At 44.6% G+C, this 72,089-nt stretch overlaps 1 non-coding gene across 1 annotated transcript; it reads left to right on the top strand.

Moving 5' to 3' along the window:
* The first annotated feature begins 35,599 nt into the window (after nucleotides 1-35,599).
* LOC136553061 (small nucleolar RNA R71) lies at nucleotides 35,600-35,705 on the top strand. Its single transcript, XR_010782966.1, has one exon. It is a non-coding gene; the product is annotated as a small nucleolar RNA R71 (small nucleolar RNA).
* The last annotated feature ends 36,384 nt before the right edge of the window (nucleotides 35,706-72,089 follow it).

Here is a 72,089-nt window from a genome sequence, read left to right as displayed (position 1 = left end):
TACGCTTCCTCTCCCTATACTCTTCTCCAGCTTTAGCATGGTCCTTTTCAATCTAGACGCAGCGATCCACCAGAGCACGCAATGTGTTGCTCTCAATACCGCCAAACTTCAACTGGATGTGTGGGTTAAGTCCCTTGTGGTAATAGTACAGCTTCTCCTTCTCAGAGTTCATAACATAGGAAGGTGCATAGCGTAGAAGGTTGGTGAAATGGGTAGTGTACTCAGTAACCCTATCCTTTCCCATCTTGATGTTGCGGAACTCCTCGGCTTTGGCCTCCATGATACCCTTGGGAATGTGATACTCAGTGAATGCTTCGGCAAACTCTTCCCATGAGGTGTTGGCAGGGTCCTCATGGGAATCACTGAAACTGTCCCACCAGGCGTGTGTTGCTCCTGTGAGCTAGTGTGTGGTTGCTCCAACACACTCATCGTCGATGAAAGTAGTGAGGTCAAGCTTCTTCTCCATCTCCTTGAGCCAGTCATTGGCTACAAGCAGGTCAGGGTCGGTGCCATCATAGGTAGGCGGCCTTAGCTTCAGAAATCCCTCTAGCTTCCTTTGGAAGTCATTATGCTGACCTCCCTGGCGATGGTTTGCTCCTTCAACAAGAGCTGCCAGAAGCTAGGTCTGTTATGCCATCACTTCTGCCAGGTTCAGTGGTGGTGGTGGAGGAATGTTCTCCTCAGGTGGCGGGGTATTCTCTAGGTGGAAGGGTATCCCTCCACGTCCATGGCCACAGCCACGGCCATGGTTGTTGCCACCACCTCCCCCATTTGGTTCAACTAGTTCAGGGGTGGGCGCACGTCCATGGTTCATTAGGCGATTAGATCGGTGGTTCGGCATCTGCAACACGGATCATAGAGAATTTAGTGCTTGTGCTATAAGTGCTTATGATTCAATATGATTAGATGATTTTGATGATTTAAAGAAAAAAACATATTACTATCCAACACTCATTACAAAGAAGCAATAAGATCCATAAGATGCAATAAGATCCAAAACATTTATTACATGGGTTTTATTACATAGCATCATCTCCAGTAGCTACACTTGAAGACGTGCGAGAATTGTGCTACGCATAATGTCTCATAATACATCTCATAAGGGGTACATCATGGGGTACAACTTACGGAAGCTACTGACATGACTCATGACCACGCAGGGTCATTCTACTCTAACTCGTACACTGCAGCTGGGATACGACTGTTCTCAATCTCGATCTCCTCGTCAGACTTGTGAAGTCAGGACACGTATTTCAAGGCCTCGGTGAGCTCCTCAGTAGGCTTGGCTCCTAGTAATGTAGGGCAGGCATCTAGGTTAAGGCAAGTCAGGGCTAATTCAAACTCCTCTATCCTAGGCTTTGTCTTGCTGTGAATCTCCTTAGGTAGCTGATCCCACATACCCTTCACCTCCCTAAGGCGCTTCCTATCAAACTTCTATCAAGCCTGCCATGTCCTCTCACACTTGTCCTGTAGGTACTCGGTCTGCCTGAGTGCCTCGATTAGGTGACCCTAGTTATGAACGGCCTTCTTCCTGAACTCCTCTAGCTCTTGAGTCATGGTCTTGTTCCAAGATTGGATCTTTAGCATATCAATCCCCTTAGATCTCTCTCTGTCTCCTCTGTGGTTGAACTCGGCCTTCTTGTCATCCAACTCTCTCTGCAACTCCAAAACCTTGCTGTCGAGGTAGCAGTTCCTATTGCCTAGGTCGGCTACTTTGTCCTATAAGTCAGCAACCTTGGCTCTGTGGACTTCCTCATGACGGTTGAGCTCGTCCTGTAGCTTGGTAACTGTCTCAAGTAGACTAGCTTGCTCCTATGCTCTCTGCGAGTCTCGCTCCTGGTACTCCCACCGGAGGCCCTGGTCCTAATGTCTCCTCTGCTCCAGCTAGGTCACGTACCTATCCTACTCCAGTAGGTGGATAGCTGAGACACAAAGGCACCTACCCTCCTTGGCAAGGATAACTCTGCCAACTGCGAAACTCTGCTCACTAGGGGTAAGGCTGAGGTCGAGGGCCTAGGGAAGTAGATGGAACTCTGTCGTCTTCAGGTGCTCATAGTGGTCCCTCATCACTCTATGAAGTGCCTTGTGTGAGATAGCTCATAGTCCCTCCTTGACTGTGTCCTCTATAGTCAACTTGGTGAAAGCTAGGACAGAAGGTAAGGTAGTGCTAGCTGGGAACTCGACTGAGGTGACAATATGTCCTTCGATTCCTCCTTCCTAAGCTAGCTTCCCGGTGTAGGTGACCTTGACAAGCTCATCGGGGACACCTAACATGATGAGAACTCGACAGAGGGTCTGTGCAAAACCCCCGAGCTCACATAGGTCGAAGGTAAGCTTGGCATGGTCTAGAGGTAGCGGTCCTAGAGGTGGCCAGTCGTCGTTCGTTGCCATCTGCATGTTTTATGGAATCAGGTGTTAGTAGGTCCATATTAGATAAGCCTTGCATAAAAGTAAATGCAAGGTTGGTATATAACCAAAAGAAGGGTTGTCCACGTCCTATTCTATCATCCATTTCTAAGGGTTTCGTCCTATGGTCAAGTATGGCTCTGATACCAACTGAAACGACCCCGATTTCCACAAAGGGAAATCCGCAGCGTCGAAGTGTAATAAGACCGTTGTAGATCATATTACCCAAATTCTAGTCGAATATCACATCCATACAATGATGATATTAAAGTACAAATAGTGTGGAATTACATAAATTATTACATCGCCTCATTGGTGGAATCAAAAGTAGCATTCATTCAGAATAGCTTATAGATAAGATCGCCAAACTCGAGCATAGGCATGAACCCCTTATCTGTCAAACTCCTCAGAGCTATACTCCTTAGCAGAACCTGTGTGCCAAAATTTATCAGTATGATTTGTACTGGCCACTCCCAACCCTATGAGCATTGCTTTCTGGAAATAGGATGCAAGTTGGATATATTCAAAGGAACCTATAAGGCTAGGGTTTCCTATGCAGTAGCATATCAAGTATATAATAATAGTTGGTCAAGTGTTAACTCCATTCCCATACACGTTCCACCCCATTCCCTTCCCAGAGCCAGGTTTCGATCCTAGGATTGATATACCACCATCTCCACACCATCACCATACCATAACCATACCCTCGCTCAGCCAATAGGCCAACTCCCTCTTGGCACTGTCTCAAGGCCCGTAGCCCCTGGCTACGACCGACACTCTCTCATGGGGGAAGAAGAGAATGACTCATCTCACTATCTAGTTTAAGCGAAACCCAGGAAAGGTCCATAGCCGACAAGTTGGCACATGTATCGATCGATCAACCATACACTCTGTAGAGGTTTTACATAACCACAAGATCCACCTTCCTCGCTGACCATCGTCAACTAGGCTGATTCCAGCCGCTTGCTCGCCTAGGATACTGCCACTCTACCATTCAACCCTGGTTCACCCCAAGTCTAGTCTGGGGTGGCTAAAACTATGAGTCATGAGCTGGGTCCACAAGGTCTACATGAAGTCTCGGAAGGGTGTGGGGGAAATCCTCCATGCCCCGTACCTCCTTACACTGTCCACTATCAACCTAGCAGTAGTGGCAATATCCTACCAAGTAGTCCGTCTGTCCTGCACCATATAGGGCGAGTGGTATGTAAGGCTTCCCGGTGAATCTGAGTACTAGTAAGTCCTTAGGGATGACTATGCCAGAATGTCTCCATCAGGGTTTCCATTTACCGTGCCACCACAGCACCTCCATCCCGAGCTCCACCCGTCACAGGTTCATACCCAGGTCCATCTCATATACCATTTTACCCACCATAGGTATCCATTCCAGGGGTGCCCATGTAGCACCCCATGGCAAGACTTGCCCTAGGCTCGTCGTATAGTCCAACTTGGTCGACACAACCCTCACCCTTCACACACCCAAGTCACACACATAGCACTCTCCCCATAGTCTAGTTATCTCCCATTTCCACCACGCATCAATGTAGTATAAGCATAGTAGAAGTGCAAGCAATGAAATGTAGTAGCAAGCATGTGTCTAGCCTAATAGCAGGGTATGCAGGGGTAAGGTTGTGTCAAGGTAAAGGCCATCAAATAAGCATTCTACCATGCAAGTCCTATCATAGTATGATTATAACCGTAAAGTAAAGCGATAGCAGTTCTATATTAGCCATGCGTAATAGGGGCTACGAGATTGGGTGGGATGTGGCACCTTTAGTGTAGTCATCTCTGTTCTCCTCATAGTACTCACGGTCCTCATTCGTCAGGTTCTTCTCCGAGTCTGCATCGTTCGCATTATAGTCGCATTAGCGATGTCTATAGAATATCATAAAGAAGCAATGGAAATTCAAAAGAGCCAAATGCACTCAAAGATGGGTTCATTGCGTAGAGCTTGATTTTAGATGAATTTTGGTCCTGGTCTCGTATTTTTCCAAGGTCGTACGAATTAGTTATGAATTTCTGAAGTTTAAATCATTTCTGAAAATGGAAAAAGGCTGAATTAATCCTGGGCTGACACGTGTCACGTTGTGATTGGTCCACGTGGCATGCTGACATCAGCATGACGTCATCGTCCCGGTTCTTATACTGATAGGTGGGATCCAGCTGACGTCAGCATGACATCATCAACGTCGTTAGTTCCGACGGGTGGGTCTAGGGGCCATTGGGTCACCGACATGTGGGTTCGGTCAAAGTCAACGTCAGTCAACGGCAGGTCAACGGTCAATGATTTTTGGTCAACGGTCAGGGTCACTGACGTGTGGGTCCCGTGTGATGTCATCATGACATCAGCGTCTGACGTGTGGGTCCAGAGTGCCTATGCCACTAACATGTGGGGCCAGGTCAATAGTCAACGTTGACCGGTCAATAGTCAATACGGGTCGGGTCTCGACTAGGCTTGGACAGGGCTAGATCTAGGTCGGGCTTGGCCCACCACATGGCAAGCTGTGATGTTGCCACGTCGTAGCCATGGGCTTCTACTGGGCTTTGTCCACATTGCTGGCTTACGGTGCGTGGTTCATGGTGGACGTAGGTTCACGGTCCATGGACCTAAGACAGGGTCCATGGTGGACCAAGTCCACCATCTTTTCTCTCGGCTCGGCTCACATGCACCGAGTGTAGGCGTGGATGGCCAGCGAGGGAAGTCTCCCCTATTTTCTCCCGCAGCTGCGCTCCAGCCGGCGGCGTGCTCGCTGGTGAGCCTCCATGGCAGCGCTGGTGTGCAATTGACACGGGTGGAAGCTTCGCTAAGCCTTGGCGTCTTCATTGGTGGGGTTACCATGGCGTGTGGGGTCCCATGGTGTGCCAGCCATGGCGGCAGCCTTCTGGGCACAACGGCGGCGCTGGTAAGGTGGCTACGGCCATGGTGAAGCGCCCTAATGGGGCGTGTAAGCTTCTACGACTCCATAGGGATGCGGCATGGGCGTCTAGGGCTCAAGGTGGGGCTTTGTGCTTCTAGGTGGCTGGTAGGGGCTCCCTAGTGGCCACGGCGACATGGTGATGACGGCGAGGCACATGGTGATCTACGGGGCTCCAGCAGGGTGGTCATGGCATGGTCGCGGGTGTTTCCCTGGCTCCAGCGAACAGGGCGGGTGAGTCATGGAGGCGCCAGGCGCTCCCAGCGGTACTGGCCACGGTGGTTGGTGGCTCTGGCCGGTGGTCTGGTGCTTAGGCCGGTGGTCTAGTGCTCGGAGGTGGTCAGGTGCTCGGAGGTGGTCTAGTGCTCAGAGGTGGTCGGGTGCTCAAAGGTGGTCGGGTGCGCCAGTGGTGGCCACGCCATGATGGCGGCATTGCGAGCATGGCGAGCGAGTGCTCTGCTTTGGCGTCCGTGGGCTTGGAGGGTCTACAGCGTCCAAGGCTTGGAGGGTCTACAGCCTTGAGACCGGAGATGGCCTTGGCCTACGCGCTCATGGTATGGAGCACCATGGCCAGAGTAGCAAGGTCCGGCAATGAGCAGGGGAAGGAACCGGGGGCTCACCGTAGGTGTTGTGGAAGAGGGGATGGCGGTGCAGTGACGTGTTGTGGCCATGTAGCTCTGGAAACCATGCAGTGCCGACCTACGACCATGATGATGACAACGGCATCACCCTCGGCTCCGGTGACTTCAGCAGCACGCAGGGGTTCCGATCCTCTTCTCACGATCTCCTTCTCGGCCCTCTACTCTCGGTACGGTGCGGCTGCTAGACCACCAAGCGGTGGTGAAGGCTGAGGGAGAGGCTAAGGCACTGGGCATGAGCGGCGTGTAGGCTGGCTTTATAGCCGAGCACCATGCCTCTCATGGTGGCTGGCATCGTGCTGTGGAGGCGTGTGCATCACATCAGACTGTGGTGCGGAGTTGCGTGGGCACAGCGCAAGGGAGATAGGGTCATGCCCCGGGCGTGACCCCCTAGCCTGCCCCTACCACTGCGGTCAGCTCTTGGTCGCGCGAGCGGTTGAGCGTGGCATGGAGAAGATGAATAGGAGGGCTGACATGCAGGGCCCACATGGTAGCGGTAGCAGGCGAGCGGAGGGCGCGCGGGCTTGCTGGGCCAGCTCGTGGGCCGCGCGCGTGTCCTGGAAGATGGAATGGGGTTGGCAGGCCGGTTGGGCTGGCTGGCTGGCGCAGGCCGAGCCTACGAGGCCTTCTTCTTCCCTTTTTCTTTTTCTATTTTCTTTTTCTTCTTCCTTGATTTGAATTCAAATTTGGTTTTTAAATTTTGGATTCCAAATTGGTGCACCATATTCATTGGAGTTGTTAAGCATATCATAACTCAAATGGAAATCCAAATCACAGTTTAATAATCGATGTATGCAACACTTTATTTGTTAGAATTTAAATAAACACAATTAACTAATGACATGCCATGCTTATGTGTTAACTTGGGTTGGGGTTAGACCTAATGCATCTCTTAGGTTGGGTTACTATACATGACACTCATCATCGCATGGGAGTTTTTAAGAAAAATTTTGTAGTTGGTATTTTTAGTGTGTGGATTTTTGGGTTGTTACAACTCTAGGGAACTCACATCACCCACAATGACAGACGCACGGTCACTATGCTACCCACTCCCTATGCGGCCGCTGATCAGCATGCTGGTCAGCCGTGCTGCCCGCCGAGGCAGGCTAGGATGTTATGACTCACTAACAATGCCAGGGCATGGCATTGTTAGAAGATAGGTGCCCAATGTGGAGCTGTCCCTATCACTGCCTACTGTGTTAGTGGGGCCCACATAGAGGAAAAGGAAGGCCCGATGACCCTAAAGGCTTCCTTGACCTCTCATTCTCCTTTCCCCCATTGTAACCCCTGCTTTACCTTGGGCTATAAAAGGGAAAGCAGGGCGCCCTACTAAAGGGGGGACCGATACATCGAACAAGTGCGATCACACAACATTGGTTCACCGCACCTCATCACTAACAACACATCACCAGAGACTTGAGAGCACCTCCCTCTCTCGCTAGTTTTTAACCCCCTACTATGAACTTTTCCATGCTAGTAACACGAGCAGCATCAACGAACTAGACATAGGGACATTCAGCCTGAACTAGTATAAATCTCATGTCCTCTTAGCACACCATCCGAGCTAGAGGCACAATAATACAAATTTACTCGTTGGAGCTTACTCAAAACACCGATAGTTGGCACACTAGGTAGGGGTCTTTTTGCGTGTCTCAACATCAACACTAGGCCTCAGATGGCTAATCGCAACATTAGCTAGGTCCTAGGCACACACGTGCGCTTTGGGAACTAGATTTTGTCATCATGATAGAGGGAGAGTTGGTGTGGCTTTCCGCTGCCACACAACCCTTCCTCTTCACCATCCTCAACGCAATCACTAAGGTGCCTAAGGAGCTACAACTACCTACACCAGAGGTCCATGCCCTTGGAAGCAACTAGCTCCTCATCTTCGACTACGGAAGACCATGCATCGCGATTGTAGTGCACGAGTGTCTCAAGCTCCACCGCAATGCGCATGACACCCTCGATGCTCGCAGACATGAAGCATCCTCAAAACAACCCAACAAGAAACATACTAGTCCATCAGGCCCAATAGGGCAGCGGGCCATGCACCATGGCTCTGATGCATGAGCATCTCACCCTCTACTTCGATGCCTGCGACACCCTCGATGCTCATAGGCGTGCTTACGGCGATGCGAAAAGGGGGATAGCCACAGCTACCATCCATGCTATGGCGGACGCTATGATAGCGGTGAGGACTGAAGCTTGAGCCCTAACTTGATAGGACCTCAGGCCTTTGGCCAACACACCCTCAAGGGCAAGGCAAAGCGGGACAAGGACACTGATGAAGGTGCCTCCAAGCCTCCCAACAAAAGGAAGAACAAGCGGCAGTGTGGGAGCTCGCTAGTGACCAACGCCGACCACATGGGGGGCTAGAAGCCCATGGAGGGCACCCCGAGCCACTTCGAGAAGCTACTTGAAGGGACATGCCGAAACCATGCTTTCCCTATCAAGCACCTATACAAGGACTGCGTTCTTTTGAAGCGGTTCTTGTCTGGAAGCCCTAACAAGGGGGAGCATAGGACGGAGCCTAGCTAGACAAAGTGCATGACATCGCCCACCCTCGCTCGACCTAGTACTAGCGAGCATTGCACTGGTACCACAACCGTCGAGTGCGGGGTTAAGCCTTCAATGTTGGGGACCTAGTGCTCCACCTCGTCCAGAGCAGCAAGGACCGCCACAAGCTCTCCCTGCCATAGGGGGGACCGTACATCATCACGGAGATGTTTCTGCTAGGTGCCTACAAGCTCAAAACCATCAATGATGAGGTCTTCATCAATGCCTGGAACATTGAGCAGCTATGTCACTTTTACCCTTAATAAACGCACACTTTCTCTTATTATTAGTTTCACTGTCGAACTCCTAGATCTTTTGTGACACCCAACCCTAACAAACAACGAGGGGTCAGGCCTCACTCGAGGACTAATAAGAGCATATCTGTCTGGTAGATAATCTTTACGTTCGACCCTTTCTCACGATTAAGACCGAGAAGCGAAGTTTGCGGAAATAAACCCTAAGTAAAACTGGTTAGACCGAGAGAAACCTATGTCCCAGCGGCTATGGCGCCTTTGCTCACTAGTGTAATCAGAGTTTCTTTTCCCCACCCTGGGCTTTTTTGGGCCTTAGCCACGGAAAGGGCCGGTACACATTTAAAAGTCTATCTGCCTAGCAAACATTCTCAGTGCCCGACCCCCTTTCGCGTTAAGACCTAGGAGCTAGGTTTGTGGGAACAAGCTCTGAGTATAACTAGTCAGGCTTCAGGAAACCTATGCCCCAGTGGCTATGGTGTCTTTGCTCACCAGCGTGATCAGAATTGGCTCACCCGCATCCCGAGCTGTTATGGCATTAATGACAAAAAGGGTTAGAATGCACTAACCTTTTTATAACAAAAAGGGGAGAGGAGATAAAAAGTTTTTTGCTATAACGAAGTTTAAGAGCTTGTCCATTTATTACATGTTCTCCACCTGGCTTATCTGCCTAACTGAATTCTTATGCGGGATATCCTCATCCTCTATCTCCACAAGAAAGTCTTGTCTTAGTAGGTAACACAAGTCGATTGGATGGCTTGGTCACTATAGGGAAACAAATAGGGAGCAGCAGGATGCCCCACATGGGTTATGTTGACCCTATCGTGAACGACATACCCGGAACCCACTCGATAATGTCCGGTAAGAGCTCCCCGAACCCATCACTCTTACCATCGAAATAAATCCTATGCCCAGGTCGATTGAATGGCTCTAGGAGGCTACCAAGAGATGAGCGCGTGCCTACCCAAATCTTCCCCATGAAGGATCTGCCAAGCGATGGTTCACCTTCAAAGGCTATGGGCCACTGTAGGTAAGTGGGATATAGAGCTGAAAATGCTCCCATGTCCCATTAGCACCCAGGAGTTTGAAGGTTGGCCCACCAGTGGGTTAGCGGCCACTCTAGGGCACCCTAGAGTGAGGGGAGGTTAAGGACGAGCCCACTAGTAGCCAATACCCAAGGCGCGCAAAGTGCCACAGGCGTCCTGACCCTTGTTTTGAGTCTTGGATGATGCAAGGTCCATGGTTTTTCCCCAAAGAAAGGCACTGAGCCCTCAGACCGATCAAACAGATCTAAGAACTTTATGGACTGGCCACAATCAGTCACCAGCTAACCTTGAACTGGCCCCCCATGAAGCAAATGTCGAGGCTCCACTCAAACAAGCCCGTTAACAACTCACTGAGCGCCATGCTCCATCCAGTGAGGAAAGCATGACACAACTCAACCCCTCCGTTCTAGCGAATGGACGCATGAGGCACGGCAATCACAAGATGAACCAACCCTCTGACCGAACCCTTGCTATGTGCGGGGGCTTAGGGGCTCAGCATCACAAAGAGACTGAACACGTGGTCATAGACAAATAATGAGTCACCTCTAGATTGCAGAAACTGAGGGTGGGGTGACACATGAAACATGGCCGACCCCTACCAAGCCCCATGGGGCTCAAGCCGCCTGACCCTAAATCTAGAGATTGGGGTTCGAAGGCCAGCCTATGGAGGGCCTGAGGCCGCCTCATGTCAAACAAGAGCTAGGGGAGAAAATGTAGATGAGCCCCAGCAGCCTTCGCCTGACCTACCTAGAAGCAGACAGGGCCATCTCAACCTTCTCGTTCGATCCTAACTCCCAGCCAAGCCCATAGAATGCCCATTGAGGGGGCATCTGTTGGAAGGTAGGTTAAGGAGCAGTGGAATGCCACATGAAGGCTTTGTCGAGCCCATCGCGAATGATAGACCCAGATTCCACTCGAACATGCCCATTAGCGAGCTCACCGAGCATGTCACTTGAGCCATTGAGGCAAGTGACGTTAGCTCAACCCTTTTGATTGTGGAAACTACAAATGGGGCAACAATCACAAAGTTGAGCCAACCCTTGATCGAACCCCCACTACAAGCGGGGGCTTGAGGAAAGTTGGACTCGCAAGGAGTCCGAACGTGCGGTCGTAGAACGATAGCTCCGATCCTAGGGAGGGGCTACATATGAAAACAAGAGACATTTTCTCCTACTAATCTCGCTATCCTCTCCTCGATCTTTAGTGACACCTAACCCTAGCAACGGCAAGGGGTCAAATCTCACTCGGGGGCTGATAAGGGTACAAATACACCCTTTCTAAAATAGTCACCATGCTCCGACCTCTTCATCATGTTAAACCTAGTGGCAAGGTCTATGAAAACAAATGATTGAGCATGGCTAGTTGGACTCTTACCATGGCAGAACCTCCTAAATTATAGGACCTACATGCACTTGTCACTATCCAACGACCTTTGACAACTATGCATATGTTCCTGGTAACTTAACAAGTCTGTCGGGTGTCCTCAGGGAACCCCAAATCATCCATGATTTCCGAGCAGGATCACATTACAGAGCCATTGTAGTATTACAACATGTATTCAAATATCAATACCAAAGTAAAAACAGCGAAAGTCTTACGATAACTTAGTTTACAAACCATTTGTTTCAAACCTTACAAACTAAGTTCGATAATTATTACAAACCATAGTAGTAGTGGAGTGGCATTATAATATATACAAAACACACAATGAAACTGCCCTGCCCAAGGGCCACACATTTACTTCTCATCGTCATCACAAGGAACAACTGTCATGCAGCACGATCCAAAATAGATCTGCTCATGAGGCTCACCTGCAACAAGGGTCAACGAACCCTGAGTACAAAAGTACTCAACAAGGCTTAACCGAAATATTAACTGATAAACTTAGTGATGCTGGCTCAGGGATTCAAGGTATGGCTTTAGCAATAATCAAAGTTCTTTTGCGTAAAAGCTTTTTAACAAAATTCTTTACTTCAAAGGTAAAACTTTATAAGTACCACATATGAATCTACCATGATCCATAATGAGATCATGAACTTCATATCAATCTCTTTCTCAAACCTTTCTCAAGTTCCAGTTATTAATCTACGATGATGAATAGTGAGTTGAGTCTCCATAACTGAGGAGCAACGATGATTCAAACCGATTAAAAACCCAGCTGGGAATTCTAGACCACACGACATATGCAGGTCCCCAACCTACATATACCAACCTACCCTCGGATCCTCTAAACAAGAATGGGTCTGCGCCACCCGAGAATACAGTACTCCACCATTCCAGCCCATGGCCATGTGGGTACACGCTATTCCCGCCATCTCTCCACTCCCAGTGCGCGAGTAGCCATTCTCGTAATAGAATAGCCAAGTTAAGGCTTACTGGAGTATGTGGTTAGTACTACAAAGTCTCACCTCATGCAATTCAACAACGGACGTGCCTTAATCGACATAGGCGGAAAGAACCCTCTCACAAGACCTCCATGTCTTGTGGCTCACACGCATTGAGTCCGCCTGGTCTAAATTTATTACTCCACATTCCCATATCACATGATAACATAAGTTAACCAAAATTCCGTTTAAAGTTCGTAGGTGATAGGTAATCACCCGACTTTCATCGTTCTAAGCATAGCTAAGCAAAACTAGGCATATACGAATTTAAAACTGGTAATATGGTAAATATGGAATAACAAGGTTGGTAATGCACTAATTTGTTTTTCACTTGACTCCTAATTACTTAATGCAGTAAAGAGAAGCAAAAGCGAAATTAATTTGAAAAATACAAGGTAGGGTTGTATGCATCCGGGGCTTGCCTTCGTTGACGGAAAAGTCCGGTTCCTGCGATGTTTCACAAGTATTCGATCCGACCTCAACAGACGGATTAACCTCCACAACAACTTGATTAACTACCATGTGTTCACCTTCATTTACTACACATAATAACAATGCCATGTTTAACATGATGCGGAATACGAAACATGATGCTCGATGATGGATGCAAGAATTAACAATTTGAATACAACTTTCCTTCGCGGTATAGTTGCAAGTCAAACAAACTAAATCTTTTTCGTAACACATACATCAATTGCCAAGGATCATTATCAACAAATGACCCAAGGTCATCACTCAATCAAAATTTCAAACAAAACCTAAATCATTAAAGGTTACTATTTGCTTTTATGAATTAATTATTTAATTCAAAATTATGAAATAAATCAACTTATTCTAATTGAGCTCAAAATTTTAGTATATGTTTATTACATGATAAGTAAGTGGCAAAACAAATTTCATAATTTTTGGACAATTAAATAAGCCTAGAAAAAATCATGGAAATCCATTTATTAATAAATTGAGCAATTTTTATCACATTCAATGAGTACTGAAAAACATTATTTCATATTTTTCTTAAATACTATACATCACAGAGAAGTCACACAAAAATTTTCATAATTTTTGGAGCTCTAAATAAATCTACACAAAAATAACAAATTACATCACTATTCATTCAAATCTGAAAATAGAAAAAATCCATTTGAATGTTGAGTCACTGACAACCCGACCCCACCTGTCATCCCTAACCTCGCGCGCTGACCACGACAATGACAGCGCTGACCGGTGATATCTCGTCGACGGCGAGACCAACGGCGACGGCCAAAGCACCAAAACACTTCCCTCGACTAGGCGCATCATTCTAGGGCACAAGCTGGACTAGCTACGAACTGGACCGAGCACTACGCCGGCCATGGCGGCCATGACGGTGCAGCTATGCTATGCTGGCGATGGGAGACCTGTAAAGCTTAAACAGCTGGCCTAGGAAGCATCAGCAGCTCACCCCAAATGCTATTGAGTAGAGCACAAGGCCAGAGGAGCAACGGAGAGGTGGGTCGACGTTCCGAGCAAGCACGGTGGAGCAGACCGTCGTCGGTGGCAATGTTCCGGGAGCTGTGGTGGTCAAAATGAGAAATCAATGGGTCATGGAGTACCACAGCATCATGGCGATGCCGAAACAAGACTCAGCAGGGGCAGAGACTCACAGTAACACGCTGGCCACGGCAAGGCACGCTCGACGGAGATGCTGTCGGCCGTGGGGAAGAAAGATGACGCGCGGCGAAATTTGGCAAAGTCAGACGACTATGACTGGTTGGATGGGTGCGCAAGGAAGAGGTGAAGCTGTTGAGCACTTTGTTGTGATGACACAGGCGCTGGTTTGACGGCGAGGGCTCAACAGAGCTACGGCAATGGCGCCCGGAAAATAGAGGAAGGGAAACGGCGAAGAACGGCGATGGCTTAGGTCTTAAGGAGCGGCCACAAGCGCAAGAAAGCCATGCAGGAGCCTTTCCCACACCAGCGCGAAGCCAAGGACGTCCACGCGCACATCTAGAAGCGAACCAAAGGTCGCCGACGGTGTAGCTACGATGGTGAACACTGTTCATAGTAATTACAAGTTTGCCATTCGCCAAAATTCACAAATTACTCTCAAATTTTCATAACAACTCAAAAATATCCAAATACAAAAGTTGTTCAAAATCAAAAGTTCTACAACTTTGCTTTTATAACCAACTCCTAATTCGGTCTAGATTTTGAAATGAACTTTTGAATTCAAATAGGGAAATTTAACGAATTATGCCTTTTCAAATTACTCCAAATTTTTCTAAACAACTTGAAAAACTCCAAAAACAAACTTTGTATAACTTGTCAAGCTCTACACTTTTGATTTTGGACTCAACCCCAAAATATGCTTAGATTTTGAAATGGATTTTCAGGGTAGGGTTTAAATAATGAAAATCAGGGTTTTCTGGAAAATTCAAATCCAAACCAAATTCTGACATGATTCAAACAATTCAATTCAACACTCATAACACAAATGTAAACTTGTTTTAGTGAATGCATATCAAAGTTTGCAATATGACCAAATGCCTTGCAATGCATATGATGACATGTCATGTTTTAAATATTTAAACACCCGGGGTGTTACACTTACTCACCAGCGCGATCAGAGTTTCCCTCCTACACCTCAGGCCCCATGGTCTTAACAAATGGAAGGGTCAAAACACACGAACCCCTTTCCACACATAAAAAGGGAGGAAAAACAAACTTAGTCAAACAAAACAAAATGATAAGTTTGTGTGATAGTGTAGAAGGGTTGGAGTTTGTCTACTTGTTACATGAATGATTACTCAACCTATCTGACTAACTAACCCCTCTAGGGGAGAACTATGTCTTCGATTTTGTTTGCCAGGTCCCATGATAGAGGAGCCACCATCATCTCAATCTCATCCAGCTCATAGGCTTCGTAGCCAGGCATGAAGCCGAGGATCATTGTCTCCAGGTTGATGTTGTCCCCATAATGAGAATGAGCAATTGTGAAGGATTGATGGACCCTAATGCGAAGGGCGTTCCTCTCAAGCAAGTGCACCCATGCTATGATCTCGATGGCACAGGCCACGAGCGAACTAGTCCCCTCCGACTGCACCACCTCTAGGTCATCATAGACCACTCTAAGGGTGGTGCTTAGGATACCAAGCTTGTCGCTCTCTACCTGAAGGTTCCTCCTTGCCTCGGCGAGGTCCGTGGCCAGCCCGACTGAGATGCCCTCGACCTCCAGCCTTTGGGCCGTCATGGTTCCAAGCTCAGCCTAGAGGGAGCCAATCTTCTACTGCACATCATCGTGCTCTCAATGGGCCTGGTCACGCTCTGAGCAGAGCCTCTCTGTGGTTTGGAGTAGCTTGTCCCACTCCTTGCATAGCTGGGCAACCACCATAGTGTCCAGACTTGCCTTCTTCTCCATGGCCATGAGCTTCTCCTCGGCCTCGAGCTTCAGCTCCTGCTCCTTCTCAACCATGGCCAGGAGGTCAAGGATCCATCGGCTGGTCTCGACGTCCTTTTGAAGCAGCTCATCCCTCTCCCTCCTAACCTTGGCAGCCTCCTCGTTGTCCTTCCACAACCTCGCTGATAGAGCCTCAAACACCCTCTCAGCCTCGTCCGCATGCCAACAGGCCTCGGCCACCCATAATCGGAGACTATTTGCCTCCTTGGCAATGGGAGTCAGCTTGGCCACCTTCTATTGGGTGGCAGCAAGCTAGGCCATCACCTCCCCACACAGCCATGCCTCCTCAACAAGGTGGTCCCAGGTTCCCTTCTACTCATGAAGGAACCACAACTTCCCTCGGCTACGAGCAATAAGGGACTAAAAGAAGACGATGGTCAGAATACAAGAATATGCATAGAAAGGACAAAGCAAGAAGCAGGATCAACATTAGCCAAGGCACCTCGGGCATGGTCTAGAGCTTTGAGCATAGACGTGACTCCCACGTCGAGACTCTCCTGCACCATGCTCTCGGTGGCATCATCGAGGGTGAAGAGCGTCGACGCTAGATCCTCTGGATTTGTCCACTAGAGCAGGGGTTTGCCCCGCACAGGCGAGTGGCCGCCTCTCGACATCAGGGCTAGGGACGATTCACCACCGGTCCTCTCTCCCACCGCCACGACGTCCAGAGGCCCCTTGGCCATGTCCCCCTCCATCTAGCCCACGTCGAATGCCGTCGCTTGGGCCATCGGTGGCGTGGGTTGCCACGCTACCTCGAGCACCACCACAGTTGCGTCCGGCTATGGCCCACCTATTGCAGCTGCCACCACCTCCACCTGCATTGGTGGGACCTCGACCACCTACGTTGCACCCACCGTGGCTGGCACCACCAGCACAGAAGGTGGCTCCATCCGCCCCATCATCAGCAGTGGTATTGCCTCCATCGTGGCTACTCAATGACATCCGAGGGCATCCCTTGAGCCCCAATGCCTGCTTGTCCCACTGAGGGCACGAGCATCACCGTGGGTGGCGCCTGATCAGCCGGCGATGCGGTCACACCAGTGCCGCTCCCACCCAAAATAGGCACAACATGAACCAACGGCTGCCACCCTGTTTGAAGGGCGACACTCTTCTTTGGTGCCAGCGCTAAAGGATTACTCCACCTCATGATGATGTAAGGAACAAAAAGCATAAGTCATGATAAAAGTAGAGAAAAACAAAGAAAAACAGAGGAGCTAGTGACTTACATCAGTGCTGTTGGGTGGTGGATATGTTTGGGGGCAAACCCCTAGACCCCTACTCCACCTTGTTGGGGCAGGGCCATTTTGAGCCCACCCCCTGCTCCTGGGTAGAGGGGCTCTCTCTCCTTGCATCTTGGGGCATGACAGTAGAGCCACCCACCTCCACTGGCACCTCAGGCGCGGTGGCAGATCTGCCTGCCCTTGTTGGCTCCTAGGGTAGGCCAACGGTCTAACCCATCTTTGCCAGCCCCATGGATGCACCCTCCCCTCCATGGAACGGGAAGGGCCTCGACTCCTACAAGGATGAGCGGATACCTATCAGCACATCCTCGCTCTCCAGGACATCTCACTCAATATCATCAACTACCTCGTCATCATCTTCCTCATCATCATCGTCATCAGTGTCGGTGTCCTCCCCTCGCTCCCACGCCCACAACTTCCACTGCCTCTTCTTCCTCTTGTCCTCCTTCACCTTCCAAAGCCACTCACCCTCAGCATGATTCGCCGCCCTCATGGAGGAATCCCTCAGCAATGGAGCCAAGTGATCCATGAGGATGAGGTCCCTCAGCTGGTCTCCCCATCTTAATGTTAGTATCAAGGGGTCAGGAGTGCAATTGAAAAGGAAGCATGAGGAGGGAAAACTTACAAAAACGATGTGGCCTAGTTCTAGCCGCATCAGAGGATGCCCCAGCACTGGGTACATGAAATCAAGGGGGGCGCCTATGTCATCCCATGAAGGTTCCATCACCTCCTTGATGCGCTGCATGACTTCAGAATGGGAGTGCGCTCCCTCGGCAAGCCTCGTCCCATCGAATGATGCCTCGAGCACCATCGCATACAGCGGAAGTGTGCGCCTCATCAACGGTGCCACCCTCCTCGTGTGGTAGGCCCTGATGATGCCTAACCCCTTCAGGCCCCTCTCCTTCAGGATGCGGATGGTGGTGAGGTGGTCCTAGATCTTCTTCTTATCCTTCTCTGGAACACCCCACTTGCTCCACAAATCTGGGGCCTCTTCGATTAGGCGCCCGGTGAACTCTGACAAGGGGCGGTAGCGTCGTTCTTGAGATAAAACCAATGCGAATGCCACCCCTTGTTGGAGGTCGATAGCTGCACCGATGGGTACTCGCTGACCCGGTTGTTCTAGAGGTGGATGCCAGCACATCCCATTGGCGTATTTAGCTCCTGCTTCTTCTCCCTCTTCTTCTAGAGGGCGACAACAAAGAAGTACTGCCACAGATCAAAGTGGGGACTGATCCCTAGGAATCCCTCACATAGGGCGATGAACACCGCCATGTGCTAGATTCTGTTGGGATTGAGGTGCTACAACTTGATCTTGTAGTAGTGCAGCAACCCCTGAAGAAATCCATGAGCAGGGGTAGCGAACCCATGCTCATGGAAGTGCACGAACGACACCACGTATCCTTTAGGTGGCGATGACATGTCCTCCTTGCTAGACAGCAGCCACTCCTCAGCCATGATCCATGTGCAGAGAAGACCACGATGGATGAGGCCATCCATGCGCTGGAAGGTGATGTCAGAGCTACACCACAGATCCATTGGAAGATGGGGGTAGGTGGATGCGAGCTCGATGGTGGCTAAGACACAAAAGCGGGAAGCCTAGGCTATTAGCGATGGAGGTTGCAGATGCGAAGGCAAGAAGGCAAGGTATGAAACCCTAGGGGCAAACCCTTTGGTTTTATAGGGGCGATGGATGCAAGGAAACCAACCATCTGCCTAGATCTCCATGCCTACCATGATCTATCACAACATCACGCCACGGGATATACGCACGGAATCCCTATCCTTTCCCTTAGCAGACTCGCTGGACGTTTCACCTCCCTAGACAGGCCACAACTCATTAAAGTAAGAAAGAATATGGATAAAAAATAGCTCTACGGCCTGTCTGGACCGAGGAGTTTGATGGTTGGCCCATCAAAGGGTTCGACAGCCGCTCCAGGCACCATTATGATAAGGATGGGAAGGGATGGGCCCGCAAGTGGCAAGTGGCCAATGCCCAAGCGCACGAGCACCACAGGCATCTCAACCCATGATCCCCGCTAATGGGATGCTAGGACCCCAATTGAACTATCCAGCTAACGAACCACCAAATCTCATGGCCATACCCGCGAAGGGTCTGACCACGGCAAGAAGGAATCACCATTCCTAGGACATGCCATGGGCGACAAAAGAAGGCTAGGGCCCTCAAAGTCCTCCCTTTCGACAAAACCTCCGAAGGAGTATCCTACTCCTCCATAGGCTCAAGGGCTACACCCACTAGCAAGTGGAAAATCCCCTAGGCGATTCTACCCGAATCACCCAGAGGCTCAGGGGCTACTGTTGGGGACCCATACTAGGGTACCTGAAGAGGTGCTAATAACCATCAACGTTGATTCATCCGAGCGGTCAAAAGCGCGACCACACCTCTTGCGGGGCTCCGCCTCGTTCGAACACCAAGGCCATGGGCTCCGCCTCATTCGACCCCTGAGGGCTGGCTCTGCCTCGCCCGATGTCTGAGGGCTGGCTCCGCCTCGGCTAACCCCAGAGGGTAGGCTCCACCTTGTTCGACCCCCGAGGGTAGGTTCCGCCTTGTCCGACCCCTGAGGGCTGGCTCAGCCTCGGTTGACCCTCAAGGGTAGGCTCCACCTCGTCCGACCCCTGAGGGTTGGTTCCCCCTCGGTTGTCTCCTAAGGATAGGCTCCACCTCATCCAACCCCCGAGGGTGGGTTCCACCTCAACCGACGTCATAGGGCTGGCTCCGCCTCACCCGACGTCTGAGAGATGGCTTCGCTTCACCCAATCCCTTGGACACGGTTCCTAATGGGAGCTCACGCCGTCACCAACCACTATGGGCTAGAAAGTATGACCTAAGGTCAAACTTCTAGCATCGTGCAGGGAGCGGTCACATCTCAACATGACCCATCCCCACGACATGTCATTCTAGAGAACTCACATCACCCACAATGACGGACATGCAGTCACTATGTTGCACACTCCCTGTGCGGCCGCTGGTCAGCATGTTGGTCAGCCGTGCCACTCGCCGAGGCGGGGTGGGATGTTATGACTCGCTGACAATGCCAGGGCATGGCATTGTCAGAAGATAGGTGATCGACGTGAAGCTGTCCCTATCACCGCCTGCTGTGTCAGCGTGGCCCGCACAAAGGAAAAGGAAGGCCCGACGACCCTTAAGACTTCCTTGACCTCTCATTCTCCTTTTTTCCCCATTGTAACCCCTGCTTTACCTTGAGCTATAAAATGGAAAGCAGGGCGTCCCACTAAAGGGGGGACCGATACATCGAACAAGTGCGATCACATAGCATTGGTTCACTGCACCTCATCACGAATAACACATCACCAGAGACTTGGGAGCACCTCCCTCTCTCGCCAGTTTGTAACCCCCTACTACGAACTTTTCCATGCTAATAACATGAGCAGCAGCAACGAAATGGACTTAGGGACATTCAGCCCGAACCAATATAAACCTCATGTCCTCTTAGCACACCATCCGAGCCAGACACGCAATAATACAAATTTACTCATTGGAGCTTACTCAAAACATCGACAGTGTTCATGCCTGAGCATCTCGGGCATGACACAAGAAATTCTAAGGTGGAAATTGTTTCCCTTCTCCCTCACGGGGAAGGCGAAGCAATGGTACACATTTGTCGTAGAAAGTATGAATGGGGACTAGGATGAACTTAAAGACAAGTTTTGTCTTGTATTTTTCTCCATGTCCTGTATCGGCTTTCTACCAAGAGCAATCCTTGACTTTGAGCAGCGCGAGGAGTCTATAGGTACAGCCTGGGCTAGGTTTTCAGTGTTAATACACACTGGTCCAGACTTGTCTTTACCCGACAGCATATTGCTGTGACTCTTTTGTTTGGGTATTGACATGGAAGCTGACCTATCCCTGGACATGACTACCAGAGGTAGATTTACACACAAATCTATGACGGAACAAGTAGAGTTTCTTGAGCAATTCATAGACAGACACACTTCTTCCTTCATAAGAACCAAACCCCTCTATGTGAAAGTCATGTCTAGTGTTGAGGAGTCCTCATCAGTCGAAACCAAACACGTACCATCCCAAGGTTTGACTCATGAGCCCTCACTCGAACCACGAACACCGAAGGAACGCATAATTTATCCACTACAAGAATCATGTTAATCTATGATCAAAATTTGTCATCACGGATCACCAAAAAAACATCACCAAGTAGTATCTATGATGATTTTAGATATCATCATGGATTAAGCGTCATGGATTAACCTGCGTGACGTTTTGTCGAAAATCGTCACGGATTAACAGAATCTGTGACGATCTTAAACCGTCGCGGTAGAGCCCAGGGCCTAGTTAGCCCAACCCAAGTCCATTTCCTATTATGAAAAATAAACGTCACGGATGAATTACCACATCATCATGGATGCTTACGTGGATGACGACATGTTGTAACCGCCATGTAGGATGCAACCCAATTACATTTCAGCCCAAATACGTGTCTATTTTTTATTAATAGTTTTATCTTAGCAGGACTGGCCCATTTAGTCATCAGAAAGAATCAGCCATTTAAATTATAAAATAGAGTGAAATCAATTACAGCCCATATATAAACCAAGAATTCTTCCAATTACAGCCCATATACGTATGGGAATCACAACACATATACATACATTTACAACAATCACACGTATATCAACCCATACAGTTACAAAAAAGATGGACAAAAGAATCTCAGTGCACTACAGAGCACGAAATTAATGTAAATATATTTACATGTAATGTAAAGAATTTCAGTTTTAGTTGGGAAATTCAATTTAGTTGGGAAATTAATGTAAAGATATTTACAACAATTACACATATATCAACCCATACAGTTACTAATAAACCATGACGACAGACCCTTTGCTAAATTGAATTTCCCAACTAAAACTGAACTAATAGTTTTGAACTAAAACTGAAATCGGTTCCAGCCTCTTATGGCAGTTAACAAGTAATAGTTCTGAACTAAATTGAAATTTGCTCTCTTTCAATAGAATATTGCTTGAAATTTGTAAATGTGTATGTGAAACTGCACTCGGTTCTATGTCATATCTTCTGTATATTAGAGTTGTCTAATCTTATCTACTAATATGTCTAATCTTATCTACTAATCATAAGTTATCGTCTGCACATCCTGCTCACCTGAAACTTAGAAAAGCTAGGCTCAAGCTGCTACTGCTGGACCGATGCTGAACTGGGAATTGTAGCAGTGCCAGACTGCAAACTAGATACTGCGGCTGTACTGCTTGACCGATGCTGAACTGGATGTAACTGGTTAGATAGAACAGTAACAGCAGCAGCAAACTAGCATGTATCAATCCAATCTAGGACAGAAAAATCAGGGAATTCATACTTGTCACCCTCACAAAGCAAATGACCTTTCAATATGAACTGCTACCAGCAAAGTAATAGATGGGCATTCAGTTTCTGTTTAGAAAATTTCAGTTGTAGTTTACAGCAAAGATATACGTGTCCTTGCTGCTGCTGCTGCTCAAACCTGCAGAACGTGTCCAATGTCAATCAGCTATCTCCCCTGTTCTCATGTAAACATGAGTAAAACAATATGTTCCATCCAAGTTGGTTTGAAATATACTTAACACAGGCCCAGATTGATCGAATTAAAACAGAAATAAAATAGAAAGGGAATAGACCGGTTGCTGACAGGGTTTCCATGTCATGCTGCTGCCCAAGCCATGCCTGCTTCCTCCAAGCACATATGAGCATGTAAGTACAATTGTCAATAGGTTCATACACCAACTAAACCTAAATCTATTAAGGTGACTGGAAGATATGCTACTGGCTATTTATTTCATTTAGCTACTGTAAGACTAGACAAATCTGGCTCATTTTTAGCTTAGAAACAGTAGAAATATCAATAACCATGTAAGACAACATCTGAGCAAAGCACTCCGTTCTCTTCTATGGTAAACTGTCTACTGATCTATTCTTTGTTTCTGTCCTCACTACTACACACAAGTAATGAACCAGAACAACTGAACAAGCAGTTCTGCATTTTCTGAAATCAATAGAGAATATTGTTAGTAACTACATAATTATTTTGTAGGTGGAGTCTGACAAAATGCTGTGAACATACTACTACCTCCTGTCACATTCATTTGACCTTCAGGTAGAGCTTACAAGCAAGGTTATTACAATGTAGTTAGAATGTCTAACTGAAGCCTCACCGTCTGTTACTCTATGTATAGCCGATTGATATTTTGCAAGAACAAGGATCTTCATCAACCAAGACTCGAGATCCAGAACCTATCAACCAAGACTCAAGATCCAGAACCTACCAAGACGCCAGATCTAGAACATCGGTTCCTCGAGCAGGCTAAGCATTGTAGGTAAACAGTCACTGAGTTCGTAAGAGGCACACACAGTATATGGATGAGGAGGGAAGTGGATGGTTGGGCACTTACGCTGATGTCCTCAATCTTTTTGCTGGACCTCTTGCTGAACCAGTAGCACCGCGTGCCGCTCGATTCATTGCCCCGCGCCACAATGTCGCTGCTTCTTCGCGCCGCCGTAGCCCTGCGCCACCTCTGCTCTACGCCACCTGCCCCGGGCCACCGCGTCGCCGTAGCTCAATGCCGCCACCAGCCCCGGGTTCATTTGTATTTGAGTTATGTTTCCTGAGTCTTGGTCCGGGATTGTCTCTCGTTTTCGTGGGATTTGAGTTGTGCTTCTGGGCGATGCCGGGGTTTCTGAGTCATCTTCCCTGACTACGGGTCGTTGCCTCGACCTGGCGTCGTCAGGATTGTGGCCCTCGTTGGATGCGTTGCTATCCATTCGAGGGTCTAGAGTCCAAAGCTCAAGGAGGAGATGGTCGAAGCTGAACCTCGACCTAATAGCGGGGTCGTTGGCGCCCACCTCCTTCTTTCCCTGATGCCCCTCTTGACCGAGGGGTCGTGACGCCTCATTACAGGCAAATTTTGGTTTCACCCTACGCGGGGAGAGGCATGTCCACCGTAACCATGTGGTTGGAGCGGTGCGCCTCATCGGGGTCGATGGGTAATTCGAGCGGGACCCGATATCCTCGCCAATCGACATGGAGTTTGGCTGTGCCTTGTCGAGAGACGTCCCATAAATCATCGGCCGTAAAACCCGTTGGTCCCTGACTACCTCCACAGCGATCAGAGGGCAAGATGCCTCCCCTCAGAGGGGGTCAATCCGAGCGACTTCGAAGCAGATGACTCGAACACAGAGAGAGATGGTTGTGTGGCTCCGCACCACTGATTAGAACCGCAGGGGCCCATGTCACTCTACCCCTATCCTTTTGTGGCCTCGATCCCTTCTAAGGACTGGCCCAGGAGTGGGTTTCCTAAGGACGATGTTGGGTCATTGTTGACGGTCACTAACACCCTTTTTGACCATCAACATTCCACCCAAAAGCATGAAAAAGTGGGGTAAATCATCATCACATATGAAGAATTTTGTTTATAATTCACCTAGTTCCACTTGTGCTTATAGAATTATTTGTATGTAGAAAAATATAGCAAAAATAGGTCAAAAAGGTGACAAATATGGACACATGGAGCAAGTGGACGTGACAGAAGGCCATGGGCCCACTTGGCAGCATTGCCCGGCCCCACATGGGCGTCGCCCGGCCCCCTAGGTGGCCACCGCCTTTGCCAGGTGGGCTGGTGGCTGGGCCTGGGCCCCTTCTATGTCGGTGCTCGGCCTAGATTTTGTCGTGATGGTGGGCTTCTCATTTTATTTCATTGCGCATTTCTGCTTTAAGCCTTTCGAGTTGCGCCTTTTGCTTGATTTTCCACTTGTATTCAAATGTAGTCCTGGAAAACATGTTTCTTCCAATACAAGTGGAACTAGGTTAATAGTAATTGCATATGTGTCAAAAGTTTGTTTATTTCTCCTGGTTTGGATAGTAATTGGTGGTCGGATTTGATCGTTAGTGATCACCAACAAATCTCCCAAGCTTAACCTTTGCTTGTCCCAAGCGAATAGCTAAGTACTTGGTTGTTGATCAGGAGTTGCTACTATGCCGAATATATTTCGTAAGTGCCATGCCTATAACAAAGTATTCTTCCGCAATTTAAATAAGTTGGCATTTTTATCCACCCTTTTACCTAGATCCCTGTGGGGTGTATAACTTTTCCAAGTTCTTGGGTGGTTGCAAGATAGAACAGTTATAACAGAATCACCAATCATTCATTCCATGATTAACCATCTATTCAAAGGCTTTATGAATTTTGCAAAGAAATGTAAGTTCATCAAATGATTCTCTCGATCGCTCAAAGTATATGAAACCTCACCAAGGCATTCGGTATTTTGCCTTGTTTTCATATCCTACCACTAATGGCTTTGAGTGGAGTTTTGGGTAGGTAAGAAATTGAGGCATACTTGCATCACATATTTTGCTAAGTCAAAAATCGGACCTCAAGGAGATGCAAGTCATACACTTTGATCAAGATGTGTAAGTGTGTGGAATTTTTATAAAGTCCTAATTCTAAATATTTTTGTACTCCTTTGATCATGAATCTTTCTCTTTTGAATGAATGCCTTTTATTTAAAAGTATGGGCTATCTTTATTTCTTTCCTTTTCTTTTCTTCATGCTCTTTGGCATGCATTTTTTCTCTCATGCCTTTTGGCATGGATATTTTTTTCTTCTTTTTTTAGCATAGCCCATACTATTCTTTGGCATATGAAACTTTTTTGGAGAGAGAGGTCCATGATAAACGAATGGAGTAATTATTTGGTGGACGGAAAAAACATGTTTTTGTGTAACTCTCGGTGTAAGAGTTAGCATTTTATTTGTGGGTGTATGTGTATCTTGATCATGTGTGCATGACGAGAATCTCAACAAGGGTCACAACAATTTGACAAAGCTCAATGCAATAACAAGTAGCATATGACTAAGGTTTTGAATTTAAATCACGTCATAATGGGGATGAGGGTCCTGATCTTCCGTTAGGTTCAAGATAAACAACTATTTGTTCGGAGAGCGACACACCGATCCAGTTTCAGATCACAAAGACCCGAACCCTGCAACCTTAGCACCACATCTCCTCTAGTTATCAACCGTGTCACAATCCGGTTGACCTCGCCAAGAAGGCTAATCCCTGCTGTGAGTCGAAGAACACAAGCAAGAACAAGATAAAACGCAACTCAATTGAAGTGACAATTGCAGATGAATGATTAAGCACTCGAAGTTGGGGTCTTGCAAACCGATAACGGCGACTATTCAATGACAGATTGATCTAAAACAAAACCCAAAACCTAATGTAGGTGGTGGCTACTGATTATATAGCCTAAGGGACATCCAAGGATCCCTCTTGATGTTCTAAAGGTGTCCCAACAAGTTACAAGGCCCAATGGCCCAAAAGACGACGACATAGCGCCATGACAGATTCTGGACGTTAACTTGTTTCGACGATTTCCATTGATTCTGATGGAATTTTGATGTGGGACCACTTCCATTAGTTTCCTTATGAAATTATATTTCCATCCATATGTGGATCATCAAAAATGGAGTTCGTATACGACCTGGACGTCTATTTTACTACACGCTGGTCCTGGAGCCCGAGATGGACTCGAACTCAAGTTGGACTAGGCCTCCGGCTTGGCTTGGACGTTCTTGCTGGCCTCCTAAGGTGGTGGCCAAGGAGGAGGACGTCCAAGGGCTTTCTTGGTGGATTCTCCAAGTCCTTGGGGTGTGCTCCTACTTGGGCCAGGGTCCCAAGGATGAATAACAAGCCCATAACGATAGTGTAGCTCCCAGCGGAAACAGCGACAGAATATCTTGATGGTTTGGAGGCCTTGCTGATGGGATATTGAGATGAGACCAGATCTATTTGAAATCTTATCAAACAAGCTTTCCATTAAGTGCTCATTGACCTCGATCGCACTCCAGATGGCTGAGTTATGGCCTTCCCAATGAAGCACTATCGAGCTGCCGATGAACCGAAAATTCAACTTTGATGAACTTGCACGTTGAGACATATTTGTACCTACATTCAAATAATGATATGTACATGTGGAACCAAGTGAATTGTACCAAAAATCACTATGCAAATGTAGGAATGAGCTCACCTTATAAACAATAGTCGTATCCGATGGAGTCATGTCCTCATCATCCTCCCCTTCTTGACAACAAACCGTCCTTGGTTTGGGATTAGCTGAAGAAAACGTTGTTGGTAGTAGCCAACATTGCTCCCCTTCTTGAAATTTAACATGTTTCTTTATAACAAAACTAGGGGAACTCAACATGATAAGATTATAGCAATTGCAATCCTTTGGTTGATCATACTTTTGCACAATATAAGGAGATTTTAGATTTGAACAAATATAAACACGATGCACCATATACTCTCCTTTACAATTATATTTTCTAATAAAATGATATGTACAAGTAGACAACCATGACAATTCAACACATTTAAGTTTCTCTTCTAAACTACTAAGAGCGTATAAAGTATCAAACTCAATATAACCAAAAGTATTTGAAGAATACAATAATTTCTTTTCATCTTTTTCGGTAGCAATGGGATGCAAATTTTTATGTTTAGCATAAGTAATTGGTCCCAAAGCCAAAGCATCATACTCATTCACTAGTTGTGGCATACGTATAATAAAAGCATTTTCACACAGCTCGTCTTTATCACTAGCATTATTAGAATAATTATTTTTTGACAAAGGCAATTTAGATTTAACATCTAATTCTTTCCTTTCATTAGCAGCTCTATCTCTATTAGTTTGTGCATTTTCAGCATGGTTTAAAGTTTTACCAGACTCCAAAGTATGTGTGGGAGGTGGTGGTGGTGAAGATGTTGTTGTAGTGGCAAAAGTAACCACTCGCCTTTTTATCGCAGTCTCAACCTTCGCAAATGGTTGCTCCACCCTTGCTAAAATCTGGTTGAGGTTGTCGCCAATGTTGGTATGGTTCTTTTGCTGACATTCCTGCAATTCTTTTTCTACAAGCATAGCAAGCTAGAACAAACATTTGAGAGTATAAAATTCTATATGGAAAACAATATCTTGTATTTCATGCCTCAAACCACCAAAAAACAAACAATGGTATCTTTCATGTCCTCTACTATCCCACAACATATTGCACACTTTTGAAACTCTGTATAATATTCTTGGACAGACATATTGCCCTACTCTAAGCACTGCAATTTGTTATGACATTCATGTTTATAAGAAGGAGGAATAAAACAATCACGCATAGCTATCTTAAGTTCTTTCCACGTACCAGGTAAAACATCCTCCGCAACTAGCCCATACCACCAAATAATGGCAAAGTCCTTAAACTCACTAGTAGCTTGTTGAACTCTATATTGCTCAAGTACAAGGTGGGCACTAAACTTTTGTTCTACCATTATCTCCCAATTAAGGTATCCTTCAGCATCATAATGACCCGAAAAGGATGGTATGGTCAATTTACCTCTCATACCTTGATGATTATAGTCTATATGTGAGGGCTCATTATTCTTTATTTGGTCCATCCTTGCAAACTTCTGGTCCATGATTTCCTGCAATTCACTCTTAAACAGAAACTCGTTGTTTGATATTGTTAGAAATTAATATAAATCCCCTATCAACTATTTATGGGTAAGTGGAATCACACTCTCACACATCTTACCAAGTTCTTACAAGGTTCTTACCAACGCAAAGCAGTGGATGGTACAACCGGTGGCTGGTACGTGATACCTGTGAGGGTGTGACACCAAGATTGCAAGGGTCTTTTTCTGTATCGATCTAAAGTATATGTGGAGTTTGGGAGGCACGCAAAAGAACAAATATGTATATGTGGCACACAAGTCAGTGACAGACAACAATATTGAACAAATATCCAGAGCACTTGTCCTAGTTGCTGGCCTATATGTGTTCCTATCACCAGTTGTGATAAACAAGAGAGGAAACAAGGATGAAAGGAAACAAGTATCAAAGGTAGCAATGGATGTGAACAAGGCAAAAGGTATCACAAACAATAGAGCTATTGAGTGTTCCTTATGTGCTCATTTTCGATATCTTCTATTCTCTTTTACTATTTTTTTCTTTTATTTTTTGTCCAATCTTTTTTTTCTTGCTTTTGCTCTTTTGATATTTTTTCTCAGCAAAGAGCACACGAGAATAAACCACAAAAAATTTGAGCTCAATTGAATAAAAAATGTGGCCTATAGAAAATTAGGACTGTGCTAAAAAGCATACCAAAACTTGTGGGCCCAGAAACTCAATTTTCCTAATCGAATTTCGCTAATCTAATTTTTTGCGAACCTAGCAACGCTAGGATGAAATAGATCTAAAATTTTCTGGCGTTCTCCGTAGATATAAAATTTTTTCCGTTTCGAGTTTGGATGTAAAAGTTATGACTGTTTTAAGGAAGCTGCTCGAATCAGGGATTTAGTGGACACAAGATGCAAACCGATGGTGATACAGAATAGCGGCGGGTGGAGGTATCAACACAAACTAGAAAAGAACACAATCTAAACCAGCAACAAGACTTTGACCTAGGACACAAACTCAACAAAACGGACTCTGAAACTGAATCATGCAAAGGCTATGGCGCGGATGATTATAGGATAGGAAACAAATATGGCATTGGACTATGGGATAAAAGCAAAAACACTCGAACTAAGGGTAAGATACGAACTTGATGGTATACCTAAAGCTCTGATTACCACTTAATGGGGACGAGGGTCCTGATCTTCCGTCAGGTTCAAGATAAATAACGATTTGTTCAGAGAGCGACACACCGATCCGGTTTCAGATCACAAAGACCCGAACCCTGCAACCTTAGCACCACGTCTCATCTGGTTATCAACCGTATCATAATCCGGTTGACCTTGCCAAGAAGGCTAATCCCTGCTGCGAGTCGAAGAACACAAGCAAGAACAAGATAAAACGCAACTCAATTGAAGTGACAATTGCAGATGAATGATTAGGCACTCGAAGTTGGGGTCTTGCAAACCGATAACGGCGACTGTTCAATGATAGATTGATCTAAAACAAAACCCAAAACCTAATGTAGGTGGTGGCTACTGATTATATAGCCTAAGGGACGTCCAAGGATCCCTCTTCACGTCCTAAAGGTGTCCCAACACGTTACAAGGCCCAACGGACCAAAAGACGACGACACAGCGCCGTGACAGATTCTGGACGTCAACTTGTTTTGACGATTCCCAGTGATTCTGATGTAATTTTGATGTGGGACCACTTCCATTGGTTTCCTTATGAAATTACCTTTCCATCCATATGTGGATCATAACAAACAGAGTTCATATGCGACCTGGACGTCCGTTTTACTACACACTGGTCCTAGAGCCCCAGATGGACTCAAACTCAAGTTGGACTGGGCCTCCGGCTTGGCTTGGACGTCTTTGCTGGCCTCCTAAGGTGGTGGCCAAGGAGAAGGACGTCCAAGGGCTTTCTTGGTGGGTTCTCCAAGTCCTTGGGGTGTGCTCCTACTTGGGCCGGGGTCCCAAGGATGAATAACAAGCCCATAACGACGGTGTAGCTCCTAGCAGAAACAGCGATAGAATATCTTGATGGTTTGGAGGCCTTGCTGATGTGATATTGAGATGAGACCAGATCTATTTGAAATCTTATCAAACAAGTTTTCCATCAAGTGCTCATTGACCTCGATCGCACTCCAGATGGCTAAGTTATGGCCTTCCCAATGAAGCACTGTCGAGCTACCGATGAACCGAAAATTCAACTTTGATGAACTTGCACGTTGAGACATATTTGTACCTACATTCAAATAATGACATGTACATGTGGAACCAAGTGAATTGTACCAAAAATCACTATGCAAATGTAGGAATGAGGTCACCTTATAAACAATGGTTGTATCCAATGGTGTCATGTCCTCATCACGTCATATGGCCTTGGTAGGTATTCATAATCATTAAGGAACTTTGAATTTTAGCATTTTTAAAAATGAAATCTCCGGATGTCAAGTCTCTCTTAGAACAAAGTCATAGTAAATTCTATTTGTATCATATCATAACTCATAACAACTTAGGAAAGGAGCATGCATTTGCAACCCACAAGTTTTCAAGTTTTTAGGATGAGACATTTTTAGCCAACAAACTTAAATCATGGGGAATACTATGTTTACAGACAGAGCAACTATTTATCATTTCAACTTAGGAGAAACTAAACATTCTTATAACACATTGAAAGGTCCTTGTGTGGTTTTGGTAATTGAGTGACAACCTAGGTGGACTAATTGTGTTTATGTGGGATACACAGGTGATTAGTCCACAGGTACATGTGTGTGAGCAACATATGCCATGAAGGTGAAAATAGCGTGGAGATGTTGCAAAGCTCACATATGTGATGATGATGGAGCTCATTGCAAATGAGACATGACATTGAGTCATGTGATCAAGGTAGAGAAGATCAAGACATGACTTGGCTTGATGGACCGGTTGAAAGCGTGAAGGGCAAGTTGGAGGCTTTGGAGCAATGGACCATGTTGCGGTGAAGCTTAAGCAAGACTTGGCACCGATGGACGAAGGCAACGGTGAAAAGCAAGTGAAGTCAAGATCGATGAACCAATATGATCATGTGATGATAAGAAGTGGATCATATCATTGTTGATCATGTTGGTGCATGTGTTGCATCGATATTTGAGGAGATGGAATGGAATGCGCAAGGCAAAGGTATAACCTAGGGCATTTCATTTCACCGATCATAGGTGTGTAGAGAAGTTTATGACTGGGTTTAGGATAGATAGCCGTACTATCAAGAGGGGCAAACTTATTTGCATATCGGTCATCTAGTGCCACTCGAGTGATCTAACTTTGCATCATCGCTAGGATTGAGTGGCGTGGCAAGTTGAGTGGCTAATAGAAAAATGATTGTGAAAATGCTAACACACATACACATGGTGGTGTACACTTGGTGGTGTTGGCACATTTATAAAGGAGATGAAGTTGGAGTTGATGTGGATCAACTCGGTGAAGGAACGGAGGCAACGGTTCGAAACTCCACCGACAGAGTGTCCGACGGTGCCCCCGGTGCCCTATATAGAAAAGACAGGGTCTCACAGAGTGGACCGAATGCTGGTCATGTGGTGATCGGACACTGGGGTTCTACGTCTGGTCAGTGGCAGCAGAGAACACGTAGCATCAGTCTTCGACCGGACGCTGGTGTTGAAAGTGACCAAACACTAGCATGGTGCATCTAGTCAAGCTGACGTACGGTGATGTAGGCGATGTAGAGAAGTTGGAGAAGGACCGGACACTAATGTGCGTTCGATCGTGACCGACCGAACACGTCCGGTTGTGACTGGATGCTTACTGGAAATGACTGGACACTGGTATTGGTCCGTCCGGTCACTTGAGCAGCTGTGTCCGGTCATCACTTGACCATTGAGATTGGGTGAATAGTGTTTGAAGCCGATGACACGTGGCAAGCATCGGGCGACCGGACACTAAGGTCCTACATCCACTCGATCTGACCGGAGCATCTGGTCGTCCCGAAATTTGCCTGGTGAAGGGGTAATGGCTAGTTTAGCCCATGGGGCTATAAATAGAAGGTGGTCTTAGCCATGGCTAGGGTAGAGCACCTCGGGGGGACTTTGTGTCCATGCTTGTGAGTGCTTAGGAACCCTCCATCTCACATATGCTTGATAGTGATCATCCGATTGTGTGAGAAAGCGGTTCTAGTGTGAGTGCATCGTGAGGTTGCATCGAGTGGCACTAGGTGATCGAGTGGCAAGCCTGTGGTGCTTGTTACTCTTGGAGGTTGCCACCTCCTAGATGGCTTGGTGGTGGTCTCTGTTGAAGCCCGCAAGAAGCTTGTGCGGTGCTCCGGAGAAGAGCTTTGTGAGGGGCATTGTGCTTGCCCTGCGGGAGCCACAAAGAGCAACTCTAGTTGAGCATGTCATTGAGCTACCCTCACTTTCGGGGTAGGTTCTTGTGGTGCCCGATGTGCGGGCTTGGTGGGTGATGCCAATTAGCCACCGAACCACCAAGTGAGCGGTCGACACAATAGGGACGTAGCGTGTTGGCAAGCATGTGAACCTTGGGAGAAAATCACCGTGTCAACCTTGTTCTTCCCGTTGGTTTACAATCCCTTTACACAAGCTTGTGATTACTTTTATATATATTGTGCTTGTGTAGTTGCTCTTGTAATTAGTTAGCTTGTGTAGCTCACTAGTTACCTTCTTGCTTGTGTAGCATAGAAGTAGCTCCCTTGCATGGCTAATTTGGTTTGTGTAACCTTGTTAGTCACATTGCTTAGTTTGTGTAGCTAAGTATTTGTGCTCTCTAATTTGGCATTGGTTGCCTTGTTATTGTGCATTGCTAGTGAGCTTAGTTGGCTTTGTGCTTTTGCTTACTAGCATGTGTAGGAGCTCCCTCATTGCTTGAAGTACTAGTGACATAGGTTTGTGTGACCTTGATCCTAGAATTGGTTAGGTGAGCTCTAGCTAGCCCGGCACCTTTGTTGCTTAATTAGGATCTTAGCGAGGTGCTAGAGAACATAGATAGAGGGGTGTAGTCTTGGCTATACCAATAGTTTTAATTCCGCACTTGTTTTGGTTAGCTAGCAAGGTTTTAAATCTCCGGCTATAGCCTCTGCTATCTTCGGCTATAGCTATTTGAGAAGGATTTAGCTAAGTTTTTTCATGTATAAGTTAGCCTTTATCTGCCGCTATAGCCTGATATAGCCGGCTATAACCTATTTTTGGACATAGAAAGCTAAATGGCTTAGCCGACTATTTAAAACCTTGTTAGCCGGCGCGATTAAGTTTTAGTAATGACTATTCACCCTCCTCTAGTTGCCATCTTGATCTTACACACATGAGAGTGGAATTCAATTTTTTTAGTATTTTTATCATATTTCTTCTTTGGTATTTTTTAATTTTTAGATTTTTAAATGCTAATAAATAAATAAATGTAGAAAATAAATGCAAAAATTATAAAAAAATGTGGGAAAAGATATAAGGTACCTCTACGAGGGTCCTCCCCCAAGCTAGCGTGAGGCCAGTTGCTTGGTGAAGACTCCGAGGTAGGTTATTTTTGCTTTATTACATATACTTTTATATGATTTTAACAAGTTTATTTTACCCATGTTTATATTTAGTAGTTTTAGTTCAATGATCAAACTAGTCTTTTAATTTGATCAAGGTAGGCTATTCAACCTAAGCACCATACTTAATTTCAAAAGCCTATGAAAGTATGATCGCTGAAAATCATACCCCAAACCAAAAAGTACTTTGTAAAGAACATGGAAGATAAACCAAAATTTATTCAAGTGTAGATATATGAAAGGTGAACTAAATGTTTTTGTTTTATCATAAATTAAATCATAGTCTATAGCTTTATTATATAGGAATTCTAAGGAAATTATAATTATAAAGGATAATTACCAATTTACCTTCAGCAAGGACTCACTATTTAAAGTCCAATGAGCAAGACTCTTCTCCTTCACTCTTTGCTTGATGTAGGCTATACCTTTATCACCTGCCATACCTACATAACACTTTTTCGTGGTTGCTTCTTGGGCTATTTGTTTTTAGTGTATTTATGCATGTCAAATCCATTAAACGAACATCTCATTATTTGTCCTTGAATGTGAAAGCTAACATGCCCTGACCCTACATGTAAAATTGCATTTGTAGTTTTAAGAAATGGTCACCCTAGGAGGAGGGGAACTTCCTTGTTGTGGCCCATGTCTAGAATGACGAAGTCCATAGGGATGTATGTGTCTCGAATTTTCACCAAGATTTCCTTGGCTAATCCCTCCGATTTTTGTGAAGATTGATCTACCATCTGCAGTCAAAAGTGTGTGCAGTGGACAAAGGTCCACCCAATATCTTATCATATATTACCTTGGACATGACGTTGATGCTTGATCCAAGGTCACAAAAGGCATTGTGGAAGACATGCGGGCCGATTGAGCATGTAATTGTCAGGCGGCCAGGATCTTCTTTCTTGGCGATGAATGGTGGATCTATGAGATAATAGTGCTTTTCCTGACATAGAGGCTTATCGAACCTCATTGAGACCATTTTAACAGATTTGAGAGAAGTTTCGGGTTGCCCTAGAGACTTTCCTGAATCAGAAACAGGTAGAGCGGCAACAATTTGAGCTATTTGTGTTTCTATCATTTTATTAAAGCTCAGCTGATTTAACAGAGGAAGATAAACCTTCTATTTTAGAGTTAATATTTTCTAGCATTTTGTCATTATAAGTTAGCTTTTTAGTAAGGTTTTCATTAATTTTTGCTTGACCTAGGACTAGGTTCTTCAAGGAAGGTTGATTCGACTTGTAATTTGAGTTAAAATTCGAATTACCTCCTTGTGGGCAGGACTGATTGCTCCACCCATTATTGTTACCTTGTCAGAACCTGTTGTTGATGTACGATGCTTCTTCATGGGTCTCAGGGCAGTCATTTCCTGAGTGTCCAACTTCCCCATAGACTTTGTAAGTCATTTGTGAGTCCATGGCCTGAATGGTGGCCTTGATGGCTTCCTTCTCGTGGGCCCTTTCATTCAGTCTTTTTAGTAACAAATCTATTTTTGCAGTAAGCATATCTGCCTCCTTAACGGTATGCATGCCTTTTTGTTGTTTTCATTCCCCCCTAGCTTTGATTGGCCACCATCTTTTTAATGAGAGTCATGGCTCCTTCGATGGTGAGGGAGACAAATGCTCCTCCAACAGTGGCATCTACATACCCCTTTGACATGGGCATAAGCCCCTTGTAGAAGTTCTAGAGCATGAGCCAGTATTCTATCCTATGGTGCGGGCATGCCTAGATATAATCCTACAGCCTCTCCCACGCCTCAGGGATGGACTCCATTGAAGTTTGCTGGAAGTTTGAAATTTCCCCCTCAGGGCATTGGTTTTGCCCATGGGGAAAATTTTTGCGAGGAACATCGTGGAACATTTGTCCCACATATCGACAACTTCCTTCTCCTTGTAAAACCACTGTTTTGCCTTCCCCATGAGGGAGAAGGGAAACAAACAGAACCTAAGGCTAGCTGGTGTGACGTCTTTGATGACTATGGTGTCGCATAGCTCTAGAAAGTGTTGCAAGTGTGCACTTGCATCCTCGCTAGGCAAACCATAGAATTGGTTTACCTGTACCATTGTGATCAGGCCAATGCGTGGCTCAAAGTTTCTAGCTCCCATGTTGATAACGGGCCCAACGGGCATGTTGGCAACAGCGGGGGTGGAGTAGTCGTGGAGTGAGTTGGCCATTTCGGTAGTAGCAGATGGTACAGGGGTGACTGGTTCAACTACCGATGGAGTAGCAGAAGAAGCGGTACAAGACCGGCTCTTCCTTAGGAGTGCCTCCGGATTATCAGTGTAGTTGTTTGGCAAATCAAAACCACTCATACACTATCCTGTGTGCTTGTGGATATTTTTTGTAATCATTAAGAACTATCATAGTTGGTGTTTCTTGGCGACGTTGAGGGTTAACTCAATCTTAGTGATGGTGCTAAAAATACCAACAAGCATATCTGTCGTCGTTGCCAAGGATGGACTTAAAACCTCCACACTAGGTGATTGCGCTAAGAAATGCCAACAAGCATTTCTGGCACCGTTGCCGAGGAGGGCATAGGTGAAAAGAATCTAGTAGGACATGATCATGAGCACATGCAAGTAATGGTAGCAATAGTTTATGTAGGCTAATTCTGCTTGTTTTGTTCCTATTGTGGATGAAAACTAGATGGTGTATGAGTGGTTTTGATCTGCCGAACAACTACACCGATAATCCAAAGGCACTCCTAAGGAAGAGCGAGTCTTGTACCGCTTCTTCTTCTGCTACTCTACCGACAGTTGAACCAATCACCCCTGTACCATCTGCTACTACCAAAATGGCCAAGTCACTCTATGACTACTCCCCTATTGTTGCCAACGTGCCCTTTGGGCCTGCTGTTAACACGGGTACCGAAAACTTAGAGCTATGCACTGGCCTCATTACGACGATGCAGGCAAACCAATTCTATGGTTTGCCCAGTGAGGATGCAAGTGCACACTTGCAACACTTCCTTGAGTTGTGTGACACAATCATCATCAAAGATGTTGCACAAGCTAGCATCAGGCTCTGTCTGTTCCCCTTATCTCTCATGGGGAAGGCAAAACAATGGTTCTATAAAGAGAAGGAAGCTGTCAGTATGTGGGACAAATGTTCTATGGTAGTCCTCATAAAGTTTTTCCCCATGGGCAAAAACAATGTCCTAAGAGGGAAAATTTCAAACTTCTAGTAAGCTTCACTAGAATCCATCCCCGAGGTGTGGGAGAGGCTCTAGGATTACATCTAGGCCTGCCCGCACCACAGAATGGAGAATTGGCTCATGCTCTAGAACTTCTATAAGGGGCTACGCCCATGTCGAAGGGGCATGTAGATGCCGCTGCTCGAGGAGCATTTCTCTCCCTCACTATCAACAATGCCACAACCCCCATTGAAAAGATGGTGGCCAATCAAAGATAGGGGGAGGAACGGAAATAATAAAAAGGCATGCATACCATGAAGGAGGAGGATATGCTTGCTGCAAAAATGGATTTATTGTTGAAAAGACTGGATGAGCATGCTGCCGACAAAAGAAGCCATGAAAAGCACTATTTAGGCCACAGACTCGCAAATGACTTGTGAAGTCTGTGGTGAGGTCGGACACTCAGGGAACAACTACCCCGAAACCCATGAAGAAGCATCATACATCAATAATGGGTTCCGATAAGGTAATAACAATGGGTGAAAAAATCAGTCCCGCCCATAAGGAGGTAATTCAAACTTTAACTCAAGTTATAATTCGAATCAACCTTCCTTGAAAGACTTGGTCCTAGGACAAGCTAAAATAATTGAAAATATCACTAAAAAGCTAACTTATAATGATAAAATGATACAAAACATAAATACAAAACTTGAAAACCTATCTTCATCTATTAAAAACCAATTGTACTTTAATAAAATGATCAAAACTCAAATAGCTCAAATTGTTGCCGCACTACCTGTTTCTGGTTCGGGAAAGATTTCGAGGAAACCTAAAACTTCTCTCCAATCTGTTAATATGGTCTCAACGAGGCTTGGTAAGCCTCTATGTTAGAAAAAGCCATGATCATTTTGTAGATCTACCATTCATCACCAAGAAAAAAGATCCTGGACGCCTGACAATCACATGCTCGATTGGCCCACATGTCTTCCACAACACCTTCTATGACCTTGGAGCAAGCATCAATGTCTTTCCTAGGTAATATATGACAAGATTTTGGGTGGACCTTTGTCCATTGCAAAATTCAGACTGCTGATGGTGGACCAAACTTCACGACACCCGGAGGGATTTGCCAAGGATATCTTGGTGAGAATCCAAGACACATACATCCGCACAGACTTCGTCATTCTAGACATGGGTGGCAATGAGGAAGTTCCCCTCCTCCTAGGAAGACCATTCCTTAACACTACAAATGCAGTATTACACATGGGATCCAGGCATGCTAGCTTTCATATTCAAGGGCAAACAATAAAATGCCCATTTAATAGGTTTGACATGCATAAACACCTTAAAAACAAACAGCCCAAGAAACAACCATGTAAAGGAATCAAACATGTATGGCAAATAAAAGGATCAGCATCCACGCCGACTTCTCCTAGCATGGACACACCATCATCAAGCAAAAAGTGAAAGGAGAAGAGTCCCGCTCATTGGTCTTTAAACAGTGAGCCCTTACCGAAGGTAAATCGGTAGTTATCCTTTATAATTATAATTTGCTTAGAATTTCAATATAATAAAACTATGAAAAACACATTCTAAAAGAAAAATAAAATGGATTAGTTCACCTTTCCATATTTTTCAACTTAAATAAACCTTGTTTGCTCTTCCATGTTCTTTACAACTATGTTTTGGTGTGAAGTATGACTTCTAGCGATCATACTTTCATAGACTTTTCAAATTAAGCAGGGTGCTTAGGTTGATTAGTCTACCTTGATCAAATTAAACATGTTTGATCACTGTACCAAAAACTGTTGAGTATAAACATGGATGAGTTAAACAAAATAAAAATTAATGCAATAAAATAAATAATGTACCTTGGAGCCATCATCAAGCCATCTTGGACCATAGGCCATGAGCTTGTTTGGGGGAGGGCCCCCGCAAACGTAACAGGTATCTTTTATTTATTCCTGATATTTCTTACATTTATTTTCATCCAAAAAATGAAATATGATAAAACACCAAAAATATTTATTTCACTCTCATGTGTTTTAAGAATGTTTAGTTTCTCCTAAGTTGAAATTATAAATAGTTACTCTGTCTGTAATTCATCTGTGCCTAGGCTATAACATAGTATTCCCCATGATTTAAGTTTGTTGGCTAAAAATGTCTTATCCTAAAAACTTAAAAACTTATGGGTTACAAATGCATGATCCTTTTCTAAGTTGTTACGAGTTATGATATGGTACAAATAGAATTTACTATGACTTTATTCTTAGAGAGACTTGACATCCGAAGATTTTATTTTTAAAAATGTTAAAATTCAAAGTTGCTTAATGATTATAAATATCTACCAAGGCCATAAGACATGATTTAAATTCAAAACCTTAGTCATATGCTACTTGTTATTGCATTGAGCTTTGTCAAATTGTTGTGACCCTTGTTGAGATTCTCGTCATGCACCCATGATCAAGATACACGTACACCCACAAATAAAATACTAACTCTTACACCGAGAGTTACGCAAAAACATATTTTTTCCATCCACCAAATAATTACTCCATTCATTTATCATGGGCCTCTCTCTCTTAAAAAGTTTGATATGCCAAAAAAGGAATAGTATGGGCTATGCTAAAAAAAGAAGAAAAGAAAAATGTCCATGCCAAAAGACATGAGAGAAAAAAATGCATGCCAAAGAGCATGAAGAAAAAAAAAGAAAGAAAGATAGCCCATACATTCAAATAAAAGGCATTCATCCAAAAGAGAGACTCATGATCCAAAGAAGTACAAAAATATTTAAAATTAGAAAGTTATAAAAATTCCACTCACTTGCACGTCTTGATCAAAGTGTATGACTTGCATCTCCTTGAGGTCCGGTTTTTGACTTAGCAAAATATGTGATGCAAGTATGCCCCACTGTCATACCTACCCAAAACTCTACTCAAAAGCCTTAGTGGTAGGATATGAAAAAGACGACAAAATATCAAATGCCTTTTGTAGCATCCCAGATGTTAAAGTGTTAGTTAAAACTTGAACATGAGCATCATAAAGCATAATCACTAAGTATTATGGCATATACGCATCTCATGTTTCAACTTTGGCATTTATATGTTGCAAATGATGTGTTTTATATGATACATGAAATGTTAACAATAATAATGTTTAAGGTTCTTTGTGAAGTTATATATGGGAAATTTACTTAAACAATTAAAATTTTGTGAAAATAAACTTTGTAGTTTAAAATGTGCTCTTTAATAGAGAACAAAAAGTTGTTGGAGTTTCCAAGTCAAACATGTTTGAATCTGAGCTCAAAGATTGGATTCTATAACTAATTTTCATCCTTAGTCATTTTTGGCTAAGTGCTTGCTATTAGTTATAAAGTCCAATGTTTGGGAGTTTCTTTAATCATTTTTTTATAAATAAAAGTTATCCAATTTTTGTTCCGTTGATTGGTAGTATGCTTGAGATATGTTTATGAGCAGTTGATTGTATTGCTTGATCACTGTTTAGTCTCTAACTAATTACCTGAAAAGGTGAAATCAAAACTGTTCTCAAACCCCTGAAATTGAATGCAGTTTCAGTTTCAAAGTTCAAATTTTGGTGAATTATCAAATGAATTTTCATGAATAAAAATTTGTCCAACTTTGATTTCATCAATTGGGGTGATGCTTGAGCTTTGATAATATGTAGTTGGAAGAGATGTTTGATTAGTGGATGTTCACTAATTAATTCCCAAAGTTTGCTTAACAAAACTATTTTTGTCAAGCTCTAACTGAATTGCAGTATTCAGTGTTAAAGTGCTCCCTTTTGAAATTCAAAATCTTCAAAACTAGTAACTTGGTGAGTTTGATCCTTTAAGCAATGTTGGAGACCTCTGATCGGAGAAGAACTTTGCTTAAGGCTGATTAGTGTGTCATTTTGCAAAATTGAGATACCAAGAGGGGAGAAGGAAGGGGTTTTAGTCGGTGTCAGTGCTCGTCGGTGAAGCAGCTCGGCTGCCTGCTCACCACCGCCGCCAATCGTTTTTCACCATTTTATCCCACGCGCGGCACACAGCTGCTTCAGTGGTGCAGCTCAAGCAGCTGCTGGCTTATCTAGATGCCTCGCCCATGCCCTTAAGTGCCCGAACCGCCGACGTCTCCTCTTTTCCTCTCTTTGAGTTACCGCTGGCGATCCTTGGCCGTGGGACGAAATTTGTCGTAGCCATTCCACCTCAGCTCAATTTCTCGCGCTTGAGGCCTCTTCTTGCCCTTGCACATCTGCTGAACCCGCTCGTGTCATCCCTCCCCGCCGAAGTCAGCCGTTGGTCATCATCTCCCTCACGACCGTCCAGAGCGCTGCCGCGCACCCCTCTGCCATGGCCAGGCCACACCGGAGCATCTTCTGCCCTTTATTCTTGTTTTGGCTCCCTCATAATGCATGTATGCTAATCGACTCCCTATTTTAATCTCTATAGTGTAGGTCTCGCCGGAACGCAAGCTTGCTGACCCGTTCGCGCTGCCGCGTCCGCTCTCACCATCGTCAGCTCTCTCCATCGCGTCCCCGCCTCAACCAAGTAGCGCATCATCATCTCGGTGAGCTGATGACGCTACCTGAGCCCTTGGTCAAACATCTACCACACTCGAGCGCCATGACCGCCGCCGCACCACCATGCTCCACGCTGTCTTGCTGCCATGGCTACGGCCGAGCACGCTGCAAGCCCTAAAGCTTTCAACCAGTACCCTAGATCGCTGCGCTAGGTTGTGTATGTTGTGTAGGTGCCCGCGCCATCACCGAAGGTCTCGCCGTCGGTGTGTTCTACCACGCCGGAGCGTCGCCGGTCCGCTGTGGCAGCTGCTGTGTCCGCCACGGTGCCCTAGATGCTCGACTAGGGCGTGGATGAGGTGCGGGAGATAGAGAGGGGCACGCCGGGGTAGCCCACGTCACTGGGGACCTCGCCGGCGAAGAGTACCCGACGGTCAGCGTGGGCGGCTCGCCGGAGTTGACCGGGACATGCATGTCAGTGACTGGGGTAAGGGAGAGGTGGGAGAGAAAAGAATTACGTTGGTTTTGATTTTCAGAAAATTTAAACATGTGCTGAACTTTGGAAATTCATAACTAATGTTTTGATGTAGAAAAATATTAGTTGGTCATTTTCAGTAGCTTTGGTATGTCTAAAAGGTACCCCTTTAAATTATAAAATGAACCTTGTATGATTTTTATAAATAAAAATATTAATCGCGTGATGCTGAAACTTTTTGTGTAAATGTTATGTGCTAATATCTACCTTCACAAAAAGTTTAGTACTGTTTTTATAATTATAAATTGGTTAATTAATTTAAGTGTGTTTAATATGCCTTCTATTAATTGAATAAATACCAAAATGATTTATATAAATGCTTAAATGAATTTGGTGTAGTTTGCGCTTTGTTTGTGGACCTTGGAACACCCAAACCTCAGCTGTTCCTCGGCAACTTAATTACTTTCATGGTTTGATTGTAATACACATGTTGGTTATTAATTCAAATGATTTACCCAAATTGTTTAGTTAGTAGATGCATGTATATGCTTTATGTGATTGCCCTTTTGTATGCAATGACCTGAGATGATAGCTTAGGCATAGTAATACTAGTTTAAATCTTTTGGATAGCATGTATACATGCTCTCTTATTAATATATGATTAGTAAATCTGTGTAGCTTATGCAAGTTTCCACCTACATGTAATATCCATGGTTAATGTGTTTAAGTATGTTTCATACTAGCTTTGACTAATGTGGTACCTGAGTTAATAGTGGTTTATGATCCATGTAATTAGTTACTCATGCCTAGTCTTGTTAGTGGATCAAGTAAATCACTTGTTTTCACTTAGGTGCTGAAATGGCTGCATGAGCAGTTTCTGTTTAGTGGCTGTTTTTATCATGATAATCATGTTTTCTGTAAATGTGTTAAATACAAAAGTTGTAGTAAACTTCCATATATTGTTTGTCCTAGAACTTCATGATTTTAAGCTTGCTCGTTTGGGAGTTATGCCTTTTCGAAGTTCACTGTCAGTTTTTGATTATTTTCTGGACAGATCTGAAAGGTTGTGCTTTTTGCCCTAGTTAACCGTTGAATCACTTTTAGGTGATAATAACAAAGATGTAGACAAGTTCATGAGCTTTCCAGAAAGTCTAGGATCACCTTTGCTGGATGTCTAGATCTTCAGTTATGGTTGATAGAATTAGTTTCTGTGCTGCTGTCCTAAATCTGTGTGTACCTATAATTGTTTGTTTGAGCTTGCTTTTGCTTAAGCGTTAATATTAGTGTTAACTTAGTACACCTAAGCCATCTTGTGATCCTGTTGTTATGTGAGCATGTCATTAGCTTATAATGAGTCATGTTTGTATATATTAAGCTAGAAATGTTATAGGTTAGGGTAATGATGAGTTAAATAACTTGATTTCTAGTGCTTAAGTTAAATGATGTAATCTTTCCCTTGTCTTGTTTCACTTTGGTATGGTAAGATGTGTTACTTCCTTGATAAACCCATAATCAACTTGTTAACCAAATAATTAAAATGCTTTGTGAAGTATAACCCTAGTTGTACCACGAAGGAAAGTTGTATTCAACTTTCTTAGATTAGTTTAAGTTCTGTTATGCACTTGTGCGTCTTTCATCATGCATCATGTGATGCATTCTATCATGCTAAGCATGCATCATTATTACATGTAGTGTATACGAGAATGAGAAGACTCATGTTGAACATGTTTCGGAGAAGGTCCATCCTCCCATGGTGTTGGTGAATGTAACACCCCGGGTGTTTAAATACTAAAACGTCCATGTCATCATATGCATTGCAAGGCAATTGGTCATATTAAACACTTTGTATGCATTCACTAAAATAAGTTTACATTTATGTTATAAGCATTGCTTGGTATTGTTTGAATCAAGTTTGAAATCTTTGTATTGATTTGAAACTCCGAAAACCCTGATTTTCAATATTTAAATCCTACCCTAAAAACTTGTTTCAAAATCTATGCATATTTTGGGGTTGAGTCCAAAAGCAAAAGTGTAGAGCTTGACAAGTTAAGCAAAGTTTGTTTTTGGAGTTTTTCAAGTTGTGTAGTAAAATTTGAAGTTATTTAAAAAGGCAACATTCCTTAAATATCCCCGCTTTGGATTCAAAAGTTCATTTCAAAATGTAGACCAAATTAGGAGTTGGTTATAAAAGCAAAGTTGTAGAACTTTTGATTTTGAACAACTTTTGTTTTTGGAGATTTTTGAGTTGTTATGAAAATTTGGGAGTAATTTGTGAAATTCGGCGAATGACAAATCTGTAATTTTTTGTGAACAGTGTCCACCGCCGAAGCTACATTGCCGGCGTTTTCTTCTTCGGCGTTCCAGGCACGGTCGTGGCCGTTTTGGCATCGCACTGGCGCGGTGAAGGCCACAGCGCAGCTTCCTCGAGCTTCTTGGCCCCCTTTATAGCCTGAGCCGTCGTCGTCTTTGCCCTTTCTTCTTGCTCTATTTTTTTTCCCGTCGCCTTGCTCATCTCCGGTGAGCCCGCGCCGTCGTTGTTGTGCTCCACCGTCGCTGATAAGCTAGTTCCAGCTTCGCTTACTCCTTGCGCATCCAGCCGACCCACCAATTCGGCTTGTCTTCGTCAGGAACTCGAGTTGCATTGTCTTCTTCCTCGCGGCCGACAACTCCTCCGCCGAGCATGATTCGTCGTGGCCAGAGCTCCATGGTGCATCTCCGTCCCTAGTTTTGGTTGATTCCGTTTTGTTTCGATGCTGTGGTACTTAATCCATAGTTGGTTGCTCATTTTGACCACTGCAGTCGCCGGTTCTTCCTCACCGACGATCTTTGCTCCGCCGTGATCACCGTGATCGTCGTCACGCCTCTCCATTGCTTCTCCGACCTCGCTCCTTGCTTCAATGCATTCGGGGTGAGCCACTGGTGCTTTCTGGATCCCTTGTTTGAGCTCTACCAGTTGCACGCCGCCGGCATAGCGCTATCGTGCCACCGCGTCCGCCATGGCCGACGATGAGCTAGTATAGGGCTGTAATCAGTGCTGATAGGGACATCAATCGATGCGCCTAGTCTTGGTGATCATTTTGGTACTTTGGCCGTCGCCGTTGGACTCACCGTCGACGAGTTTACGTCGGTCAGCGCCGTCACCGTTGTGGTCAAACGCGCGAGGTTAGGGATGACAGGTGGGGTCAGGTTGTTAGTGACTGCGTAGTTCAAAAATAGATTTTTCTATTTTTCAGCAATGAATGAATAGTATCTATTTTTGTTATTTTTGTATAGATTTATTTAGAGCTCCAAAAATTATGAAAATTTTTGTGTGACCTCTATGTGATGTATATTATTTAAGAAAATATTGTTTTTCAGCACTTTTTGAATGTGATAAAAATTGCTCAATTTATTAATAAATGGATTTCCATGATTTTTCTAGGCTTATTTAATTGTCCAAAAATTATGAAATTTGTTTTGCCACTTACTTATCATGTAATGAACATTTACCAAAATTTTGAGCTCAATTAGAATAAGTTGATTTATTTCATAATTTTGAATTAAATAATTAATTCATAAAAGCAAATAGTAACATTTAATGATTTAGGTTTTGTTTAAAATCTTGGATTGAGTGATGACCTTGGGTCATTAGTTGATAATGATCCTTGGCAATTGATGTATGTGTTATGAAAAAGATTTAGTTGTTTAACTTGCAACTGTACCGCGAAGGAAAGTTGTATTCAAATTGTTAATTTTTGCATCCATCATCGAGCATCATGTTTCGTATTCCGCATCGTGTTAAACATGGCATTGTTATTACATGTAGTGAATGAAGGTGAACATGTGGTAGTTAATCAAGTTGTTGAGGAGGTTAATCCGTCTGTTGAGGTCGGATCGAATACTTGTGAAACGTCGTAGGAACCGGACTTTTCCGTCAACGAAGGCAAGCCCCGGATGCATACAACCCTACCTTGTATTTTACAAATTGATTTCGCTTTTGCTTCTTTTTACTGCATTAAGTGATTAGGAGTCAAATGAAAAACAAATTGGTGCATTACCAACCTTGTTATTCCATATTTACCATATTACTAGTTTTAAATTCGTATATGCCTAGTTTTGCTTAGCTATGCTTAGAACGATGAAAGTCGGGTGATTACCTGCCACATGCAAGTTTTAAATGGAACCTTGGTTACTTATGTTATCATGTGATATGGGAATGTGGAGTAATAAATCTAGACCGGGCGAACTCGGTGTGTGTGAGCCACAAGACATGGAGGTCTTGTGAGCGGGTTCTTTCCGCCTATGTCGATTAAGGCACGTCCATTGTTGAATTGCATGAGGTGAGAATTTGTAGTACTAACCACATACTCTGGTAAGCCTTTACTTGGCTATTCTATTATGAGAATGGCTACTCGTGCACTGGGAGTGGATAGATGGCGGGAATAGCGTGTACCCACATGGCAATGGGCTGGATTGGTGGTGTACTGTATTCTCAGGTGGCGCGGACCCGTTCTTGTTTTAGAGGATCTGAGTGCAGGTTGGTATATGTAGGTCGGGGACCTGCATATGTCGTGTGGTCTGGAATTCCCAGCTGGGTTTAATCGGTTCGAATCGTCGTTGCTCCTCGGTTATGGAGAGTCAACTCACCGTTCATCATCGTAGTATTAATAACTAGAACTTGAGAAAGGTTTGCGAAAGAGATTGATATGAAGTTCATGATCTCATTACGGATCAGGGCAGATTCATATGTGGTACTTATAAAGTTTTACCTTTGAATTAAAGAATTTTGTTAAAGAGCTTTTACGCAAAAGAACTTTGATTATTGTTAAAGCCATACCTTGAATCCTATGAGCCGGCATTCCTGAGTTCTATCAGTTTTATTTTGGTTAAGTCTTGTTGAGTACTTTTGTACTCAGGGTTCGTTGACCCCTTATTGCAGGTGAGCCTCATGAGCAGATCTGTTTTGGATCATGCTGCATGACTATCGTTCGTTCTGACGATGAGAAGTAAATGTGTGATCCTTGGGCAGGATGTTTATTTTGTGTGTTATGGATATGTTAATTGTGCCACTCCACTACTACTATGGTTTGTAATAATTATCGAACTTAGTTTGTAAGGTTTGAAACAACTAGTTTGTAAACTATGTTATCGTAAGACTTCCGCTATTTTTACTCTGGTATTGATATTTGAATAAATGTTGTAATACTGCAATGACTCTGTAACGTGATCCTACTCGGAAATCATGGATGATTCAGGGTTCCCCGAGGACACCCGATAGTCTTTTTAAGTTAATGGAAACATATGCATAAATGTCAAAGGTCATCGGACAGTGACAAATGCATGTGGGCCCTATAACTTAGGAGGTTCTGCCACAGTGAACCCTATGATCCTCTGTGGAACTAACATTCTCTGCAACGCAGGCAAGCCCCGTAGCATACCACCCTACTCTAGCATTTACAAAATCTTTATTACACTTTAAGTCTTATGAGATGTGCATTAAGTAATTAGGAGTTGGTCGAATACCGTTGTTGCATGATTGTCTTGTTATTCAACTATCCTTAGTTATACCCTGCTAGAATGAATAGGTCAATACCTCTAATGCTTAGTTATGCTTAGACTTCGATAGAAGTCGAATGATGGTTTCATCGTTTGTGAGAAATAGGTTTACCTCAGCTCTGCTTTTGGGTCATGAGAATACCATGAAAGTGATAATGTTAAATTGAGACCGGGCAGGACTTGATGTTATGGTAAATGTTCTTGGGCAGATAAGTTCGCCTGGTCGTGCTCATCTCGCCTGTGTCGATTAAGGACCGATCGTTGTTGGGCCACTTATGATTGTGACTTGTAGTACTGGCCACATACTTAGATAAGACTGATACCTCGGCTATTCCATTATGTGAAAAGACAACCGCACACTGGGCCTGGGAGATGGTGAGAGTAGCATGTACCCATCCTATGAATCCACCAGGAGTGGCGTAGGGAGGTGGAGTACTATGCTCTCGGGTAGCGTAGATCGGTTCACATTTTGGAGGATCCGAGTGAAGGTCGATATATGTAAGTCTAAAACTGGGACCTGCATATGTCATGTGGTAAGGAAACCCGAGCTGGGCCAAATCGATACGAATCGCCATTTGCTCCATGGTAACAGGAGATACGATCAACTGAACTGCATCATAGTTAATCAATAAAACATGGTTACTTATGGATATGAGATGAGATGTTTAATGAAGTGATTAAGCTAGATTAGGTGCAAACTGGATACTACTAATGAATTAATTCAAAAGTTAAAATGTTGAAAGTAAGGATTCACTCATAGTAAGCTTTTGTGCAAAAGTTACTTCCTGCTTCTATCTTTCCTTTAAGCCAGCATGCCCTTTGAAGTCTTTTCTTTTAGTCAGGTAAGACTTGTTGAGTACCCTCAAGTACTCAGGGTTTGTTAACCCCCGTTGTAGGTTCTGACTTGTGCTACTAATCAAGATTATGTTGGTGGGCTCGACATGATCTGGCTGCTTCTTCTACCTTAGATGTTTCGTCTAGGTTGCTTCCACAATTATACTCACTATTTAAACTTAAGTTAAATTTTACTTGAACATGTTTTGTAAACTAATGTTATAAGTCTTCCATACTCTGATGTAAGATATTTTTACCAATTGTTATAATGTTGTGGCAACTCCATGTTGATCATGTATGAGTTGTAAAATGTGGATGATTCGGGGTTCCTCGAGGACACCTAACAGACTACCGGGATTGTGTGGCTTACGTGTGCACTAGTCAGAGGTCTGTGAGACAATGATGGACACATGTGGGCCATATGATTTGGGTGGTTCTGCCACACCTTTGGTGAGGTTTCATACACATTGAGCGATCAAAGAGAATCATTTGAGGAACTTACATTTATTTTATAGAACTTATAAAACCTCCGGATAGATGGTTAATCGAGGAATGAATGATTGGTGATTTTGTTATAATTGTTCTATCTTGCAACCGCCCAAGAACTTGTAAAAGCTATACACCCCATAGGGATCAAGGTAAAGGGTGGATAAAAATGCCGACTTATTTAAATTATGAAAGAATACTTTGTTATAGGCATGGCACTTATGAAATATATTTAGCATAGAAGCAACTCCTAATAATCAACCAAGTACTTAGCTATTTTGCTTGGGATGAGCAAATGTTAAGCTTGGGGGATTTGTTGTCGGTCACTATCGACAAATTCCAACCACCAACTTAAGTCCAAAACAGGAGAAATAAACATACTTTTGACACATATGCCTTTACTATTAACATAGTTCCACTTATATTGGAGAAAACATGGTTTGCAGAACAAACATCTGAATACAAGTGAAAAACCAAGCAAAAGGCGCAATCAGGCAAAGCGTAAAGCAGATTCGCGCAACCAAATATCAAAGAAGGAGAAGAAAGCCCACCTACACATCAAACTTGGGCCGAGCACCGACGCGGAAGGGGCCCACCTAGGAACCGACCACACAAAGGCGGTTGTGAGGTGGTGCCACCAGGGTGTGAGCACACTAGGGGTGTGGCTACACCCCAGAGGCTGCCTCCTAGGCCCAACTTCCACTGACTAATGCATGGCGGCATGCTAAGGCAGTATGGGGTAGTTTCCTAATTTATTAGGGCCAACGACCTCCATGCTTGTATAAATGTAGGGGTAGCTCTCTCCTTCAACACACACATCATTTTGAGCTACACACCTCACCTATCTACTTGTACTCTTTAGCTTCTTAGTAGTAGTTTGGAGCTAGCAAGAGCTATCAAGGAGGGCTTGGCTCCTTAGAAGAAAAGAGAGAAAAGCTTGGTATGAATCCAAAGAGAATATCTTCCATAGTCATGCTCTCATATCATTTATATAGTAGTGCATATGAACTAGAGTATAGTTATCTTGTTATAATCATGATATATGAACTAGCATATAGTTTGTGTGTTATGATCCTAACATGTTCAACTTTATGCTTAATCATTCATATGATTTGTATGAGTAGAAGTAGAGCTAGGGTTGAGATGACGGTTTGTCGTTCCTTCGGGTTTTCCCATAGGCTATCTCTTAATTAGTAGATATCCATTAGTATTGGTTCCACCATCTGGTTAGGGTGCTTTGATCTCATTTCATCGGAGCTCAGATTAAAGTAGTAAGTTTATAGGTTAAGCATGGTGCTTAGGCTATAGATTACCTGTGGATGTGGCTAGGCCTCTGGATAGGTTATGGTAGGTGGCAAGTGGTGACAGCCTTGTCCATCCTCTGTATTCCACCACGATAGGTCTAGTTATTAAATCATAGGGCTCGTGGCAAACCTTGTCTATTTAACTCTCCTAGTTGGTAGGTGAGCTATGCCCTGAAGCACTAGCACATTTCTCCTAGTCATTAGTTTACCCTTAGTTACTTGAAAGATAAATCGCTCGCTCTCCCACCTAGCTATCTCTAGTGTAGCTTGTTTAGTAGTTTAGTTTAGGTAGTTCACATTCAACTTCCACTATCGTTCACCTATCTAGGATACACTTAGGCTTCCCTTAGCAACCTACTAGTGAATATAAATTCTAGCCTTCTGCCTTTCTATAGGAAAAATATAAATTCAACACTTGGTGCTCATCGAGCGAAGTACTACATGATAGTTCTATGCACTTGCGGAATTCCTCAAATAGTTGTTAAGAAGTATCAACAATCGTGGTCATGGCTGGTTGCCTTGCACAAGGGCCTAGGGGCTTTTGGGTCTCCCCAGCCGTGATCATGACTTATCGGCAACCACTAGCATGTGATCACGTACGTGTCTTGCGATCACGATGACCATGGCCGCTCTGCGTGCGATTCCTTGGGGCGGTCGACCTCCCTAGGTTGTTCGCATCTAAATGGCGTTTCTACATATTATGGTGTGTCAACTCATTTCCTAAGGGCTTGTGGGGCTCGTAATAGGGCGGATTCTATGTGGGTGTGGTTCGCTTCCCTGGTCGCCGCCACATAAATAGTTCCCTCTATCTGAGCCAGACCCTTACCTCATTCTTGCCTTCTATCGCCGTTCCTGCAATCTGAAGGAGAGACAAAAGGAAAAAGGTTGAGTTCATGAGGTTTACCTCTAGATCACGTGTGTCACCATTGTCGCCATCTGCTCCACCACCGCTGCCCCTTCTTTCACTTGTGTCACAAGATGGCAGAGTGGGTACCTTCATTGGTGACGGAGGTGAAGCTATAGTGCCTCATGGTAAAGGGTCTCCTTCCACTAAAGGAGGTCACTGGATGGAGGGCTCCTGCCAATGAGGTGATCCCCTATCTACAACCTAGGGAGGTAGTGTCATTCACCGACTTTGACAAGCACAGGTTTGCAGTCCTAGTGCCTGACTTTCTCCATAGCTTCCTTTGAGATTATGGAGTCCAGCTACAACACCTTCCTCTCAATGCAGTATTGTAGCTAATGGGCTTTGCCATCATGAGTGAGGCCTTCCTGGGATAGTGCCCAACAAAGACATGTTCTAGAGGGGTTTTGAGGTGAAAACCTACAAGGTGCATGGCTCCAACAGTGGCATACTTGCTCCCGTGGGTGGGATGAACCTTTAGATGCGCCATGGGGTCTCTTGTAGTTATCCATGCCTGTCGCTGAAGTCTTTGAACTCTGGCTGACATGGACACTGGTTCTACATTTGGGATGATGTCGCTGCCCCCTCGCTCCATTCTCTGGCATCGCACCGGTGAGATTGACCTTGTGGAGTTGGGGGTGCGACAAAACATAGTCATCGAAGGTGATAGAGATCCTAGATATCCTTCAAGGCTAGGTGTTGGTCAGCCTAGATGGCATCACGGTTCTATGGACCATGGTTGAATCTGGGTTTAGCCATTGAAGCAGTGAGTGACCCTATTGTTCGATTATTCTAGGGTCGAGGACCCGACCCATGAGACCATAGAGATGCTCAAAGTCTTTGAGATCACAAAGCAGGTCAGGAGGTTGGTCTCTTCTGGTACCATTGTCGTGGTTGAAGGCATGATGGAGGTATTCTCGGTGAACTTTCGGCCTAATCTAGTAAGCCACCTCAATCTTCTTCCCTTTCTACATTAGGACTTATTGGTTGACTGGTCTTGTTTATGTAGCCTATGCCCTTGTTTAGCTCCCATTCCATATCCCTCATTCTAGAGGCACTGAGCACGCTGCCTAGGAAAGGGCGACCGCTAAGGAGACAAAATGTCTTAGGTGGGAAAGGGCGACAAAGCACATGGAGCATCAGAAGCGTGGGGCTTCATTGTTAGATGATGATGATGACGATGACGAGAAGGGCTCTAAGGAAGAGGATGAAGACCTATTGGCCCTTTAGAGTGCCCTCGATGTCTCGTGTAGGTTTGGCGATAGCGCTGGGCCGAGCGATGCCAACCGTCCGCTGAATGCCATGACTGAGCAGAGTTTCACTTGGAAGTGGGCGGCTTCATTGCCGTTGAGGGGTCCAAGCCCAAAGTGTCCTTGCACTACCATCGATGGTGGCTAGGACTCCTCACACATGGCTTCTGTCGCCCCCTCTCTAATGGAGTTTGAGGCTCTCATCTAGGGAAAAGGTTATGAGAATGCGATGGAGATGGGCGCTGCGACCAGGGTGGATGGCAAGGTTCACCGCCTCTTGTTGGTATTTATTAATGTAATTAGAATATGAAGGATTTCATAAGCGCATAGAATACCATTGCAGCATTTTACCAAGAGTATTCCAGGTATCGGTATTTATATTTACCATAGGGAAATAATGGAGTAAAGACTTATTGAGTAATAAAGGAATATCTATCGGTCAGCATACCAGCATGGCTAGAGTAGGGGTAATATGTAATGATAGGAATAAAGCATGATGACACTTAGAGGATAGATCACTAAGATAATGTAAACTAGTCAACTCAGGAGAATAGCGGGTAAGGTAGATTCCTATGATATTCTTATTACAAGGTCAAAGTATATATACTCTCAACTATAGCTAAGACTAACTCTACCCTTGTGCACTTTGAGACGCCGCTTAGACAGTAGAGCATCACAAAGGATAACTCTATTGATGCAACTACGGTTGCGGGGGGCACGACCCCAGATACCCATGGTAGACCACATGGGCTGCACCCCTAGGGGCAGCCCATCCCATAAAATGAAGGCTTGCGGGGCACGATGCTGCTCGGCACCTCCCGCAAGAAACCAGGAAGATATCCTAAAGATACTACATGATCTGTTAGGATACGTATGATCCTAGGATTCTTGTAATATGTTATTACTTTTTGGTTATCTCCTAGATCTAACCGACTTGTAACCCTACCCTCTGGACTATATAAGGCGGGCAGGGACCCCTCCAAACTCATGCAATATCATACGATAGCCAATACAATCCAACAAACCATAGGAGTAGGGTATTATGTCATACTAATGGACTAAACCTATCTAACTCATGTGTCTCTGTTGCCTTCTTGTTCTTGATTACACGCATCTCTGTCGATCAATCTACCTTCATGGGATACCCCTTAGAGGACTACCGACGATATTCTATCGACAGTTAGCGCAACAGGTAGGGGTGTGCATGCTATTTCTATATCGAACAAGATGGTACGTTCTGCAGGCTCTTTGTCCCTCCCATAGCCTGGCCAGATCTTCACGGTCAGATTGATCTCATGGATCATTAACGCTGACAGAGTCAGAGAGCTCATCGAGCCAGTGTAGATCAGTACTGCGCTAATCAACCCAACACCTATGACTGCAGATCTGATCTTGGAACCACTTTTGAGGTCTTCTTTGTCAACAACTCAACGCCCGCTCCCCCGCTACTAGAGGAGGCAAATCAACAACGATGATCTGATCGCATCCATCGATCAGGTTGGCTAGAAGCTCACCAATTGCCTCTCCATCATAGAATCAGCTCTGACCACTATGGTTCAGCGCCAACCACCCTCTGATCTAGATCTATTGGAGGCTGCTCAGGAAACTCTAGAGGTTGTGGCCCTACCCTTTAGGCTCACCAATATCACCGCCACTTATCAAGAGGCCCTACGGGGCAAATTCACTGACCAGGTTGGAGATGTCCATCCTCTCACTGACCAGATTGTTGACCAGCTCCCACCGGCTGTTAACATGCTACACATCGGCCAATGCCCTGGAGCATCCCTGTAAACCATCTTGGAGGAGAATCCAGACTCTGAGTCCTAGGGCTCTATGGAGACTGTCGCCGAGACCACCACCGAACAACTTTCTCTCCCTCCTTTTTGTGGTGGTGCAATCTTCAATGTTAGCGTCGATAGCCCCCCACGGGAAGGGGAAACCAAGGAGGACCGTGCCGCCCACATCAATAGGAATGTCAATCATGCATAGAGCTAAGCAAACAAGGCTACCCTTGTGATGGCCAAGGCTCAGCTTGACTCACAAGGAAGGCCACACCAACTCCATCGCAGCCTCGACAAAGAATTTGTCCATGTTGATGGACATGACATCTACAAGACCCCAAGCGCCAACCTGGCCGTGGCCACCAATGAGCTCGCTCGGCTCCTATAGACACCAGAGGTCACAAAGGTCACCGCCATGCTTAAAGCGGCGCACTGCCAGGTCAACGAGATCTACCAGGATTAGTGAACTTCATACTCCACAAGCTCGATTCACCGATCAGCCACGCCAAGATCTGATCATCGCCCAAGTCATTTCACTGACGAGCACCATGATGACAGACAACCCCTCTAGGGGGAGCTAGGGGCAACCACATCGAACACCTTCACCAACACAACCAGGAGGTCGACCAGGATGTCTGAGTGTACCTCAATAATCTCTGAGACACACGATGACGTATCGATGAGCACCGCTTCAGTCACCATGAAGAAGAAGTACGCTGCCGTCAAGAGTACAAGCAAGAGTTTGGTAACTCGAACTTAGCTCTTGAGTGGCTCAATGCCAGCAATGCCACAGATCATAGTGTCGACAACCCTGAAGGGCCCCCAACATTCATGAGGGCACTCCGAACACTCTAGTGGCCTTGTGGTTTCAAAATCACTGGGGTCGAGCCCTATGAGGGAAGGATGAACCCCACATAGTGGCTATAGGCTTACGCCACTGCTATGCGTGCCGCCAGAGGAGATACCAGTGTCATGGCGAACTATCTTCCTATCATGCTAACACCAACTTCCATGAACTGGTTCACAAGTCTTGCCCCGAACTCCATCGAATCCTAGGAAGAACTAAAGAAGGTCTTCAGCGACAACTACATGGCTACGTGTACTCAGCCGGGCACCAAGCATGATTTGAACCACATCTATCAAAAGCCATCTAAGCTCCTCTATAGCTACATCAGATGCTTTTTGAGATGAGGAATTCTATTCCCAATATCACAGAAGCTGAGGTCATCACCGCCTTTGTCCGAGGATTCCATCACCGTGATCTCCACTCCAAGTTCAAACGCAAGCCTCCCATGAGGATTGGTGAGATGATTACAACCGCCAACCAGTATGTTGATGCCGAGGAAGCTAAAGTGCACTTTAACGAGGATGCAGGCAATCATCACCCAACTCACTATAGTGACAATCGCCCCGACAACTAGCACCACAGTGACCGCCTACGATGACCGCAGTCACCATTGGGACAGTGGCCATGATCATCCAGAAGGATCCAAGTCTGGTCAATATCACCGCCACCGACCAGACCATATCGTCGCCGCTGTTGATGAACCTCGTGCCAAGCACAACTATGATGAGCAATACAAGAAGATCCTAGATGGCTCGTGCCCTCTCCACAAGAATGCCAAGCATATGATGAAGGACTGCCTCAGCTTGGCTAAGGAGTTCTAAGCTAAAACGTTAGACGACGATAGCAACGATGGAGCTAGAGGCTGCCGACCACCTAGGGACAACAACAATGCCTTCTAGGATCACGACAAGGTGGTCGCCACCATCTTCGGGGGCCTCACCTCCACCGAGAGCAAAAGAGAATGGAAACTCACCGCCCGCTAGGTGCTCACCGTCAATGTAGAAGACACCACTGCCAACCCTAGCTATCGCCCCTGGTCCAAGGTCCCCATCACCTTTAGCAGGGCTGACCAGTGGGCAGACATCACCTACATAGGGCGTTTCCCCCTCATCCTTGATGCAACCATCCAGAAAGTGCTTTTCAGAAAAGTGCTCATCAATGGTGGGAGCGCTTTGAACCTCCTCTTCATCGGAGCCCTAAAGGAGTTGGGTCTTGGGATAACAAATCTCACACCCTCTGACTCCTCCTTTGGGGGTGTGGTACCTGGCAGGGCATCCAAACCGCTTGGAGAGATCACCCTACCAGTACAGTTCGGCACGGCACGCAACTATCATGTCGAGCACATCAACTTCTACGTCACTAACTTCAACACCACCTATCATGCCATACTTGGTTGGCTAGCTCTGGCCAAGTTCATGGCCATACCGCACTATGATTATCTGGTGCTGAAGATGCCTTCGCCTATAGGAGTCCTGGCCCTGTGGGCCAACCTCTTAGTCACCTATGCTTGTGAGATAGAGAGTCTTGCCCTCATCGAAGCCACCAACCTCTCCATATAGATGGCCAGTGTGGTCACCGATGCCAAGATGGTGCCCACCGATGACCTAGAGATCCCATCACTGGAGCCTCCTCATGCCTCCGCTAAGTCCAAAGAAACTAAGGAAGTCGGCCTCGGCCTCGACGACCCCTCCAAGATAGTGAAGATTGGGGCTCACCTCGACCCCAAATAGGAAAGCACGCTCATCTCCTTCCTATGTGCGAACGCTGACGTGTTTGCTTAGAAACCTACAGACATGCCGAGGGTACCACGAGAGAAGATCGAGCAGTCCTTGAATGTCTCACCGACCACCAAGCCGATCAAGCAAAAACTCCGATGATTCATGCCAGACAAGAAGGAGGCTATTAGGGTAGAAATAAAATGGCTCCTAGCTGCCAGATTCATAAAAGAAGTGTATCATCCTGAGTGGTTAGCAAACCCTATTCTTGTTCAAAAAAAGAATAAAGAATGGAGAATGTGCGTTGATTACACTAATCTTAACAAACACTACCCTAAAGACCCCTTCAGTTTACCTTGGATAGACAAGGTTATAGACTTCACCGCCGGCTGTGAACTGCTCTCCTTCCTTGACTATTACTCAGGCTATCACTAGATTTCTCTCAAGGAAGAAGACTAGATCAAGACGTCATTCATCATGCCTTTCGGTGCGTACTGCTATACCACCATGTCCTTTGGACTCAAGAACGCTGGGGTGACCTACCAAAGGGCCATCTAGATGTGCCTCAATCAACAGATAGGCCGCAACGTCAAAGCTTACATCAATGGTGTGGTCATCAAGTCCAAGACCGCTAATAATCTCATCGCCGACCTCAAAGAAATGTTAGCCAACCTGAAAAGGAACCGATGGAAGCTGAACCATTCAAAGTGCATCTTTGGAGTTCCATCCAGTATACTCCTGGGCTACATCGTCAGTGCCTATGGCATCAAACCCAATCCCAACAAGGTCTCTACCATCACCAACATGAAACGTCTGACATATGTAAAGGACAAACAGAAGCTTACAGGCTACGTGGCTACTCTAAGCCACTTTATATCGTGCCTTGGTGAAAAGGGACTACCGTTCTTTAAACTCCTCAAGGCCTCTGTGTGCTTCTTTTGGTCGAAGGAGGCAAATATAGCTTTCGAGCAACTCAAGTTGTTTCTAATGAAGCCTCTAATCATGACAATGCCTCAATCAGATGAAACTCTACTGATCTACATCGCTGCCACTTCTCACATTGTTAGCACAGCTATCGTTGTCGAATGCGAGGAAGCCGGGCATGCCTATAAGGTGCAACATCTAGTCTACTTCATTAGCAAGGTCCTTAATAAGCCTAAAACTCATTATCCTCAAGTTCAGAAACTGCTATATGCTATTCTAATCATGTCATGCAAGCTTCGCCATTACTTCGAGTATTACAAGATTGCCATGGTCACCGGGTTCCCTCTAGGGGACATTCTCAGCAATAAAGAGGCCAACGGCCTACCATCAAGTCACAGGCACTTGATGATTTTGTCGTTGAGTGGACTGAGATCCAAGAGCCCATCGCCGCTACTTGCCCTGAGCACTGGATGATGTACTTCGATGGTGCTCTCAACATCAACGGTGCTGGTGCGGGCATTCTGTTCATTATGTCGACTAAGGATAAGCTCTAATACATTCTTTGAAAAAAAATCCAGCCTCGAACAACGTCGCCAAATATGAAGCATGTCTCCACGGACTCCATATAGCCATTGAGCTCGGCGTCAAATGCCTCATGGTATATGAGGACTCCACGCTGGTCATCAACCAACTCAACAAAGACTGGTCCTGCTCTAGTGAAAAGATGGATGCATATTCCGCCAAAATCAGGAAGCTTGAAGGAAAATTCTATGATATCAAGTACCACCACATGGTACGAGATCAAAATCAACTCGTCGACCACCTATCCAAGATAGGCTCTTCTCGCGCCGTGATTTCACCTAGGGTCTTCGTTCATGATCTTTTGGCGCCATCCATTAAGGAAGATAAGGAAGTTCAAGAAATTCCCCCCGGTGAGCAGCTGGTACTTACAGTACATTTGCCGGCCGCCGATTGGAGGGAACAATTCATCAAGTACCTCACTAGCGCTAAAGTACCCACCAACAATACTAAATCCAAACGCCTAATCCATCGCAGCAAGCATTATGTGCTGGTGGATGGAAACTTGATGAGGAAAAGTGCCAACGAAGGGATACTGCAGAAATGCATCACCCAAGAAGACGGAGTGAAACTACTTCTCAAAATTCACTCTAGATTCCTGTGGCAACCACGTGGCCACAAGCACCTGGTTCACAAAGCTTTCTGAGCTGGTTTTTACTAGTCCACGGCCATCTCCGATGCAAAAACCTCATCTGATGTTGTGAAGGATGTCAATTCTTCTCCAAGCAAATCCACATGCTGACATAAGAACTGTAGACTATCCCAGCTTCCTGGCCTTTTGCTTGCTGGAGACTAGACATGATCGGGCCTTTCAAGCCAGTGCCAGGTGGTTTCTGGTATGTATATGTCGCCATCAACAAGTTCTCCAAGTGGAACGAATACAAACCGCTTGTTTCGGCTATTGCAAAGAAAGCAGTCGAGCTCTTTGAAGATATCATCCACAGATTCGGTCTCCCGAACAGCATTATCATCAACCTCAGAACTACATTTACTGGTCATCATTTTTGGGACTTCTATGAAGATCGATACATCTCCATCAAATACATCTCCATTGCCCATCCTAGAGCCAACGGCCAGGTCGAACGGGCGAACGGCATGATCTTGATGCCCTCAAAAAGAGGCTATATCAGAAAGAATAAAAGCATCCATGAAAGGTCCTAACATGGCTAGAGGGGGGTGAATAGCCTATTTAAAAATCTACAAATCAACTAGAGCAATTTGATTAGTATGACAAATAGCGTAATGCAAACTTGCTCTAGCTCTACAAGGGTTGCAAGCCACCTATCCAACAATTCTAGTTGCAATGATTACTTGGGCACACAAACTTGCTATGTAATTACTCACTAAGAGCTCTCAATCTTGCTACTCTAAAGAGCTCAACTAGATGCATGTAAATAATAAAGCAAGCTCTCAATTCTAATTACACTAAAGAGCTTGTATCAACTAGTTTGCAAGAATGTAAATAAATGAGTAGGGTGATTATACCGATGTGTCGGGGATGAACCAATCACAAGACGAATATATAGCTAATTATCGGGAGAATGCCAAAGACAAGAGACAATCAATTTTCTCCTGAGGTTCACGTGCTTGCCAACACGCTATGTCCCCATTGTGTCGACCAACACTTGGTGGTTCGGCGGCTAAGAGGTGTTTCACAAACCTCGTCCACATGATAGGACACCGCAAGAACCGACCCACAAGTGAGGTAACTCAATGACACGAGCAATTTACTAGAGTTACCTTTCGGCGCTCCGCCGGGGAAGGTACAACTCCCCTCACAATCACTAGAGATGGCCATGAACAATCACCAACTCGTGCCGATCCTCCACCGCTGTACTGAGCCATCTAGGTGGTGGCAACCACCAAGAGTAACAAGCAAAATCTGTAGTGCAACACAAATATCAAGTGCCTCTAGATGCAATCACTCAAGCAATGCACTTGGATTCTCTCCCAATCTCACAATGATGATGGATCAATGATGGAGATGAGTGGGAGGACTTTGGATAAGCTCACAGGGTTGCTATGTCAATGAAAATGTGCAAGAGTTGGAGCTACAACTGGCCATGGGGCTTAAATAGAAGCCCCCATGGAATAGAGCCGTTATGCCCCTTCACTGGGCAAAACGCGCTCTGACCGAACGCTCCAGTCAAACTGACCGGACCCTACACTCAGCGCCCGGTCCACTAATTTATGCCACGTGTCACTAGCTTCAAATGTTGTTCGTCAGATTTCAACGGCTACGAAGCTGACCGAATGCTGGAGCCTCAGTGTCCAGTCGAGTACAATAAGGGTCCAAATCCGTTTTTCCTCGACCGGACGCGTTTGGTCCACCTTGACTAGACATAGCCCAACGTCCGGTGGTATACCCTAGCTACTGTACCGCCAAGTCAGCGCGACCAGACACAGGCAGTTAGCGTCTGGTGCATTTAGATCTAGCGTCCGGTCACTTGATCGACGCTGGCATCTCCTCTATCTTCTTCACCCTTGCTCAAATGTGCTAACCACCAAGTGTATCACCTTGTGCACATGTGTTAGCATATTTTCACAAATGTTTTCAAGGGTGTTAGTACTTCACTAGATCCTAAATGCATATGCAATGAGTTAGAGCATCTAGTGGCACTTTGATAACCGCATTTCGATACAAGTTTCACTCCTCTTAATAGTACGGCTATCTATCCTAAATGTGATCACACTCACTAAGTGCCTTGATCACTAAAACAAAATGGCTCCTATATTTTATACCTTTGCCTTGAGCCTTTTTGTTTTTCTCTTTCTTCTTTTCCAAGTTTAAGCATTTGACCATCACCATGCCATCACCATTGTCATGATCTTCGCCATTGCTTCATCACTTGGAGTAGTGCTACCTATCTCATAATCATCTTGATAAACTAGGTTAGCACTTAGGGTTTTATCAATTAACCAAAACCAAACTAGAGCTTTCAATCTCCCCCTTTTTGGTAATTGATGACAACCCTTATACAAAGATATGAATTAAAGTACATTTGAATCCATGTTGCTTGCCCAAGCATATTTACCATGTGTAAAGGATATGGGCAAGTTTCATGAACCACAAATGGTAGCAATTGCTCCCCCTACATATGTGCTAAGAGTTTGGATTGAAGCTTGCATATATGCTTAGATAGGAAATATAGGAGTCAATGTATACCAAATGATGCTAAGGTATAAAAGATGGACCTTTGAAGCGTGATACCAATCGGAGTGCACCAATATACCATCCTTAGCACCATGGTTAGCTCAATATCACTTGGAAACATACTTTAGAAAGATACCACTTGTAAAGACTTACTTGGGAATGAAAGTTATCTAGTGATTTCATTTCATCATTCAATCTTACAACTAACATTCATCACACACGCATGGATGTTTAAGTTTAATACTTGTGCCATGCAAGCAAACATATGAAATGTGCATTCAAATGCACCATACAAGTTCATGAGCTTGCTCCCCCTACTTGTGTGCTCAAAATTTTAATTGATCCCTTTCCTTTGTCATATCTCTCCCCCTATGTCTTATATCAAGATATCTTCATGTTTCACTCCCTTTATGATATTTCTACTCCTTTGTCATATCTCTCCCCCTATGTCGTATATCAAGATATCTTCATGTTTCACTCCCTTTATGATATTTCTACCCCTTTTTCACTATCTTTGTTTCTATCCCCCTTTGTCATCAATGACCACAAAGGTTCTAAATATAGATAGTATTACTTGTAGGGTCGAGATTATCAATGTCAATCAATGGGGTGAGGATCATTTTCCCAAATTTGGTCTAGTCTAGATCATTTACCAAAGATATTTAACTCGGTTTGATCCAAGGACAAGCTTCTTCACACCTCCAAATAAGGGTTATCTTGTACCATGTTGAGTTAAACACTTATGACTCATTTTCTAAATTAAACACTAGGTTTACAAGCCCACAAACATATCATATGCTACCACTAGATCATTTCAAATATACAAGCAATAGTGGTACCATATTAGCATCAAATTCATTTAATTTTCATGAATGAGCCTAGGACATGATAGGAATGACTAGATGCACTAAACAAGTCCTTAGCAATGGATGGATGACATGTCAATCAACTTTACCTTGCTTTGCTCAAAGGAGAGGCATGTCATATAGTGGGGGTGCATCAACACATATTTGAGAAGTCAAGTATGTTCAATTCATTCCTTAGCTTGTAAAACCTCTTCTCATCAAGTGGCTTGGTGAATATGTTGGCAAGTTGATCTTCGGTGCCCACACTCTCTATGCAAATGTCCCCTTTTTGTTGATCTCTTATGAAATGATGACGGACATCAATATGCTTTGTTCTTGAGTGTTGAACCAGGTTGTTGGTGAGCTTTACGACACTTTCATTGTCACATAACAATGGCACTTGCTTGAACTTGATTCCAAAGTCACTCAAGGTAGCCTTCATCCAAAGTAATTGAGCACAACAACTACTGGCTGAAATGTACTCCGCTTTGGTGGTTGAAAGTGCTACACTATTTTGCTTCTTTGATGACCAAGATACAAGTGATCTTCCCAATAGTTGACATGTGCCCGATGTGCTCTTTCTCTCAACTTTGCATCCTGCATAATCAGAATCCGAATATCCAATCAACTCAAATCTTGCTCCCTTGGGATACCATAATCCAACATGTTGTGTATGCTTCAAGTACCTCAATATTCTCTTAGTTGCCTTCAAATGACTTTCTCTTGGTGAGGCTTGAAATCTAGCACACATGCATACACTAAACATCACATCCGGCCTTGATGCGGTCAAATAGAGTAGACTTACAATCATGGACCGATACATCTTTTGATCCACCATGTTGCCACTTGCATCACTATCCAAGCTTCTGCTTGTCCCCATTGGTGTACTAATAGCTTTACTCTCATCCATTTCAAACTTCTTGAGCATGTCCTTGATATACTTGCCTTGACTCACAAATGTGCCATTCTTTATTTGATTGATTTGGAGACTAAGGAAGTAACTAAGCTCTCCAATCATTGACATCTCAAACTCACTTGCCATCATTTTGCCAAACTCCTCACAAAATTCTTGATTTGTTGATCCAAAGATGATATCATCAACATAGATTTGCATCACAAACAATTCATTTCCAAGCCTCTTGGTGAAGAGAGTGGTGTCAACCTTTCCCATCTTGAATCCCTTAGAGAGTAGGAAATCCCTCAATCTCTCATACCATGCTCTAGGTGCTTGTTTCAATCCATACAAAGCCTTTCTCAACTTGAACACATGGTTGGGTTTCTTTTCATCTTCAAAACTGGGAGGTTGCTCAACATACACAAGCTCATTGATGTACCCATTTAGAAATACACTTTTCACATCCATTTGGTACAACTTGATGTTGTTGGCACAAGCATAAGCTAGCAAGATCCTAATTGCTTCTAATCTTGCAACCAGGGCATATGTTTCTCCAAAGTCAAGACCTTCAACTTGAGTGTAACCTTGAGCCACTAATCTTGCTTTGTTCCTTATTACTATCCCATCTTGATCTTGCTTGTTCCGAAAGACCCACTTAGTTCCAATCACATTATGATCCTTAGGCCTCTCAACTAAATCCCATACTTGGTTTCTTATGAAGTTGTTTAGCTCTTCATACATAGCATTGATCCAATCAACATCCTTCAAGGCTTCATCTATCTTCTTAGGTTCAATGGATGACACAAATGAGAAATGCTCACAAAATGAAGCCAATCTTGATCTTGTTTGCACACCTCTTGAAATATCACCAATGATAGTATCCAATGGATGATCTCTTACAACATTAGTTGGTTGAAGCACTTGCACTTGATTGCTTGCATTAGATTGATTACTTGGTTGGGATGATGAACTAGCCATTTGTTGATCTTGCACATTGCCATTACTAGTGCTTGCTTGGATTTGATCATGAGAACCACTAGCTTGCACATTTGAGTTAGAGACCACTTGATTCTTGTCATCTTCAACATCAATCACCTCTCTAGGCCTTAACTCACCAATGTCCATGTTCTTCATTGCATTGACCAATTGAGTGCCTCTTACATCATCTAGATTCTCATCTTCCTCTTGGGAACCATTTGTTTCATCAAACTCCACATCATGAACCTCCTCAAGAGTACCACTAGCCAAATTCCAAACTCTATAAGCCTTGCTAGTAGTGGAGTAACCAAGCAAGAAACCTTCATCACATTTCTTTTCAAACTTACTCAATCGAGTGCATTTCTTCAATATGTAGCATTTACAACCAAAAACCTGAAAGTATGCTATGTTAGGCTTTCTTCCATTCAAAAGCTCATAAGGTGTCTTCTCCATCATGGGGTGACAATAGAGTTGGTTGCTATAGTAGCAAGCCGTGTTGATTGCTTCAGCCCAAAATGAATGACTCACATTGTACTCACTCAACATTGATCTTGCCATATCAATCAAGGTTCTATTCTTTCTTTCAACTAGCCCATTTGATTGAGGAGTATACTTGGCTGAGAATTGATGTCTAATTCTAAATTCATCACATAACTCATCAATTCTAGTGTTCTTGAACTCACTTCCATTGTCACTTCTAACTTTCTTGATTGTTGTTTCAAACTCATTATGAATACCCTTGACAAAAGATTTGAATGTTGCAAACACATCACACTTGTCACCAAGAAAGAATACCCATGTGTATCTAGTGAAATCATCCACAATCACAAATCCATATTTATTTCCTCCAATGCTAGTATATGTGGTTGGACCAAACAAGTCTATGTGCATTAACTCAAATGCCTTAGATGTGCTCATCATACTCTTCTTAGGATGTGTGTTACCAACTTGCTTTCCGGCTTGACATGCACTACATAGCTTATCTTTCTCAAAAGTGACATCTTTCAAGCCTCTAACTAAGTCATGCTTGATTAACTTGTTTAATTGTTTCATTCCAACATGACCAAGCCTTCTATGCCATAACCAACCCATGCTAGATTTAGTGATCAAACATGTTGTCAATTGAGCTTCTCTAGCATTGAAATCAACCAAGTATAGATTCTCATATCTAAATCCTTTGAATATCAAGTTAGAGCCATCTACACTTATGATCTCTACATCATCCACACCAAATATGCACTTGAAACCAAGATCACACAATTGAGCTACCAACAATAGGTTGAAGTTCAAGCTCTCTACTAGTAGCACATTGGAAATGCTCAAATCATTGGATATTGCAATCTTACCAAGCCCTTTGACCTTGCCTTTGCCATTGTCACCAAATGTGATACTATCAATCCCATTGCTCTTGCTTTCATTGATTGAATTGAACATTCTTGGATCACCGGTCATGTGTTGTGTGCATCCACTATCAAGCACCCAATGCCTTCCTCTGGCTTTATAATTTACCTACAAAAGAAGATCAATACTTTTTAGGTACCCAAACTTGCTTGGGTCCTTGTAGGTTAGTCACCAAGGTCTTTGGTACCCAAATGGCCTTCTTCTTTGGTCCCACAATTGGTGTACCAATGAACTTAGCCTTCACACCATTGGCACCCTTATAAAGCATGTAACAAGAATCAAATTTGATTGAGGATACATTAGGTAGCTTGTTCTTGTTAGTCTTGCAATTTTGCTCTATATGCCCAACTTGCTTGCATCTATTGCAAAACCGACCATTGCCCTTCACAAAGCTAGCTTTGAGAGTGACAAAGGCCGCCTTGCCTTTCTTGGGGGTATAGCCTAATCCCTCTTTGTTGAGAGAAAATCTTTGGCTACCCAAGCACTTTAGCAAGTGGGCTTCTCCACCATAGGCATTGCCTAAGGCACGAGTGAGCTCATTTACCTCCTTCTTGAGGTTCTCATTTTCCACCATTAGTGATGTATCATTCATAGGTGGAGTAGTATTGATTGTGCTATAAGAAGTGTTAGTAGGAGCAACAATAATGGGTTCATGAAAAGATTCATCAATAAGATCACATGTTAGTCCCACATCACATGTTATGATCACTTGCTCCTTCTTGGCTTCCTCCACTTTGACTTGCTCAATGAGAGAGGAGTGAGCCTTTTCAAGCTTAGAGTGAGCTTTGCCAAGCTTCTCATGGGATTCCATTAGCCTCTCATGAGTGGCATTGAGCTCATCAAGGGATTGCTCAAGAAATTTGACTTTCTTGTTCAATTCCTTGCACTCCTTTCTCTTCATCTCAAAGCAAGTATGCACTTGCTCACACATGTCCATGAGCTCCTCCTTGGAGTACTCCTCATCATCATCATCACTCCTACAAGCATCACTTTCACATTCATCATCATCACTCACATCATATTTTACCTTGGTAGGTTTTGCCATGAGGCATGTCGATGGAGTGTCAAAGATGGAGGGCTTGTTGATGGCGATGCTTGCTAGTGCTCTCTTGATAGATTTCTTGTCATCATCACTAGAGCTATCACTATCCGAAGGGCCATCACTATCCCATGTGACCACATAGCCTCCACCCTTCTTCTTCTTTTGGAAGGTCATTCTCTTCTCCTTCTTCTCCTTCTTTTCTTTCTTATCCTCCTTGTGCTTCTTCTTCTCATCCTCATCATTGTCACTATTGTATGGACAATTTGCTACTACATGATCAGGGCTTTTGCAATTGTAGCATCTTCTCACATACTCTTTCTTCTTGGTGTGATCTCTTCTCTTTCTTGCACCATAGCCCTTCTTCTTCATGAATTTTCCCATCTTGCGCACAAAGAGAGCCATAGCTTCATCATTAATATCACTAAGATCATCATCATCACTTGATTCTTTCTTGGACTTGCCCTTGTTCTTCGATGATGATGAGTAAGCCTTGAATGCTATGCTTTTCTTCTTCTTGTCTTCTTCTTCCTTCTTGTCATCCTTGTCATCCCCCTCCCTTTCCACACGGTATGTCTCTTGTGTCATGACATCACCTAGTACTTGGTTAGGGGTAATATCCTTCAATCCTCCTCTTATGATGAGCAATCTCAACATCTCAAATCTTGGAGGTAAACACATCAAGAATCGATGGGAGACATCATCATCCTTGATCTTTTCTCCCAAAGCCTTCAAGTCATTAACAATTACTTGTAGCCGATGGAACATCTCCGGAATGCTCTCATCATCCTTCATCTTGAAACTTGTCAACTTGTCCTTGAGGATGTACAACTTGGCACTCTTCACCGCTGGTGTGCCCTCATATGTTTCCTCCAATCTCTTCCACACCTCATTTGCTCTTTCACAATCCTTGATTTGCTCAAACACCTTGGAATCAATGGCATTGTATATGGTGTTGAGAGCCATTGTATTGCATTGCTTGTTGATCTTATCTTGGTTGGTTGGATCATCGGGATCAATGATAGCATAGTCATTCTCGGTCACTTCCCATACTTGATCATTGATTGAACCAAGATACATCCTCATCTTTCTCTTCCAATAATCATAGCATGTGCCATCAAAGAACGGTGGTTTGCCCCCCACATGGTTGAACACAACTTGAGCCATAATTTGACACTGAGGTTGTTAAGCCTTCAATCAAATGGTGACCATGGCTCTGATACCACTTGAAAGGTCCTAATATGGCTAGAGGGGGGGGTGAATAGCCTATTTAAAAATCTACAAATCAACTAGAGCAATTTGATTAGTATGACAAATAGCGTAATACAAACTTGCTCGAGCTCTACAAGGGTTGCAAGCCACCTATCCAGCAATTCTAGTTGCAATGATTACTTAGGCACACAAACTTGCTATGTAATTACTCACTAAGAGCTCTCAATCTTGCTACTCTAAAGAGCTCAACTAGATGAATGTAAATAATAAAGCAAGCTCTCAATTCTAATTACACTAAAGAGCTTATATCAACTAGTTTGCAAGAATGTAAATAAGTGAGTAGGGTGATTATATCGACGTGTCGGGGATGAACCAATCACAAGATGAATATATAACTAATTACCGGGAGAATGCCAAAGACAAGAGACAATCGATTTTCTTCTGAGGTTAATGTGCTTGCCAACATGCTACATCCCCATTGTGTCAACCAACACTTGGTGGTTCGGCGGCTAAGAGGTGTTTCACAAACCTCGTCCACATGATAGGACACCGCAAGAACCGACCCACAAGTGAGGTAACTCAATGACACAAGCAATTTACTAGAGTTACCTTTCGGTGCTCCACTGGGGAAGGTACAACTCCCCTCACAATCACCGGAGATGGCCACGAACAATCACCAACTCGTGCCGATCCTCCACCGCTGCACCGAGCCATCTAGGTGGTGGCAACCACCAAGAGTAACAAGCGAAATCCACAGCGCAACATGAATACCAAGTGCCTCTAGATGCAATCACTCAAGCAATGCACTTGGATTCTCTCCCAATCTCACAATGATGATGGATCAATGATGGAGATGAGTGGGAGGACTTTGGCTAAGCTCACAGGGTTGCTATGTCAATGAAAATGTGCAAGAGTTCGAGCTACAACCGGCCATGGGGCTTAAATAGAAGCCCCCATGGAATAGAGCCGTTATGCCCCTTCACTAGGCAAAACACGCTCTAACCGGACGCTCCGGTCAAACTGACCGGACCCTAGACTCAGCGTCTGGTCCACTGATTTATGCCACGTGTCACTAGCTTCAAACGCTGTTTGTCAGATTTCAACGGCTATGAAGCTGACCGGACGCTTCGACAAAACTGACCGGACGCTGGAGCCTCAACATCCGGTCGAGTACAGTAAGGGTCCAAATCTGTTTTTCCTCGACCAGATGCATCCGGTCCACCTTGACTGGACACAGCCCAGCATCTGGTGGTATACCCTAGCTACTATACCGCCAAGTTAGCATGACCAGACACAGGCAGTCAGCGTCCGGTGCATTCAGATCCAGCGTCCGATCACTTGATCAACATTGGCATCTCCTCTATCTTCTTCACCCTTGCTCAAATGTGCTAACCACCAAGTGTATCACCTTGTGCACATGTGTTAGCATATTTTCACAAATGTTTTCAAGGGTGTTAGCACTTCACTAGATCCTAAATGCATATGCAATGAGTTGGAGCATCTAGTGGCACTTTGATAACCGCATTTTGATACGAGTTTCACTCCTCTTAATAGTATGGCTATCTATCCTAAATGTGATCACACTCACTAAGTGCCTTGATCACTAAAACAAAATGGCTCCTACATTTTATACCTTTGCCTTGAGCCTTTTTGTTTTTCTCTTTCTTCTTTTCCAAGTTTAAGCATTTGACCATCACCATGCCATCACCATTGTCATGATCTTCACCATTGCTTCATCACTTGGAGTAGTGCTACCTATCTCATAATCATCTTGATAAACTAGGTTAGCACTTAGGGTTTGATCAATTAACCAAAACCAAACTAGTGCTTTCAATCCGTCTAGATGGCTCAAAGAGCTACCAGTTGTGGTCTAGGGACTACGTACTCAAGCTAGTCGTAGCATTGGTGTGTATCCATATTTCTTGGTCTATGACCTAGAAGACATACTACCAGCGGACATTGCCTTCCGAGCACCTAGGGTGGAACATTATGATGAAGAGCAAGCCACAACTATTCGAACAGAGGACATCGATAGGGCCTAGGAAGAACGCCTAATCACCTAAGTCCACACAGCCAAATACCTAGAAGGCTTGCAGAGATACTACAACAGCAACATCAAAGGTCATTCATTTGCTATCGGTGACCTCATTCTCCGCAGAAAATAGAAAACCAAAGGGATGCACAAGCTCTCCTCCCCCTGGGAAGGGCCTTACATGGTCAACAAGGTTACCCAACCAGGGTCTTATTGGCTATGTGACTTGGACGGAATCAATATCCCCAATTCATGGCACATCGAGCACCTTATATGTTTCTATCCTTGAAATGCTCTAGATATGTATTCTCCACTCCATGATGAATAAAGTTTTGGTCACCATAATTTATCTCCATTATGATTTAATCTCCACTTGTGTTTGCCAACTCTAAGCTACTCCTTTAATGAACTCCAACATGAGATCGTCATAAATGCTCCACCATGTTTCTCCATATCTCCAATATGTGATCGCCATAAACACTCCGCCATGTTTCTCCATAACTCTGAAATGTTTCTCCAATCACCGAGCAGCACATGTTTTGTTCTATGCTCTATGGAGAAGACCTAGTCTCTGATCTCTCCCTACACGTGCTACGGGCTCTGTGCTCTACATTATGGGTGGTCGGCTATGGTTCCTCGGTCACGCCTTTTCCTCCTACACATGCACGGTCTCCGTGCTCGATGTTATGGACTATGGTCTAGCCAAGGCCAAGAGCCTAGTAAAGAACTTACTACTCGTATGCCACTTATATTGTGTATGTCTCCAAGTTAATTCACCAACCACCGAGCAGCACGCATTCCATTCTGTTCTCTATGGAGACGGCCCAGTCTCCGATCTCTCCCTACACGTGCTACGGGTTCCACACTCTACATTATGGGTGGTTGGCTATGGTTCCTTGGTCATGCATGTTCCTCCTACATGCACACGGGCTCCGCGCTCGATGTTATGGACTATGGGCTAGCTAAGGACAAAGAGTTCATTAATGAACTAACTGCTCGGACGCTACTTATACTACGTATAATTGCGTTAGGGCTAACACTACAATGATTCTTCAACAAAAAACTAGCAAACTGCATAAACATGCACATGACATTTTACAACATTTATACATATATATAAATGATTGTCTACGCCCTTGCGTGTTTTAATTACTCTCTCTAGTTATTACAGACTTATCTTCGAGCAGATCATCGGGCTTCGCCATCGCCGTCCATCTTACTGAACAGGTCGACATTGTTAGCCAGCTTCTTCGCCGTGTCTTCCACCTCATCTTCCAGTTGTTGGTGCTCCATTATGCCTGTTCCTCTAGTGAATCTAGCCCCTATTGCTTGAAGGTCAATGGTAGGGTAATGGGTCTAAACCACCGCTAGGGCATGTGTAACGGCAGTGATGATGGCATCACGCTTGAAGCTTTTGAAGTTCTCCCATGCCGCCTTGCACCTCTCAATGATGGTGTCTAGACATGGTGGCCTGCTGTTAGGCTGAGGAGCCACCTCTAGGTCGACATAGTCGATAACTGGCTTGACTCCAACAACTATGGCAGTGAGCTTGCTCTGTTGAGTTCTGGCCTCCTGCTCTAGCACATCAAACTATGCCTTGACCCTCCGATGATAGTCTATAGGCATTACAAGGTTCCATCAAGCAAGGAAATTACTCCAATAGTAACTCCGACCACATAGTGCTCACCTTTTAGCTCCTCGACCAGCTTCTCCGCTCGCCCTGATTCCTTCGCCTTCTCCTCTTGGAGTTGCCTGATGGTTTGGTGTAGTTGGCCGAGCTCCGCATCCTACTCTACAAGCACAACGGTTGTCAGCAACAATATGACTATCTCAACAATACAAAGCACATTTGTCGATATGCCATACCTGCTTTCTGCTCGGAGACGATCCTGCTTTCTGCTTAGACTTCTGCTCTAGCTATGCGGAAAGACTCATCACCTGCTCAGAGCTATGTTCTAGCTACTTGGACTTCCCCTGTAGCTGCTCGGATGTAGTTGCCAGCTACTTGGATAGGATGCCCTTCTGGTATTTCAGATCTCACGTGTTGGATTCAGCTAGATCCCACTCGCGTTGGGCCTTCTAGACGTTTTTCTCCATGAGTTTCATCGCCTCCTTTAGCTTTTTGTTTTCTTCTACAAGGGGCTCCATCCTCTTGATAAGTGGGCATTGCTGCTCAATAGTCCAAGCTATCCCCTACAAACGCACCAAGACTATGAAGATCTCCGATCTCCAACATCAAAGAGGAGCATTGTAGACGTAGTACTGACCTTGATCTACTTCATCACTCTAGAAAGGGCGGACTCCAACCTCCTGAGCTCCCTAGTGGTGTCCTCCTCCTCAATGACCACCACTTC

Source organism: Miscanthus floridulus, chromosome 4, assembly GCF_019320115.1.
Source record: "Miscanthus floridulus cultivar M001 chromosome 4, ASM1932011v1, whole genome shotgun sequence".
NCBI classification, from domain to species: Eukaryota; Viridiplantae; Streptophyta; class Magnoliopsida; order Poales; family Poaceae; genus Miscanthus; species Miscanthus floridulus.
Note: the sequence above shows the minus strand (reverse complement) of the source record. Positions and strands in the feature narration are given on the sequence as shown.